Source organism: Malus sylvestris, chromosome 5, assembly GCF_916048215.2.
Source record: "Malus sylvestris chromosome 5, drMalSylv7.2, whole genome shotgun sequence".
Taxonomy (NCBI): Eukaryota; Viridiplantae; Streptophyta; class Magnoliopsida; order Rosales; family Rosaceae; genus Malus; species Malus sylvestris.
In genome coordinates, this window is record NC_062264.1 from 20,667,078 (window position 1) to 20,739,166 (window position 72,089).

The window sequence follows — 72,089 nt, forward strand, 5'->3', positions numbered from 1 at the left end:
CCAATAGAACCATCAACATTCTTTTTTTATCTTAAAGACCCATTTACAGCCTACTAAGTTCTTATGTTTTGGTATAGGTACCAGAGACCATGTACCTTGATTATGCAATGCTGAAATCTCATCTTTCATAACCTCATGCCATACTGGGCACTTGAATGCAGACTTATAGGTTGTAGGCTCAACTTGACTCAGATCAACCCCTTCATGTTCATGTATAGCAGTTAAAAGAGCAATTTTCTTAGAGATGCCACTCTTTGACCGTGTCTGCATAGGGTGGAGATTCATTGGTGGTATAGATATAACCAATTGTAGGTGTTCAGGTTAGAATTCAAGGACCACATGGAGTGTAGGAGGCAAGGGCTGTGTAATTGCTGCACCAATGGATTGATTAGAGATTGAGTCTCCTGAGTTTGAACTCGTATCTGCAGCTGGTATGGAATGGAGCTCGGGAGAAACTTGATGCATATCAGTATTTAACATAGGACTCAGTATAGCATTTGAATCTGGGTATGTAGAATCAAGAGATGGACCAAAGGTGGATGAACTCTGAGTTGTTGGTAAAACAAGAACACTATTTTGATCTCGTATTGGAATAAGTGATGGGATAAGTGATAGTAATGGTGCAAAAGTAACAGATTGGTATTTGAGAACCAAGGACTTGTAAGGAAACTTAGTTTCATAAAAAATCACATGTCTTGACACATAAACTTTCTTTCTAGACACATCATAGCAGAGATACCCTTTATACTTAGAAGCATATCCCAAGAAGACACATTTTGTTGTTCTAGGTTCTAATTTTGTGCTAGTGTATGGTCTTAACCAAGGATAACAGGAACACCCAAAAAATTTCAAGTGTTGGATCTCAGGGAAAGAATTATGCAGCAACTCAAATGGGGATTTATGATCTAATGATGATGATGGCATTCTATTAATCAAATAGACTGAGGTTTAACAAGCAAATGACCAAAACAAGGATGGTAATGAAGTAGTCTGTAACAAGGTAATGGATGTTTCAATTATGTGTCTATGTTTTCTCTCTGCTATGCCATTTTGTTCAGGTGTATAAGGGCAAGACATCTGGTGACTTACTCCTTTATCAAGAAGAAACTTTTGAAATGCCTTACTTATATATTCACCACCACCATCACTTTGAAGAACTTTTATGGATGTATGAAACTTATTTAAAATAAAATTGTAGAATGACACAAAAGTTGTAGAAACATCATTTTTATTGCAGATTGGAAAAAGCCAACAATACTTGGTACAATGATCAATGAAAGTCACATAATATTTGAATCCCTCTAAAGACACACAAGGAGCAGGGCCCCACACATCACTATGAACAATATCAAATGAGTTTACAGACCTTGAAATTGAAGGACAGAATGGCAGTTTACTAAACTTACCCTATAGACATGTTTGACACAGTGAAGGGAAACTATCAGTAACACAGGAAATTTTTGAATTGCTTAACATCTGAGAGACTATTTTATTTGAGGGGTGACTTAGCCTCTTATGCCAAATATTGACAGTGACTTGTTTGCCAAGAAACGCTATAGTTTGTCCTTTATTGTTGACTGGAAGAGAACACGATGAGATGATGGGATACAATCCATTGTTACACAACCCTTTGTAGATGATCCTCCCTGTGGCTTTGTCTTGAATCCAAAATGAAAATGCATCGAAAATTAACCAGCAGTTATTATCCAAACAGATTCTATATACAGACAGTAAGTTTTGTGACAGTTTTGGAACATATAAGACAAAATTAAGCTTTATAGGCTGCATTGGTGTTGTTAAGAAAGAAGAACCAATGTGAGATAGCTAAACCTTCACCATTAGCTGTCTAGATTACTTCATTTGCTGGATATGGGGTTGCTAAAGAAAGATTACTCAACTCGGAAGTCATATGATTATTTGCACCTGAATCAGTGAGCCAAACTTGTTGCTATACAGGTGCAGATGGTACTGAGAATGGAGAAGTAGCAGCATGCATTGCATTCATTTGTGTGGTAGAATTCTTCTGAAAACAAGTTTCTGCACTATGATAAGGGTTGCCACAAATCTGACAGCCTGAAAAAGCAACTGCATTCCTATATCTGCAGGTATCAGCAAGGTGATTGTTTTTACCACAAATTTGACAGCCTTGAAATGTGGTTGTATTCCTAAACTGGCAAGTAGAAGCAAAATGATTACTCTTCCCATAAATCTAACATGGTTGATTTTGAAAACCATAATTTGGAGCCCTTGGTGAAGATGTACCAAGAATTCCAAGGGCATGGCTCGAATGAAAATTCTTGTTGTTGCCAAACTTTGAATTGAAGTTGGAATTGAACCGATTTCCACCCTTATTGTTGTAGTTGAATGCCTTGTAACCATTGGAATTAGAACTGCTATGATTAACACCAGAACTAGGGAAAGATTGATTCTTGGAAGGAAAACTATTGCTTTGTGCCATTAATGCAGATAACACATGAACTAGAGCCATTCTCAAGCAAAGTTTCTTCAGCAAGTAGTTGAGATCGAAGATCTTTCAATGATATCACAGTCTCACTACCCCATAATCACATATCTTATGGGAATTGAATTCAGCAGGTAAACCATTTAATGTAAGAATCACAATGTCATCATCATCAAAGAATACACCAGTAGCAGACAATAAATCTCCCGCTTCTTTAATTTTCTGCAAATATAGTGTGACAGAATCATTACCCTTCTTTATTGTCTGAAGCTCAGATTTGAGTTGAAAGATGCTTGTTCTTGTGATTGTAGAAAATTGGTCTTTAAGGCGATTCCATAGTTCTTGAAAGCTAGTGCTTCCAATTACAAAAGAAACTGCAGCAGGAGACAAAGTTGCAGTAATTAATTGCATTAACGCCTTATCATGCATCTTCCATATCTTGTAGTCATCAGTTGGAACCCTTGTAGAGGAATCACCAGACAAAATTGCTGAATTATCAGAGGAATCTTGACTGAATTGAGTAGGACAAGGCATTGAACCATCAACGAAACCAATTATGCTATGGCCTTCAAGAAGGAGCTGCATCTGGAAATGCCAAGCCAAATAGTTCATCTCATCCAATTTCACATTTACCGATCTTGAAACAGATGAAATCAAAGAAGTAATCGAAGATTGTAAGATCTGTAACTAAGCAGTTGTCACCATTGTTGCAGATTGTAAATAAATCACAAAGAATCTTGACAGAAACCAAACCACAAACAGTTGATGGGCACGTTTTGAAGATTGAAGAACCAAACTGAGGATTACAGAGAAGGCACCCTAAATACCAGAAACTAATCAACAATATACCAATATACCAGAAACCAATCACAGTAGCGGAAGCAATCGAAACCAAGATCGACAAATTTGCAAGCTTTTATGCTTGTTCCGGCGATGATACCATGTAAACCATCAGAGGTTATTGAAGAAGAAGGTTATACAGAAGCAAGAAGGAAGAAAGAGATAGAGAGAGAAGTAGAAGAACGAAGATATTAGAGAGAGAAATCTGTTGAGAATTGTAGTATCTTTTCTTATTTGTTACAAGCTATTTATGCTATCATTTGGTAGCTTACACTCTAAGTAACAATATAACCAACTTAACTATCTTCATGATCTTTTGACACTTGTCCATTTCCTACCCATTGGATCTTAATATTCCTAACAAGAGAAGTGTGTTGTCTACTGAAGTTTTAGGATGTATATTTATACTTAATGACAGTGATATCTTATAAATAAGAGGAATATTGCAAAGTTTTCTTAATCAATGATCACTTATATGTGAGTGGAAGTGGGGTCACTTCTATGAGAATGACATGGCTAAGTTCTCTAAAACTGTCATGAATTCGGGATTTATTCAGGACCAAAATAAAATCGAACTACAAGCACAAGAGTAAATGCGAAAAATTTTCTTTTAGGACATTGCATTTATGTAAGTCTCAATCTCCAAGTTTGTAGTTATTCTTACTTTCTCTCAAATTGTCTGATGTTAATCTTGTACATAGTTGATGTTTGATTTTTTTTATAATTATTATCATCAAAATTCTTGTATTATTTTCATATTTTCTAATATTGCTCTAACAACAAATACATTATATATAACTCATTCATTAATTTCAAAAGTGAGTATTGTTTCGACTACTGGGGAAGTGCAACTGCCAATTGATATGACAAACGTCCATGTCATGCGTTGTTGCAGAGGTCAGGCATAACCAAACGATTATAGACTACGCGCCAAACTCTAGTCTTATAGTGGTGAGCGTGACGAATCTTAGTATGGACCTCCATAAGAGTGTTATTGCTCCAACTTGTTAGACACTATCTCCAACCCAAAAGAGACAAACCCATATTTTAATACCCTCAAATAGCCTTTTTCCTCTAAGCGTGTAATCCTAAAATTTAGCACCACAACAACTACTATATTGTTGTGAATAATATGTGGATATCCCACATGAATAGTCTGTTACTATTTATGCACAGTATTTTCACTATTCATTTATGGAAATTTTGTAAAGTAAATAGTGTTGCTATGGTAACTTTTTCCTATAAAATGAAAGCATGTGAAGGAAGGAAGAGAAAAGAGAGAGGAAGAGGAAGAAAGAAAATAAAGGAAGAAGAAAGGAGATAGTAGAGAGAGTTATCTTTGTACTCCTATTATTCTAAATTTTAATGAAAGCACCACTGCTGCCCCGAGGACTTACTCCGGTCACACTGACTGTAAAAGAATCTAGTAAATTTTGTGTCTTATTTCATTTAATCCACTGCACACACCGTCAATTTTATAACACGTTATTAGCATGAAAAGCTCTTGTGTCAGTGGAAAGCACAACACCATAAATTCGGTAAAGCATTACCTACCTCTAATCTCTACTAGCCAAAATCTCACAAAATAAAAGGTATGTCCATTTTCTATCTCATCCACCACGCCTGAAGCGCCTCACCGAATTCCAGTGAGAATTGAAATTTACAATGACCTGAAGTCGTCACAAGATAAGAAAACCCGTACTTGACAACTGGTTTCCAGAGATTCAGAAGAATCTCATCAAATTTGGAAACCCAGATCGTGTCGTTTTTTACGGATCTTGAAAACTCCCATGAATACTCGGTTGTCTGAGATGGTGATGGCATGATTGACTCCACACAGGCCTCCCTCTCTTGTGCCTCCGTCAATCATCTGTCTCTGTAGGGAGGTTCTTGCTTTGCGATGCCATGTTCTCTGGGCCATGCAAGAACAACGCTAGTCTTTGATAGCCTTTTTAGATTGAATTGGTTTTGTGTGACCTCCACAACAACCTAGTTGGCCCTGGGTTTCGAGACTGGTAGAGACAGATAAAGAAAGAAAAAGGGGGAAGTTTATGGAATATGCATGGCACTATCTGAAAAAGGCAATAATGCACGATACAGTTTGAAAAAGCAAGAAATAAAAAAAAATGGAAAAGGCAGAATGATACATCTGCACCATTTGAATGAAAAATAATAATGGGGCCAAAGTTTTTGGAATGATACAACATGTGAATGAATAAGAATAATAATATTAAAAACAAAAGTAAAGGCTTTTGGATGGTATTGCACCATCTGAAAAGAAAGAAGAATATATATGTGTGTGTGTGTGTGTGTGAATGGTGTTGGCTTAAAACACTTTCACAAGTTCTATTTACTTTAAAACAATTTATTTATCTTGGACGGTATTAACACCTATTGCTTTAAGTTTTGATTTATATGAATAGTGCTGAATTAAAGCCCTTGTCACAATCTTTATTTACTTAAATGCAATTTATTTACTATGACTGGAATTACCGCCTATTGCTTTAATTTATTATTGTACTTCTTTTGTTACGATGAGTATAACAAGGACCTGAAGTTACGTGAACAGATCAGAACTTGCAGTTTCTTGATCCTCATCATATAAAATGATTGGACCCGAAGTTCCATCATACTGAAACATCAGGCATGAAGTCCCTTGATCCTGAAGATCAGGACATGAAGTTCCTTGATGAGTACCGTAAGTTTGAAGTGCCACAGTGCCTCAACTTAATTGTAATAAAAGCCATAAGAGTCTCAGTCCATAGACTATTAAATCAGGACCAGAAGTTCCTTATGTCCATACTCAAAATGGTTTAGCAGAAGCCTTTATTAAGCAGATGAAATTGATTACCCGCGCTCTGCTTATGAAAACAAAATTGCCAATTTTTACATGGGTATATGCTATTTTGCATGATGCATTATTAATTCGGTTGAGATATGTTGCCAACCATCAATACTTCTCAGTACAACTCGTGTTTGGGCACCAGCCAAACATTATACATTTACGAGTTTTTGGTTGTATTATCTATGTGCCTATTGCACTACCACAACGCACTGAAATGAGACATCATCGCGGATTGGGCATTGATGTTGAACACCATCTATCATTCAATATTTGGAACCCTTGACTGGGGATATGTTTACCTCGTGGTTTGCAGACTGTTATTTTGATAAGACAATTTTCCTACTGTTAGGGGGAGAAAATATCGTTACAGAAGAACAATGAGAAAATATCATTCTAGAAGAATGATGAGAAAAGACCGTTCTAGAAGAACGAAGAGAATTTGTCTTATTTTGATTCACAAAGCAATCAACATGAAAATGAAGTAAGAATAATTGAATGATGCAATAATGTATCAATCAAATGCCAGATGCATTAAATCACATATATTTGTTGCAAATGTGCCTACAAGAATTGATGTCCTTGTTGGATAAAATAATGAAGTAGTAAATGATTTATCTTTTGCACGCCTAAAGCGTGGCAGACCCTCAAACTAAAAAAGATTCAGTCTTCCCAAAAAGGAAGAATATGGCACTATTGAACTATTGCATTCCTGAAGCATAATTGTTGCATGCCAGAAGCATGACAGTCGCCTCATGGATACACGTCCCAGAAAGGACAATTCGTGGACATGGGAATGCTGATGTCTTATGCATGAAGCATGATAGATGTATAGGTTCTAAATGGCTCAACTCCTAGAAGTGGAGATTAAAATCCAAGCTCTATAACGCTCAAGAAGAGGTTATGATCCACATTCTCTAAATTATGACTATCCTGGAAGAGATAGTGTAATGCCCTTGAAGAAGCAATGAATATCCAAAAGAAATGAAAATCTTTTATGCATGCGCATGCACATGAGAATATGGGATCACTGATTGATGATAACCAATGGTAATTTTGGTTTTTATAAGTAGCTACTAAATTCATCAATGAGCTGTGTTGATATTGAATCCTGTTTTTTTTCTGTCAACAAAAATTATTGGCCAAAAAATGAAGAAAGGCAATTCCATTATAATTTTGTAAGAACGTGGAAAAATGGACCTATGTACTTGAATATAATACAAATAGCCAAAAGATGTTGAACCAAGGAGGTTACATTGGGCATTTGTAATACAGTGAAATACATTCACATGATATGACACAAGGTTGTAAACAAGTTCACATGAATGGAGAATTATATACGAAGGGTTGTGGGTTGCCCACATCATATCTTCATAAGTAAATCCCTCAAGTATACATGGGAGCAAATTGCTCTGTATAAATTCCAAAGAAAAATGTGTCATGAAGTGTAGAAAATCCCTGAAGGATTCAAATTGCTTGAAGTAAGCCCCCGAAGGGTAAATCATAAAATATGTACTCAATACCAATGGATGACATAAATTGCCTTAGTGAGTACTATCATTATGATATTGTTGCAATACACTAAAATCTCTTGCAAGGGTTAATGATATTAAATTGAGACTCTTGAAGAGTTAAGAAAGATTATAAAGTGTTGAAAGAAATATTGTCTCGAGCTGCAGATCAAACAATCTACCAACACGAATCTTATCCATGATGTTTATGATATTAAAGAACTATATGGATTGAAGATTATGAGTTGAATACTCAAATGATGTAGACACTAAGAAAGATCATTTATCTTCGTGAGGGTAAAGATAAATTGATATTTGGTCTAAAAGTACCACATCTTAGTGAAGTATATGCTTTATTGTATTTAGCACAATACATTGAATGAAATAAAGCTTATCTATTAATATCTCCGAGAAATTATAGATATGTGCATACACATGAGTTAAAATAAACAAACAGGATGAAGCCTTCACAAAGGTTGCTCATGTGAAGCATTAGTGCTCGGCAGTACCACAAAAGGAGGAGGCACTGAAGATTGATCATGTGGCACCCCAGTACTTGGCAAAACTCATCAATTGCTTTCAGAATCTAGCAACAAACCTCTGGTGATCACTTTGAATCTGACTTTCGGATTCATGTAGCTGGTCAAGCTTTCTTTTCATGCTCATTGAATAATTATTTGCAAGCACGTGTAACACTCTATTCTCGTGCTTAAGCCCTCTAATCTCTTGTTTAAGACTAGCAACCTTAGCCATCAATGATTCAACTTGGCGAGTTTGAGCAAGTAGGCGTTGGCCCATATTGGATACAAAGCTCGCACATTAAACACTAAGAGCCAAAGAGTCTTGAACGACTGACTCATTAGACCGTTTTGAAAGGATTTTGTTATCTTTTGGAGTGAGAAGATTCCTAGTTACCATAGTAGCGGTTATGTTATTCTTCATCATAGAGTCCCCAACCGTAAGATGACCATTAGAAGATAAGAAGAACGGGCACCATATATTATCTTGACGATGCTCGTCTATATCATTCATAAAACTCAAATCTAAGCAAATGTTAGATGGGCAAGCCATTTTTAGAAATGATGAAGGAAAAATGAGGTCAAATAAAATCTCAGAAGTGCAAGAAGGGGAAATTTTCTACAGGCAGTAACTTTTTTAGCATACTCTTGAACACAATTGATGTCTCTATAAAAGAAGAGGCAACATAGCCATTTGTTTAGAGATTGAAGAGGCACCGCTCTCCGAATTTCAAAAGCCAGATTTTCCTGAATGAAGTTCATTGGCATTTTTTAGACTCAATCTTAGTTCTTTCAGATATCGCGTGCAACTTTGTCAAAGATCTCTAACAAAGTTGAAAACGCGTAAATTTTACTGTTCTAATTACACCACAGTTGCTGACAAGAGTAAAGGCACACCACCACTATTTGCTATTGAAAAATCTCTATATATGTCGACCTCCGTTCTCCATAACAAGGCAGACCTGCAAGAATGTCTAACTCTTCCTCATCTAAGAGAATGCATCTTCAACAAAGCATCTCGTAATACTCAGTTTTCTTCCTCTCCAAGAAAACCTCTTCAAAACAAGTCACACCAGAGCAAGATTATCTCATGTCATTAGGGACGAGAGTAAGAGTATTTCATATCATGCAATCTCCCTGTCTTTTCCTTTGTCCTTGTTCTTACTTGCAAAGACAAGGATAAAGAAAGCAATATGTTGGAATCTCCACTCAAACTTCTAGTAAGGAACCGACTGCCCAGAACCTTTTTCTTGGTTGCTTACCTTGCATTGTTCTCGAGTACTCATCTTCAACTATTGATATGATGTTGGCTATTTACACTGAAGCTGCCACACATGGATGAGTCTCTAAGAAGTGATGAACTATTCAAATGCAAGGGTTGCATTCCACTCCTGCATTAGGGGACAAATCCTACAAGAGAAGATGCCACACATGCATGGGGGAACATCAGGGAAAATACCACTTATGCAAGGGGAACAGATAAAGCAAGTGAAAATAATACATTGAAGCATGTGGAAACAAGCGTAACAAACATGTGCTAATTCATCCCCGACAAAGTCGAAGATCACTTGCCACATGAAGCTCCTCATGGTCCAATTTCATTCAAGATCAAACTTCGAAGGTCCTTGAAGAAATCATAAGTCCGATTCAAGATCAAGTGTTCAACACCCTTGAATCAAATTCTGCTCCAGATAAAATGAGTAAATTCAGACCTTTGATGCAAGTCTAGTAGAAAGTCCTTCAACCCAGTTCAAGAACAAACCTGTGGAAAGTTAACAACAAGTAAAGCACCTCTTTTGGCAACTCTTTTTGCTAAGAGACTGAAGCAGAATGATCAACGATCAACCTAAATGATTTGAAATTAGGGGGAGATATTCATCAGGGGGAGCATCCAAAACAGATCAAGATTTTAACGAGTCAATTGAAAACTTATGGCCATCCAAGGGGGAGTGTTGTGAATAATATGTGGATGGATCACAACATGTGGATGGCCCACATTAATAGTCTGTTACTATTTATGCACAGTATTTTCACTATTCATTTGTGGAAATTTTGTAAAGTGAATAGTTTGCTACAATAACTTTTTCCTATAAAATGAAAGCATGTGAAGGAAGGAAGAGTAGTGAGAGACTCACGGAAGAGGAAGAGAAAAAAGAGAGGAAGAGGAAGAAAGAAAAGAGAGGAAGAGGAAATGAGATAGTAGAGAGAGTTATCTTTGTACTCCTATTATTCTAAATTTTAATGAAAGCACCACTGCTGCCCCGAGGACGTACTCCGGTCACACTGACTGTAGAGGAACCTCGTAAATTTTGTATCTTGTTTCATTTATTCCACTGCACATACCGTCGATTTTACAACATATATGTATTATCTATTTAGAACAGTTGTTTCTTTCAACTTTTTTTGGACTACTTTTGTTTATACAATCTTCATTTGTTTTTTACATCCAGTAACGTAACCTAAAATAATTCAAATTCCGATGTTGACATTGCTAAGAGCATCTCCAACCAAACCTTCAAATCGAAGGTACATCTTCAACCAAACCTTCAAATCGAAGGTAGACTACCACGTAACACGATTTGAAGGTATGAAATAAGTTTTAACTGAAACGTCATTCCTATATGGATTGACATCAAAAATATTTTCTGCCAATTTTAACAGCAAATAAAGATGTTGGCTTTTTTCTTTTATAAATAGTTTATTGTGTGAGTCCTAATAAATGAACAATTATAAAGCAACAAAACAAGTTTTAATTGTAAGGTGAGCCTAAAATCATTAATACATAGATAAATAGATAAGGAAACTATCTATTTAAATCATATTTTGTAAATTATATGATGTGATTGTTGATGATTGGATTATTACTTTAGTTTGCAGATTTGGTCTGAAAAATTGGTCTACCTAGCATTATGCTTAATACAATAATAAAAAACATATGGGTTGGAACAAAGAAATTTGATATTGCCATATAAGCCATTAATTTAGAATTTAACATTTATATTTTGACATCTCCACTGAAGATAATGTGGCATAGGCGAAGCTACAGAGGAGCAAGGAGGGGCGATCGTCCCTTCTCTCGCCAGAAAAGAAGCCCAGAAACGAGTAGCCGCCCATCTAATCAGTCGAAAAACCTGCAAACTCCCCCTGGCTCCTCTGCTGCTGTACATCATCCATTGTGCATAGGTCTTCATTTTTTTTTTATAAATTCCAAGTACTATTGGCGTATAGCAAAGAAATAAGACGAAATATGGGCATTTCCGGTGCGAGCCGGAGCTACGTTGTAGAAGCGGCGGTTCAAATGATTCGTGAGGAAGAAGAAGGGGGCCAGCTGTTTAAGTTGAAACGCACAGTTTCATTTTTGTTGTGGCTACCAATGAAAATACAGCTGCAAGCCACTTCTAATTGTTTTCTTATTATTTATAATTATTTTTTAATATTAACAAAAGATTTCAGAGCATTAATTTTATTAATCTAGAGTTTAGAGTTTTATAAAAAATAGTAACTCACTGTAAGAAGTGTACTTTTCTCATACTATCATATTCACTAAATTATTAAAATAAAATTTTTGATAATTTTGAATGTTATATGTTAAATAATAAGCTTAATTAAATATAAAATTGAAGCTTCAATACAAGTATAATTTTTTAAGGTGTAAGACACTTATGTATATGATACATAATAAATTTACTCAAATACGTCTAGGTTCCCGCCTAGGCGTTAGATGATATATAAATAAATTTACTCAAATCTGTCTAGGCAGTTCGCCACCCGTCTAGACCTAGCGTCTTTTAGAACCTTTAACCTTAATTATGAACGACATTAATATTGCCTACTATCTAAAAGGATTTGATTGTCTACAATTTTTTGGGACATTTTACGGTTTTAAATTCCGCCCCTTCTTCCGACTATTTTTGGCTTCGCCACTGACTGGTGGAGGAGATTACAAATTAAAAAGGTTAGAGCGAGCATACGTGAAAAAAAAAAGGAAAGAGCAGAGGCATGTGCCAATCTATTATTATAAAGGAGGAGAAAGATTCTCGCATCAGATTCATCCTCTAAATTAAAAAGGTTGGAGTTTGAGCATGCATGCAGAAAAGGTTAGAATGGATCAGAACAAAAAAAAGAAAAAGAAAAGAAAGCAAGTGCTACTCTATTATATAGGAGGAGAAAGATTCTTGCATCAAATCCTTCCTCCAAATTAAAAATAATAGAGTACGAGCGTTCGATTTTTCGTAATTAACGACAATTCGACTGTTAGATTGTTGTAAAATTGGAATAGAATGTTGTTGAGGCTTGATGAAGCTTATTTTGCTCATCATGATGAGATGTTGTATCTGATTGACGTGCGTCTCAATTTACGTGCAAGTATCATTGTGCCTCGTTTTGAGTGTCCATCTTGATAACTTTTCTAAGTTGAGTGCTGTGGACAATATGAGATTCTATTGGAGCACTATTGGCTTATCGGGATAGGTGATGTCTTAGTGACGTACACATTGTTTTACGTGAAGATTCAAATGTGTGGAATCTAGAAGTGCATTGGACTCCTGGTGAGTTCACTTTAATATTGTGATAAGTATTTTGCATATAAAATTCCCTTGTTATATATTTTGTGTGTATAACATGGATTTACAAATGGTTATTATGGTAGGAAAAAGTTCATCGTCTTCAATATTGACGAAATTGTACCTACAAACAATCAACACCTTTGATCAAAGACCAAAGCCCACGAGGAGTTTTTGCAGGGGGGTGTGGGGGGATGGGTTTGGCCAATGGATCTTTGATGCCTAAGTCAGTAACTTTGAATAGATTGAGTGTTTAGGGCTTTGTATGTGAGCAAAAGCTTCTCAAAAATTGGAGGTGATGAAGGTATTTATAGGAGGTAGTGGTTGCCCAAGGTGTAGGATTTTGCCCTACACATGGCAACCTTCTATTGGCCAAGTTATGTCATCCGTAGAATGCGCTAGGAAATGATATTTCCAAGATATTAATTAAGAGATAATATCTTGGAATGATGATGGAGATATCCCTCGTTGATTGTGATAAGATTCCTTACTTGATAGAGTTGGTCTTCAATTGGGAATGTATTAAAGGTAAGATTTAGTAATTAATCCTATCTTTAAACTCTTTGACTTTTCCACGCCACGAGTATGGGATCCTTGAACAGTTGTAGTCTACTGCCTGCACTTCCAGGGATGCTAAGGTACGCATGGGAATATAAATATGTCTACCCATTTAATGAGGGCAATCTTATCTTTCTTGAGTAAAAAGTCCATGTGTCACCTTCTAAATTTTTGGGATTATTTTTTGCTCCAAAGTTGTTACTCAGTTAATGATATGCTTTATGAAATGTATATGTATGTATATTTGAAATGTTTGTGAATTGAGAGGTAAATGACTGTTGTTGTTGTATACTTTCATTCAGGTTCCATGAGAGTGTCTAGAATCCTAGATTTCTATCTTTCCTTCTGGTTTCATGAGTTGGTCTAAAACCCTTGCCAATACCTCCAATCTAGGTTTTCCATGAAGAAAGTCTGGGCCTAGAATTCTTTTTGTTAGCCATGAGAAAGTGTAAGGCATAAACTCCACTCAGATTGCTGTGAGAAAGTCTGGAATCCAATATTTGTATATTTCAGTTATTAGATTGTCGTGAGAAAGTTTGGAATCCAATCTTTTGGTTGCTTGATTAATGAGTGCGTCTGGAATGTGGAAAGTTGTGATTGTGCTAGCCTTATTATTTTAGTGTATGTACGAAAGAAAATACGGTTGGATGCTTGTGTTGATTCAATCGATATTTATGAGTGAGGATTATTTAAGGGTTGTAAAATATTGTTTTAAATCACATATGTTATATTATTGTCAATCACATGAGTTTCGCAGCTTATATGAGTTTTGCTTGACCTGGTGCACCATTCCCACGGTGTAGGGTTGTTTTGCAGACTAATAGGTAGCGGTTAGAGAAGAGGTTTTCAAGGGATGTAGTTAGCATGTAGTGCACTTGCGAGTAGGGTTTATTTTTTCCTTTAATTATTGTAGTTTCGTTTCCGCTGATTATCTGATGTATATTCTGTATGAATTCCAGTTGACTCTATGTATTGTTGTACCGCTACTTTTTGTTGTCACATGTCGACATTGGTGTATCTAGGAATCAGGGCGTAAATGGACGGAACAAAAAAAAAATGCAAGTTCCAATCTATTATAAAGGAGGAGAAAGCATCGGATTCATATCTCCTCCAAATTAAAAAGGTTAGAGCAAGAGTAATGCTTGAAAAAACAGAAAGGGCGGATTGGAAGAAAAAAGAAGCAAGTGCCAATCTATTATAAAGGAAGAGAAAGATTATTGCATTAGATTCATCCTCCAAATTATAAAGGTTAGAGTCCGAACATACGTGAAAAAAGAAGGAAAGAGTGAACCCTAAAAAAAAAAAAAAGCAAGTGCCAATCTATTTAAAGGAGGAGAAAGATTCTCGCATCAGATTCATCCTCCAAATTAAAAAGGTTAGAGTCCGGGCATGCTTGAAAAATATGGAAAGAGCAGACCAGAACAAAAGGAAAAAAAGCAATTGCCAATCTATTATAAGGGAAGAGAAAGATTCTTGCATCATATTCATCCTCCAAATTAAAAAGGTTAAGAGTGTGAGCATACATGAAAAAAGAAAGAGTAGAACGGAACACGAAAAAAAGCAAGTGCAAGCTATTATGGAAAGGAGAAAGATTCTTGCATTAGATTCATCCTCCAAATTAACAAGGTTAGAGTCCCGGCATGCATGAAAAAAGAAAAGAGAGGACCAGAACCAAAAAAAAGCAAGTGCAATCTATTATAAAGGAGGAGAAAGATTCTTGCATCAGATTCAAAGCCATGAACTTCCCCTTGAAAAAAATACCTAGAAGCACTAACTAATGTAGCCAATATACCTTAGAAACATAAACTTAACCTAAGCAAAAACAACAAATTTCGAAAGATATTGAGCTCACAACCCGGTGTGTGATCACGTATAACTACTAATGTTTTAAAAATGTTAAGTGGTAATTGGAGAGTGGGTAAGAACCTAGTGCTTGTGGCGGATCTAAGAATTATATTCTGAGTGGGCAACATACAAAACTTTTTAGAAAAATTTTTAACAGAAAATACCAATACACTTTAAATCATATTATTGTGATTCATAATTCATGAAAAAAATGACAATACATGTCACATCCCGGGCAGAGATGGAAATACATATAAGGATCACTTCCCTATACGATGTGGGATCTTACAATTCACCCCCCTTAGGGGCCCGTTGTTCTCGTCGACACACTTCTGGCCAGGGATTGGCTCTGATACCAAATTGTCACATCCCGGCCCAGAGATGGGAATATACATATAAGGATCACTCTCCTGAGCGATGTGGGATCTTACAACGAGGTGTGTCAATAAAAGCTCTACTTGCCTACAATAAACTTTTCTATTCGGAAAATGTCGCATGATAGATTCGTGAATATATAGTAGTGATAACTAGAAAAAAGTATACAAATTTGAGTATGAAAAAGCCTCCCCATGCATTGTTTAACAGCGCTACGGTAATTTTAAGAATTGAAAGTCATATTTTATGTGGTTTCTTTTATCTAAAATATTAAGCACTCCGTTTGTACGTCTTAAACGATGTCATGTTCAAATCAATATAAATAGGGACCAACAAACGGTCTAACCAAAAGGAAGAGGGACCAAGTCAAACTATCCAACCAAAAACAAAAGGACCAAGTCAAAAGGAGAAAATAAGGAAGGAAAAAAGAGAAATGTTTAGGGAAATTTTATTTGAACCCATATAATCTTTTTCTACACCTATATTGTTTTTAATTAAATTATCAGTATCTCTTTAAATCCAAATTTATTACCTAAACTACCCTATAAAATCCAATTCAATATGTAAATTTATCTTTACACTCATTTAGAAAATAAAAACCTAAGATATGTCTTGCAATTCATTCAAGGCTTAGTAATCAAATCAATGAGGTTTACAACAATATGTGAGTGATCATTCAAAAGGGGTAACAGGCTCATCGGCTTATTTGACTAATTCATCACTCACATATGGAATATGTTTCTAGTTCACATATGGGAGGGAGATTGATGAGGATTGAACCGCACCGGCATGATTGCTTGTAATCTCCTACGGTATGGAAAATGTTTCTAGTTGACAACCCACTTCAAATAGCAACACATGATGCTATGGTGACTATAGTATCATTTGGTGGTGCGAACCTAGGAAAGAATATTGGCGTTGCCTTGACAAGGTGTGTATCGGCAGCACCTCCTTTTTTTCTTGATATTAGCAATGTTCTCAAAATTTATGCCTAGGCGCTAAGCGGTTGGTCACAGCATCGATTAATGCCCAGGCATTTGAAAATTAAGAAATGGCTCATAGATCTGCTGAGGCACTTGCCTAGACCGCCTAGGCATCTACATAGACCGCCTAGCCCATCCAGACCCACCTAGGCACCCACATAGGTTGCGACTCACTTAGAAGAAAATAGATAACTTTCATTTTCATTTTATTTTTTTAATAAATTGTAAAAGACTTGTTGAATACCTAAATAAACACACATTATATGTTTGTTCCCCGTGTTTTCATTATATTCCAATACTTCATAATATATATGTCATTCTATTTTGTAGTTTTGATGAAATTACATATATTTTAAGTATAAACAGACACTTATTCTTCAGGCTTTGATGTAGTGGGAGGTCACGCATGGTACTGCCTCAAATTGTAGGTGTTCCACTGTTTTTCTTAAGACTACTATTGCTGCCTACTCTGCTAACCTTGTACGGACCTTCCCAAATGGGATCCATATTTTTTGAGCCTTCTTTGCGGGTAGTTATGAAGGCTTTTCTTAAGACTAGATCTCCAGGCTGGAACTGTCGGATATTGGCCCTTTTGTTGTAGCTAGAATAGAGCTGCTGCTGGTAAGTCGTGATGCGGGTGATGACCTTCTCACGTTTCTCTTCTGCCAAATCTAAGTTTATGGCCATGTCTTTTCTATTCTACTTGATGCTTGGCAGCAGAGTGCTCATACTTGGCACGATGACATTGGGAGGAATGATTGCTTCTGAACCAAATGCCAAAGAGAAATGAGTCTCACTGGTTAGTCGTCGTTTGGTTGTGCGATATGCCTATAGATATCCGGGAAGTTTGTCTGTCCATTTTCCCTTCTTGTCAGAGAGGGATTTCTTGAAGCAGTCGAGAACCATCTTATTGGATGCTTAAATCTACCCTTTGCCTTGGGGATACCTCAGCGTGGACATGTGCTGCTTGATGCAATATTTCTGGAAGAACTTCGCCAAATCTTTGCTTACGAATTGCAAGCCGTTGTTTGTGACGATGGATTGAGGGATGCCAAATCAGCAAATGATGTTTCTCCATATGAAGAGCTCTATGTCCGTCTGAGTTATGGTTGTCATGGGCTCTACTTCGACCCATTTGGTGAAATAGTCAATTGCCACGTTCATTATGCTTCTGCCCCCATTAGCGGGCTGCATTGGCCCTACCAAATCGATTGCTCACTGCATGAAAGGCCAAGGACTCATTTGCAGGTGTAGTTCGCTAGCAGGCAGTGCTGGTACCGGCTTGTAGTGTTGGTAATGGTCGCACCTTTGTACTAACTCCTTAGCATCTTGATGCATAGTAGGCCAGTAATAGCCTGCATTAAGAGCTTTCTGTGCAAATGATCAATCTCCGGAGTGATTTCCATAAAAGTCTTCGTGGATTGAAGTTAGAACCTTTAGGTCGTCGGAAGGCGTTAGGCAACGGAGATGTGGTCCAGTGTAAGATCTTCAGACGAGAATGTCGTTCCAAATGTAGTAGCATGCTGCCTTAGTTTAAAGTTTTCTAGACTTCATCTTTCCATGGCGAGTGTGCCATTGACCAGGTAGTCTGTAATGGAATCTTGCCACTTTGAAGTTATACTAACATGTGACACCTCGGCTGCTGGCTTCGCCTCTATGCTTGGCTTGTCTAGAGCCTAGTCCGGTTAGCGTATCGGCATATGCTTTATCTGCCTGTGAAACTTGAGTGAGGGTGTAAGTCTGAAACACCTCAAGTTGCTTTCGTACCTTATCTAGGTATTGCACCATCTTCAGATGTTTTGTCATGTACTTCCCAGTAGTTTGGCTGGTGATTAGCTAGGAATCAAAACGAATCGCAAGCTTTTTCATTACCAAGTCTTTTGCCATCCTGAGGCCTGCTAGTAGGGCTTTATACTCTGCTTCATTGTTGGATGCTCTGAAGCCTAGAATGATTGCCTGCTCGAGCGTCGAGCCGTCTGGGGTGACAAGAATGCCTGCTCCAGAGCCCTTGTAGTTGGATGCGCCGATGACGTGCAAATGCCAAAAGTCTTTATCAGATTAAGCAGGTGTGGCTAGGGCGTGCTCAGTTGCCTCTAAGGCGTCATTGAGTCGTTCTATTGTGTCGCCTAAGCTAGGCGTGAATTCTGTTTATCGCCACGCAGGGTCAGTAAACTAAGCCATATTGGTCAAGTTCCAATGCTCATTTCATTACTCGTTGAGAAGCATTTGGGCCATGTAGGATTGATTGTAGAGTATAATGAGTCATGACGATGACTGTATAAGCTTGAAAATATGGTATGAGCTTCCGAGCCGTAAAAATTAGCATCAAAATTAATTTCTCGATCTTTGGATATCTGGTTTCCGCATTGAAAAGAGCCTTAGAAGTGTAGAATACTGATAGTTGGGCCCCCAACTTTTCTCGTATGAGGGCAGAGCTCAATGCTACTTCCGATACTCCTAAGTAGATGTATAAATCTTCCACTGCTTTCGGTTTGGATAGTAAGGAAAGTGATGCGAAACACTTCTTCAGGTCTTGGAAAGCTCTTTTGCACTCATCATCCGATTTGTCTCATTGTGCTCTCTTGATTGCTTTGAAAAAAGGCTTGCATCGATAGGTGAACTGCAAGAGGAAGTGGTTGAGTGTGGCTTCTTGTCCAGTCAAGCTTCGGATCTCCTTTAAGGTAGTTGAAGGCTTCATCTTTAGGATTGCTCGAATCTGCTTGGGATGTGCTTCAATTCCTAGTTGGGTTAATAGATACCCTAAGAATCTGCCTGAAGATACTTCAAATGTGCATTTGGAATGATTAAGCTTCATCTTGTATTTTTTAAGATGTCAAAGGTTTCTGCCAAGTTGCCGACGTGGTCTGACCACTGATTGTCCTTCACCATGATGTCGTCGACGTAGACCCTCCATGGTTACTCCAATTGTTTTTTGAACATCATGTTTACCAGTCATTGGTAAGTGGCTCATGCGTTCTTGAGGCCAAAAAGCATGACTTTGTAACAGTAGGAGCCTCGCTCGATCACGAATGTGGTTTTCTCCTTATCGAGCTCATGCATGGCTATTTGGTTATAGCCAGAATATGCATCTAAGAAACTGTTTAGTAAGTTCCCAGAAGTTGAATCTACTAGTAAATCGATTCGGGAAACTAGATAAGGATCATTTGGGCATGCTTTGTTGAGGTCGGTGTAGTCTACGCAAACCTTCCATTTGCCATTCTTTTTCTTAATTACTAGTATGACGTTGGTAAGCCATGTTGAGTGTGCTACCTCTTCTATGAATTCGGCCTCCAATAGCTTGTCGATTTTCGCTTCAATGATTCACTCGTTTGGGTGCGAAATGTCTTCTCTTTTGGATCACTGGTTTAGCAGCAGGGTCGACGTGCAGCTTGTACCAAGCTATCTTGGGGTCGATGCCGGGTATGTCGAAATGTGACTAAGCGAAGACGTCACGGTTTTCTCTAAGGAAAGCCATGAGTTCCTCATTTTCTTTCGGGAGCAGACATGAGCCAATTCTAGCAGCCTTCTCTAGCTATTACGATCAAGAATGTTATGCTCAGTGTCCTTTTTAGGTTTCCATCCTGTCTCGTCTGTTGACGCTTTTAAAGACCATCTTCTTGATCTATCTGTTGTAATTGCTATTTGGCAGCTTCGTCGTCTCTTTGGACCTCGATAGCCTCTACGGGGTAAAAGTCTTCTTTTTTTACTCCTTCAGTACTTGCATAGTGCATTGTTGAGATATGGCCCGGTCAGACTTGATTCCTCCGACTCCTTATCCCAGGATGCGGAATCATATTTTTTTATACTTGATAGACGTTACGGCATCCAACTTTATCAGCCAAGGTCGCCCTATAGTCCCATTATAGGAAGACAAGTCACTTACTATCATGGACATTTGCTTTGAGACAACTGGCGGTGTTCTCACATCAAGTGTAATGTTGCCGATGACAGTCGAGGTGTGTTTGTTAAATCTGGTGAGTACCTCTACATGGCTTATGAATGTGATTTCCAAGCTCATCTTCTGAATTACTTAGAACTGAAGTAGGTTGACTGCACGTTCATTGTCAACCACCATTCTGTCGACTATAGCGTGGGCTAGTTGGATAGATACCACTAGTGCATCGTCATGTGGGAAGTCGACGCCTTTGGCATCCTGTTCGATAAAGCCAATGATGGGTCCATGTTGGGTGTTAACTGCCTGGACCTGTGAGACTAGTAGGGCCTGCTGGATTTTCCTCTTCTTGGTCGGTAGCTTTTCGTCGGTGTCTGTCTTTTTTCTAGGATGCATAACTAGCTTGTCCAAGTATCTGTTGACCTTGCCTTCTTTCACCAACTTCTCTAGGTAGTTCCTCTAATTGTAACAGTCGTCAGTTGTGTGATCGAGGCCTTCTTTCACTAACTTCTCCCTTTGATTGCTTTGGCAGCTTGAACCATGGTTCACTCTTAATGTTGCGAAGGATTTGGTGGATAGGGATCAAGAACTTAGTGTAGTTCTTGGGTGTCGGTCATCCTTTAATCGGGGATCGGTCCATGCACTTGGTCTCCTACCTGCTTTTCGTTATTGTATTAATTATCGTCCTCCATCTTTTAAGCTATTACCGATTCTTTTCGAGGCTGCTCGGGTGCCTTGTCTGCTCGTCAAGCGTCGTCCCAAAGTGCATGCTTATCTGCTATAGCGAATGAATCTGCCAGAGTTAAATATTCTTTCATGATCAATTTTTCGTACAACGGGTGGTCTGCTAGGAGTCCTTTTTGGAAGGTTGCAATAGCTATAGAGTCGTTGCATCTGACTATCTTTGATTTCTCTACTTTGAACATCTTCACATAATCATAAAACCACTCATTTGGGTTCTTCTTGAACAAATGGTCAAACTTCTTCTTGATTGAGCGATAAGATGAATACTTCTTGCTGAAAACCAAAGAAAGCTCATCAAAACTCCGGATGGATTATGCAGCAGGGCATGGAAACAATCTTGCGCCGCCTTGTAAAGTGGTGGTAAATATCTTACACATGAGAAATTCGTTGTTCTGACAGATGATCATTGTGCTCCGGTGTTGCTTTGGGTGTCTATTCGGGTCTCCATCCCCTTTGAATTTACATGGAGGCTCTACTTGCTCGATCTCATCCTTAAAGGATGACCTGCTTATGTTGGTTATGTCTCGTCATAGTGCATCGTTAGTGACCTCATTGGGTTGGAAATCACACAATCGCTTGGTCATGAGCCTCTCTACTTCTTCCTGAATTTGCATTTGTTGGGGGTAGCTGAGCTCTCGGCTGCCCTTGGTCGTGACCTACTGGTCTAGAATGCTCTTCTATGTGTTGGGCTCGTCTATGCCACGACTGCAGTGTATGTGGTATGTTTCTAGCAGGCAAACGAGTTTCTCGCAAGTTGCCGGTTAAACTTGAGCAGGATTGAGTGAATGTTTTTTTCCGTCTGTCTTGCTGCCTACTCCGATGTAAGGTGGAGAATGCTCTTTACGGGCCTAGCCACGAATAAACACTTTTCCTGGAAGGTTGCTCATGTTGATTATCTGAGTGTGGCCCCAATGTGAATGTATGCTCGTCCGTAGGCCTAACAGAGAGTACACGCTCCTCCACAAGCTAAGACGAGAGTATACACTATCTCAGGGGTTCAGTTATGAGTGTACACTGCCAAAACGCTCAGTTCGTGACTGGCTGAGTGGTTGCTTGCTGGGATGCTACTGGAGAGGTTCGTCGTCTACTATTGTCCTACTTTGGGACACCTCGTCTGGGGCACGCTGCATCTCTATACACTACAAGATTTGATTCACTAAGGTTGTCTGCTACACGAATGTGCTTTTCAACTCTATGACTTGTCGAGACAAGTGTTGTTCACCATTTTGGTTGGAAGAGCTTGGACGGTATGCGTCTTCTTGAGTAATGAAAGTGTAATGGACTCTGGGCAAGAGATTTGAGTTAGGATATGTCAAATATATAGAAAAATGGGGTTAAAATACCCCTGTTCAATCATCGGTCTAGAAATCTAAAGTCATGATGGTTGAATTGGTCTTGGACCAGTTTGGGATGTTAGGAGGGCCACGGGAGTGGGCTGGACCCTGTGTTAGATTGCTGAAGCCGGTCGAATCGTCGACACGAGTTGGACCGTGGGTGCTGGTTAAGCCTCTGGACCACATGGGCGTTGGGCTCCCCTTGGCACAGCTTGGGCTTGCATGACATCCTGGGCCTGCAGGTCTTGGGCCATGACTTTGGCAGTTGCAGTTGCAGCTTGGGCTGGGCTGTGATGGGCTCCCTTGTGGCGTGGGCCTAGGCTTGCGACTGTGATGCCTTCACCATGGGCTTAGGTCTTTCCGTGAGATGCCACGGTGGCTGCTACCATTATGGCTGTCGTTGGCATAGCCACGATGAGGCCCCTTAAGGGTGGTGCCACTCCACTCGCCGTTGCGTTGAGCCTCATGGATCGTCGTGGTGGGGCTATGCCTTGATCTCCATCACTTGGTCCAAATCCTTGAATGTAGAAAGTTCCATGCGTTGTGGTTTCCGAATTTCTAGTCATTGTACTTGTCTTTTACGTTTATTCAAAGAACTTTACAAAAAATAAAAAAATAAAAATCTAGGAATAATAACGTACAAAAAATCTACGAATGACCGAGAAATAAAAAACTTTGAATGCGAGAGTCTTCTTCAAACATGCGAATCAAGATTCTCAATGAAAGCACCAATTTGTGAATGCAAATTTCCGTCGTCTTCTCCTTTGACGAAAATGCACCTGCAAAATAATAACACCTAAGATTATGGCCAAAAGCCTCACTCGCCCACAATGAATGGGGGGCTTTTGCTGACGTATCTCTGATGCCAAAGTTAGTATTTGGAAGAGAACGTGTTTAGGAGTTTGTGAGTAGTAAAAATGACTTAGCTTTTTATTAGGAGAATAGAGCTATATATGGGGGAGTGGCCGACCCTATTTGGAGAATAGTGGCCGGCCATATATGGTCAAATTCTGTGAATAATTGCAAGATATTATGTGAAATAATATCTTGCAACTAACATGGCAATTAATCCTAAATTAAATAGAAAAATTGGGGGTTACATTTTGAATGAGGATTTGATGAGGAGTGATGAGAGAGATTTGAATAAATACCATTTCGGTCACTTTTAATTCTTCGTTGATTGAGACGTTGTTGTCCGTTGCATGCGTGTAGAAATCCCAATGTGCCTCGAGGGTAATTTTGTTATTTTAACCCAAAAGTTCACGTACCACTTTCATAATTTTCTTGATTAATTTTTGCTCCACAACCAACACATGCCCCAAAACAAATAACTGGAACTTTATTTTTGTCTCTGAATATGAGAGTATCCCATTAGCACACGCTAGTCCATTATCATCAATATACCCTTGGTTAATGATCATTGCCAATTTGCAGCATGCAAACCCGGCCAGTATTAAAAATCCAAACTCCAATCTTTCCAATATTATTCATCTTCTTGGGCTCACCCTCATCTCTCAGCTTATTTTAATATTTCTACATGATAATTATTACGGTAATTCAATAGTAATATTTAGAAAAAAATATTAAAATCTGATTAATTCATTCAAAGGTCTTGATTGCGCGGGCTAAATAGTGCAAAATCGGGTCCAAACAATATCACTAGCTAAAATGTAACATATTTCTTAACTTTCTTAATCCTAAAAAGATAATCATTAGATCGACTAAGAAACAATTTAAACAGAAGTGATCATCATACTATATGTACATGACTAATGATGATCAACTAGATGATAATTAATAACAGTGTAACATGTGCATGCTATACGCCTTGTTAGAACACACAACTAGTATGACATATTCAGAGGTAACCTCAAGCCATTTGCATGATTTTAGAATTCAAATGCATCTCATTGAAACGATTGCTAGCCAAAAGGCCAAGAGGAAGTTGGCTGTACAGATGCAAAAGCAGGCCAAAGCAAATGCAAAAAGGAAAAGTATTGCAGTGGAGATCAAGAAAATGCCTAATTAGAACATTGAGGAGCCGGAATTTTAGATAGTAGCAAAATAATTTTATTTTTGGTTGTATTTGAAAGACAAATAAATGAAGATATTTACATATTCTCTGGAGATTAAACTCCAAGATTTAAGAAATAATCTTTACAAATATGTGAATTTCTTCATTTGACTTGTCATTCATGAAGAGTAACGTTATTGTTCTACTATCTAAAGCTACACCACCAGAATGTTCGAACTAGACCCACCTTCTTGATCTCCACTTGAATCCATATGTTTTTCTTTGTTTTTGCATTTGTTTGGCCTGGTTTTGCCTCTGTTAGTCACAAAATAAAAACAAACCACACAGATAAAGCATGCCTACTTAGCCTTATATGATTTTAATTTAAAATTTTAATTTTCCTAGTATTATCATACATACACACACACACACACATATATTATTGCGTTATTTTTCTTACATTATTTGTCCTCACGTGTGTAAAGAGAGATTGCAAATATGCCTTTTCGGATAGCAATGTTTGCATGAAACACTCAAACAGATAAACAAGCTATAGAACATTGAAGATTTAATCAGAAATTACTAATATACTAGGGTTATGTATAGAGATTGAAGTGTCTCTTCGAATGGTGTATATAATCGGCAATATCACTTTTGAAATCAGCTACATCTCTTCGTCTAGAGTTGTCAAATTTCTGGAAAACATAATGGCCATTAAGTTGACTAGGATGCAAGATTAAAGGCCATTATTCAATTACAAAAAGACATCAATATAAGATAACTTTATGTGGAATTTATTCAAACGGTGGCGGTCCAGAAAACTGGATGGTATGTTCTGTCCCCGCACCCCCTTGCCCCATCTTTTTGTCCCCGCACCCCCCAGCGCCTCCCATTTCCATCCGGCCATTGTGTTGTCAGGTATTAGTATTCCGCATCTACCATCTTTGTGGCAGGTTTAGAACGGGACTTGGCTGCTGAAGAATCAGCAGCACTCCCTGCTTACAATCAATCACGGTTGGACGCGTGTTCAAATTGTAGATTTTTCAATCACAACTTGAACACGTGTCCAGCCATGATTGGTTGTAAGCAGGAGGTGTTGCTAATTCTTTCAACAGTCAAGTTCTATCAGCAGGTTTATACTGGTTATTCTCAGTAATTCTTATTCATATGGTAGCCATGTAAAAATTTTACTCTCTTTGTATATTGTACAAATTATCTTCATATCAAAGTCTAGTGGAAACATCTTGTAATTGTGTTGGTTGATCAATGAATCTCGCTATAATTTCTTGGAAAAAAAAGAAAAGAAAAACCACTGCTTCATTTTTCTTCCACCGTCCCATTTCTTTATCACCCATTTCAATATATGCCACTTTATATTATGAAATTGTTCCATAACAATAGGAGACCCATTATGATCTCTGATGGCAAAACCTGTAGCCGCTTGAGATCCCACCATCGAACCATGAAAATTAATTTTGAGCCATAGAGCATGAGGGGCTTTCCACTTAATAATCTAAGAACATCTATGAACAACATCAGAATTATGAATCAATCTTGAGCTTCTATTAGTGTTTTAGTACTCACTACCAGCTGTAGCGGCCACCTTTGGAACTCTGGTAGGGTGGACCTTACAATTACGAAAAATCAAGTTGTTTCTATCGTTCCATAGTTGCCAACAAATAAGGAGAGCCATACTTAGATCAAACAACTTCGACTCATCATTAGCTTTCAATTCAGATAACCAATCAATTAAATTCAACCCGGCACCAACAGGATTAGCACCAGAGGATATTCGCCAAACTTCTTGAGCATAGTTGCATCTAACAAAAAGATGTCATTGATCTTCTTCATCGGTATTACAAAAAGGACAAATAGAATTAGTACTAGGAAAGAATTTATCCAATCCCGCATGTTTGGATCCTCCCACGAAAGAGAAGCCAACAAAACATTTTTATCTTTTGTGGTATTAAAAGTTTCCACATTTTGTTCAACAACACATCTGAATGATGTACTCTTTGGTGCTCAACTTGCAACCAAGTTGCAGACTTTACAGTGAATTCACCATTAGTAGATGGACACCAAATAAATTCATCTTGTCTTTCCTCCAAAGGAAGAGGAATACTACAAATCATTCTAACATTCCAAAATAAAATACTAATTAATAATAGTCTTGTTCCAACTGTTGTTAGCAATAAAATAACAAACTCTCAAATTCCAATCAATATTCACTCTTTGGGATTTAGGTAAGAGATGGCAAAGAGGGAAAGGAAAAACCAAGTTATGAGTCCAGAACTAAATGTCTTTACTAAATTCATTATCACTGATTTGGATTTTATTTTTTTAATTTGTTCTAAATACTTGAATCCTCGGTTAATTCATTATTATTAAATTGTTTGATAACTATTTTGTTTTTAGCTTTTGTTTTATTTTTATTTTTAAGTTGAAAAACTGAAAATTTCTCAATCTCTTAAGAAAAATAGAAAGATTATCAAACGTGCCTAAGAAAATAAGAACACCAAATGTATGATATGCACGTTCATGTTTTATTTGGTGAACTACGACCCCTGAAATCGGCAGGCCTTTGAGGCCACAAACATGGAGCCCTTGGGTTGCTCTGGTAGGAGCTGCTTTCACAGTCACAAGATTAATCCAATCCAAAGGCTGATTTTTCGACTTCACAAAAATTCGGCAGTAGCCCATGTTATCCACACTCACATACGACTCAACGCTTGCTTCTTCTCTTCAAACGACAATCCAATGAACTCCTTGACCACATCCCTTCATCAAAAACATGTCCCAGCACACCATGGTCCTAGATTATGAACATAACCCAAATTTTAGCACCAATTGCTAGCTCGGCCAACTCTCGGGCCCGGGCCTCAGGCTTATGGGTGGTAGGACCTCTGAGACATAATCGTGTTCAGGGTGCACCCTTTTGAATCTCTCAGGCAAATGTTTGCATCCTCGCCAAGCAAGTTCTTGAACCACGGGCACCCTATATTCTTAATTGACCTTTCTGGTCTAGGTAGCTGGCTTCATGGAAACAATTTTCACTCAGCTCCTCGATATGAGTTTCTCTCTAGCTAGCTTAACTAAGCACTTCCTATTTCTTCTAGCATGGATGTGCAAATGTGCTTAATGATTGAAGGAAACTTCAGGCCTTAAAAGGGATTGCATAATTGGTTTGCATGCTTACCTTATAAGCAACTAGTGAAAAAATTGGCCAACATCTTTCATCAACTTGTTCACTGCTAATGGAGATAGACTCATGGGCCATGCAAAAATGAAGCCTTGATTGGGATAGGGCCAGGCCAGAGACCTAGAGGCTAACTTGTACTGCATTACACAAGTATATTGGACTTGTAAAAACTGGAAAGAGGCCTTATATATAGGTCAACATACTAACATTTCTCTGCCGGAAAACCTAGACAGAACTACTACCGTACTATTGAGTATTTAACGTGGCTAGCATGGGCACGGTTTGATATCATGTCACATTTACTGCGATCCACTTCTGATCCCAATATAAAATGCATCTAGACCCACCAAACTCCGTTAAAACTCCCGGCCAATTTAGTCAACTTGCCACGCAAAGCCGGTCTGCGAAGTACGAACTAGTGCTAATTAACAATAGGGTTCTTCCAAGTCACTCTCTTTCAGAGATTTGATTACCTCAAATTCGAAAGGAGTACATATACAAAGATAATGATTCTTTTTTAGGCAAAGGAAAGATGATGATTCGTCCAAATATTTGATGCATTCAAGATAAGGTACTTGATAATTATGCTTCTACTACTGTAAAAAAGTTAAAACAGTTTAGAGCTTGTGGGAATCACTAGCTATCTGATTCGGTATTATTCTACACAGTTTATGTCATGTGCTCAGGTACAAGTTCTTAGTTGTTCATATTCTTATGGCCCCTTTGTTGATGCAGACTTCCCACATGGAACTGACAAAACACCTAGTAAGCGGGCCAAGTTCCTGGTGCCACAATATCATCCCTACCATCTCCACCAAAATAGAAATACCCAGTAAATTAATCTCTATCCACCACTTGATAGAATAAATGGTGTCGAACACATACAAAAGGGAATTGTGCTGAGGCCTTGCTGGTTTTACTATATCTAGCTACTCCATATATATACTTCAAGATAATTTTACCAAGTCTATAAGAAGATGATAAGAACAATGATTATAATTCTCATATCCTCATTACATATTGTTGTCACCATCATCCCTTTTAATACATTTGTACTACTTCTAATAGGTATAGCTAGGTAGCTAGCATCGTTTCTTATGAATTGAAGCATCGTTTCTTTGAATGAATTGAACTGAACTAAACTAAAATTAAAATTATCAGTTAAACAAAAGAAACAACAGCAAGCAAATTAAGTTGTGAGTGATAATGGGTGAAAGGTTAGCTAAAAGATTCTTCTCCACACATGAAACATATGCATACAAATTGGTCTCTAATTATTTCTTCTATCAACCATGAATGACAATGACCTAAATTAACTGTAAACAACACTAATTAACTATAAGAGTTTTCTAAGCTCGTTAAATCGGACAAAGGAATGCCACTACTTAGAAACAAGAACCAAGGATCTCATATGCTCATACCAATTTTAGAGTCCACATATTGAAACACATAACAATCAAGATAAAGGTCTAAGGGTTGTAATAGGGCTAAGATGCTAACAAAAAATATTAAGAATAAACAAAAGTTCCTAAAAAGATAGTGAGCAAAGTACTGAAATCAACAACATAGCATTCGATCTTAATCACAGTACCCAACTATAAGCATAAAAAAGAGATTCTTACAAACTATAGGGAAATATTTTAGATTATGAACCCTCCTTCAACTAACAACACTTTACAATTCAAATACTAAGTAAAAACAACTAAAGCTTGAACAATTTATGAATTCTTTTGTTTTTCTTTCTTTTTTTTTTCGATTTATTTTTCTCTTTTTTTTTTTTGTTTTTGAATAGAACAGAAACATAAATTCACAAGATACAAGAGAACAAAATAAACCCCTCCCCACACTTATGCTTCTGCAAATCGTAGATCAAGGAATTCTAAATAAGTAATGCGTTACTATTTTTTAAGAACAAGCGTATGGATATTCCTATACTAGGCTAGGTAGGGATAATGCTAGTTAACAAAGAAAAATAGGCTAAATAAGGATCGAGGGGTTAAACCTACAATACATATGCAAGGGATAAGGTTATTTGGCTCTAGTGATAACTAGACATCTTCATCTTGTTTATATTTGTTATGTGATCAATTAAATGCTTTGAACGGAACAGGCATGAGTTCTAGTATTTGGAATGAAAAAGATGAAAAAGCATTCTAAGTAGCAACCAAATAAAGAAATAATGAGATCATGAAACAACTTTAGAAAACAAGAAAGTTCACAGATTATAACTCTCTGTTGGGGCCCAAAAATGTCACCTACAAGCCCAATCATGTCTAAAGCCCAATTGTTGTGGAAGTGTCACAAGGCAAACTTAAACCCATGCATAAAGTAAGAAATGAAGAGCATGCAAATTTACGATCATGCCACGCCATTAAAATAATAGTTTATTGAATGCAAGGCTAATGCAAATTACGCATATTTATTATGCCAAGTCGTATTATATTATTAATACAATAATATTATGATAGGAGTCATGCCATGCATATGCAATGCTTAAACGAGCCCAAGCCACTTAACGGGGCTTGCCGAGTGATTCATGGTGTGGATGGTTATGGAAGTTCAATGGGGTTACGTGGAATCAGGGTTATAGAAGACTTTGGGCTGCTTGAGGGCCCAAGGATCCCAGCTCATACCCTTTGCCTCTTTCATTAGCAAGCCAACAGTTAAGACTAAACTAGATTCCAATATTAAATGCACTCTAAGCCCAACAAGTCAAACATTTAATGTTGACTTTCCCCTTCTAGCTTGTACAGACGACCAACGCATGAAAGCCATAAGGCGCGCTACTTATGGAAGGTTGGCCCAAGAAAGCCACACTTCGGGAAGAAGCAGAATGCAGGTTTCAACAGTGCATCTACCTTATACCAAAAGGGAAATAGTAGGAGAGCTAGGGAGGAAAGAAGGGGAAAACCAAGCCACAAAAGGAGATCCATTTTAAGCCTAGAGAAGAAACCAAGAGATTCTCTAGTTGGAGGATGTATGCTTCTATAAATACAAAGCATTAGTACGTTATAAAGGGGGGGAGAACCACGCGAGGGAAGAAGAACGATAATGGCAAGAATGCACCACGCAGAGCAAGCTTCCTCTAAGTGTAGGAAACCGTAGTTCTTTAGAGATAAGCCTTACTTTCATCATGAGCCTTCCAATAATCTTCCTAAACTCCTGCAAAACCACCAAAACCATTAGAAAGCCTAGATTAGCTATTTTGATACCATACAACCAAGAATAACCTTTGTTTCATGCCTATCTAGTGGGCTTTCAACTTCCACACCATGCATCATTCGTCCAGTCATAATTTATTATGATTACTTAGTCATTCTCAGTATTTGTTAGTTTAACAAATACTCCTCAAAGTTGCCATGATCAAGGCATGAAGCATTGACCAACGCTCAGAGAAGCACTTTGTCAATGCCTAGGGAAACACCTCATCAGCGCCTAAGGAAACACCTCATCAGTGTCGAGGGAAACATTCCATCAACACCAAATGAAGCATCTTATCAGCACTAGAAGCACTTCAGCGCTGGAAACACTTAACATAACACCAAACCAAGCATCCAATAGCTGCTGGAAGAAGAACAAAGTATTCCCTAGGACTTGCTTTCTTCGAGTGTGCTTTGGGCCTAGTCCTCACTAATTCAGAAATGGGGGACATGAAGGTTTTGACTTGTCTCTTTACAACACAAGCCCATCACAACCTTTGACACAAAAACCCCCAACATAAATGGTGACTTCATCGGGGATTAGGTCATTACTCTTGCAGTGGCTCCCTACCACAAATTTCGGATACACAAGCTGCGAAGGAAACTAAAGATAAGAACTTCCTCTTCTCATTTTCATTTTGGTCACTTCTTTGTCAAAATAACAATACACAAGAATGGCTTATTATTCTTTTTTCTTTCCTTTTTTTTCTCTTTTTTTTTTTTTTTTTTTTTTTTTTTTTTTTTTTTTTTTTTTTTTTGCGTATGGTAAAAGCTCATTATCAAGCAAATAAAGTTTTACACAATAGCCTACATGGGCTTAGGAATGAAAAATATGGATTATTGTAGTGGTGGAAAGCACATTGCCAATGACAAGCTGTGAGATCCAGCAACTTTTGGGCTCCTTGCCTTCATAGGCGTTTGATGCAAAAGCTGCAAAAGTGAATTGAAAACCTCAAGCAAAACGAATTTCGTGACAAGTCCTTTTACTGGCTTTAGAACTTATGGTACTTAGGTGCCAGAAAACTCTAAAGTAAGTTCCCAGATTCAGTTGCATATCCAGCAGCTCGGGGGCTCCATGGCTATAAAGGAAAAAAGAGGATTCATCATGCTAAGTTCGCTTTTCCATAGCAAGATTCAAGGACAGCATCATCTTCCTTTCCCCCGTCATTTTTGTTCACATGCTTCGAGTTTCTTTTTGAGACATCGACACCACCATGCCATTGCCCATGCTCGACGTTCTGCATGTCATTGCTAAAGTCCAGGCCAGCGCTACTAGAGCCTCTGCCTACTACTTTCCACCATCCAAGTTGGATGAGTAAGATAAGAATTTCTCTTATCACATCTAAGATTAATTAACTGCCTTATCATGCTATCTTAAACTATTATGTTTATGTTTGCCTATATGTTGTTAACTTGTCATGGAACACTACACAAGCATATTGGTTATTCTCCTGAAAAACTCTAGTTACTTCAATTGACTCTACCTACTGCTCAATGCATATATGAGGAAATCATCCCATTATCCTAATTCAAAAAATCAATGATAAAATGCGTAAACAATATTGTACTAGGCAAAGCTAATATTTTGTTCAAGCATACTTCATTAATTTGTCATATATATGCTTGCACACATATTTATGTTCGACATGGATATTGTCAGGAAAAATCAAGCTTGGAAGCTAGCAACGACTTGAACCATTCCTGATAACATGCACTTAGGGGCTGGATAACTAATGCCTTACATCATTGCCAATTTAAAATCCTCATGCATAGCCAACGACTTGTCTGAACTTGGAAGGACATTGACACTCGTGCTGTCGGCAACCACCTACAAAGGAAATCGTTAAATTTACAAACTGAAGGAAGGTAAAGGAGAAGAAAATCACAATGGAAGACAATTACCTCTATAGGACTGCTGCCTTAATTTTCAAGGGCAACTTCCAACCCACCGAAAGAAACACCAGCACCTTCATTTTTTACTGCAACCGAGGAATGTAGAACGTAGCATGCATACCCACATCACCAACGAACATGTCCTCTACATCACCACTTTCTTTTCCACCAGTAGCCTCGAAAAAAGGTTCGGATCACCTTTTCCACCAACAATCTCAACCCCAAAAAAGGTCTGAATCATCTTTTCCACCAAAAGTTGATGTATATTTAAACTAACCTAAATAATAGATTAATTTAAACCAAATTAAACTCGCAAGCGCACGAATCAATTGTTGAAATATATGCAGATGCAAGGTCGATCCCATAGTGATTGCTTTTAATACCAATTCAACTAGCTAATTACGCGAAACTTAACTTAATTAGGAAAAATGATTGATTAATTGATTACGAAAAATAATTAAAACTCCAACTTATAATCAAACTAGGAATATGAATAACGAAAATACAACGAATGAAGGTTTAAACAAATTAATATGATGGAAGCTTAAAGTCATGAATCCACAAATAACAATCATATTCCATTTTCTTCAAGCTGAGTACTATCCAATTACCATGCCAATATTTAAGGTGGTTCATTCTAAAATATGAATTAATCCGTGATCAGGCGTCCACTCGTGTGTCTATACATGACAACTATACCCTATTGGTTAGGCATACAGTTAAACACATAAAAAGCGATTAACCACTGAAGAATCATGTCAACCAAGTAGGACTAGTTTGATATTGGTCATCCTCACTAGTTTTTCTACTCTTCTTAACCATAGTTCCAATAAATCTAATTGATTGATCATCCTCTTAAATTTATCTAATTATCTAGAAACAAGTTCACCATGATGGCCAGTCACAACAACATCTGAAACTAGAATAAATTAAACACAAAGATTAAGAATTAAACATGGCATGTAATTAAACTATAATCAACAAGATACTTCAGAAATAATCACGTCATGGTTTCATCATAAACCTTAGAAAAGTAGTTTAGTTACACATGGTCATAATAAAAATCACAAAAGAAGTCATGGAAGAAGATAAAACCCGAAAAAGAATGGTAAAAGCACGCTCAGCTTCCCTCTTACACTTTGGACGAATTTTTTGTCTTAAGTCACCCTTTGAGATAGCTTAGGGCAATATATTTATTCTATTAAAACCCTAAAAATTCTAGTAGAAACTCTCCTAAAAGAAAACAATTTCTTAAATAATCAATGAAAGAAACTAGGAAAGAATCCTTCTTGGCTTGGGAAACACGCCATCTGACTTGCACGCCAAATTTGAGGTCAATTTCTCTTCTGGAAAATTCTGTAAAAATATGGGAAATGTAGCTTTATCTCTTATGTTTCCAAGAATATATCGCACTTTACTAGGAAAAATCGGGAAAGCCTTCAAATCATCATTCTCCTACGGCTGCGCAGTTCTGACGGGAAAACAGCTTCTACTGGATTAACTTTGAAAACTGGAACGTTTGGCTTCATGGAAAATTATGAAATGTATACACAACGATCTTCAGCCTCTTAGCTTCCTTTTTCAATTGGCCTTGCATCAAAACTCCTATGAAAAGCTGCATTATCAACAAAAACGTCCTATGTGTGCAGATTGGCTGAAACTGAGAAAAGGAAAGTAAAAAGGTTCTTTTAAGACCAATTCGTTAACAAAACATAGGGATAAATGATATGAAATAATAAAAAATAATGCACTTATCAAAAGCCTCAGCCTTGGAAAGGATCTAGATCACATTTTCCAACATCAGCCTTATCCCCGAAAAAGGTCTGGATCGCCTTTTCCACTAGGAGCCTTAGCCTTAGAAAGGGCCCAGACTGCCTTTTCCACCAACAACCTTAGCCTCGGAAAGAGTCTACATCACCTTTTCCACCAGCTGCCTCACCTTCGGAAAGTGCCTAGGAAATGCCATTATCCCTTGCATCAGAATTAATGCTCGCATTACTATTTTCCACATACCACTAAGCCTACCATCTAACATTCTACTCCAAATCCATACTTACCTCATTGCCACATAACATATCCTTGAGCCATCATGCTTACCTCCATTTCCTTGGTGATTCTATATACCATTATCCTTTGTTCAAAGTTCCTTATATTTTGCCCTTCCAACCACTACATACTCATCTGAATTGCTTGCCATCACCATCATCTATCTAATTCTCATGAAGGAAATCCCATTGCACGTCCTAAAATGTTCCAAGCAGAACAACTCCTTTTCCCAGCCGCCAAAATATTAGTTTCCGGCCAGCATTAGCCCAGTATAATTCCCTACATGGAACTAACATTTCATCAAGCATCCAAAAGAAGCCAGAACCCCACGCATCAAGCGAACGCAAAATTACAACATGTGAAGCCTAACAATGCAAATCAATGCCAAGCCTAACAATGCAAAATCAATGGCAAGCCTAACAATGCAACATCAATGCCAAGCCTAAAAATGCAAAATCAATGCCAAGTCTAACAATGTCTAAAAATGCAAAATCAATGCCAAGTCTAACAATGTCTAACAATGCAAAATCAATGCCAAGCCTAACAATGCAAAATCAAGCCAAGCAAGGAAAACTTTTAAAACAATCAAGCTAATCAATGCCAAGCAAGTCAACCCTTCCTAGCACGCTCTGCTTCCCTTAGGAAACTGGCCTAAACATACCCACTTTCCCCAGGGAAACACACTGGCCAAATCCTCATCATTGTGTTGGAAGTACTTAAGACACAAACAAGCAACAAATCAACACTTTTTGTTTTTCAAACTTTTTCCAATTTTTTTTTCAATTTTCTTTATTTTTGATTTTAATATGAAAAGAATTGAACACAATTTAAAATATTTGAACAACAACATTATTAGTAATAGGTGATGGAAATTGAAAAAAACTCGAGCAAAGCAATATCTTTTACCCCTTCTCCCAAGTTATACCAAACATTGTCTTCAATGTTTCAAAAATAAAAGTCAAACAAAAAACCAATAAAAGACATACTAGCAAACATGACTCATAAAATAAGATAACCATGGAAAGTAAACACAATAAAAGAAAAGGGTAAAAGAAAGCAAATTTGATTATAAAAGTCAAAAAATTGTATTGTCTTCATCTTTGAACACATGGGTTACTTGTCAAGAAGCGTTTTCTTTAACATCTTCCAACAAGATGATAACTCTAATCAAACTTCATCAGGGTCTATAGCATGGAGTGGTATATCCTCCGCAAAATGCTTTTTAAAATTTTCATGTATTTGATCTTTTGAGAAGAAGGTGATACTTCAAATGATTAGGTAATGATTTATGTTAAGACCTAACTACGTCTTCAGAGATTGTATAGAGAGAAAGTAGAAATAGAATACCAAATACAATTTCATTGACTTTTTATCTTTTGTTACAAACTACTATATGTAGTAAGTTTCCAACTCTTTCCAGAAACCTATTTGAGGATGATAAAACAAAGCTCAAACCTTGCAATTGAAAAAACTTTTTCCAGAATTTACTCATGAACACCAGATCTCTGTCACTCATTATAGATTATGGTATACCATGTAGTTTGAATATGTTGTCAACAAAAAGTTGAGCAACTAAAGAAGCTGTATATGGATGATTTATTGCAATGAAATGTGCATACTTAGACAAACGATCCACAACTACCCAAGTCATAGTTTTACCTTTGTATGGTGGAAGACTAATCATAAAGTCCATTGAAATATCATACCATACTTTAGCTGGAATTTGTAGTGGCTACAAGAGTCCAGGTGGAGACAAAGTCTCGTATTTATTTTGCTGACATATAGCACAACTAGCCCATCTATTTTTTATGTCTTTCTTCATACCTTCCCAGTAAAATGACCTGGAAATCCTCCTATAGGTCTTTAAAAAACCTTCATGACCAGCTTAGGACTTGGGTGAAACTCAACAAAAACCTTATCCCTCAAATAACTCAATGGACTCAACATAATTCTATTTTTGTACTTTAAGAAACCATTATCAATACTGAACCTCAAAGTGCCAATAGGAGCATCATCAGACTTAGATTGTACCGCCTGCTAACACTACTACAAAAAAGACTATCACCGGCAAACCAAAAACTGACAAGAACTCCAATTTTTGTCGGAAATTTGATAAAAATCTGACATAAAACTATGCAATGTCGGATTGGAATAGCAACACCATTGCTAGCATCATGAAAGGGCTTCGATGTAGGTTTATGCGCTTAATCCGCCATGACTCAGCGTCGGCTAAAAGCGACACCCACTTTGACGTCGACTAAAAACGACGTGATGTTCTGACATGATGGCGATCATAACCGACGTCAACTAGCTGCTAACAAATAAAATACTCAATCTATTGTCGGTCCTAACCAACATTACCCAACATCTTGATAAATAAAATCATTATCATGCATTCCTACACAGATGGTACATGAGATGCAAACTTCACAGATTCAATTTATTCAAGAATTCAACTAGGGTTTTTGGGTGTAGAATTTCTTGTTAAATATATTCTATTTCATATAAATAAGGAAGTACAAATGACACTTATATAGGAGCTATTAGAGAACCGGTTACAAGATGAAGATAAAAAAACAAACAATTACATATAATACTAATCAGAGCTCCATGCTTGCATATAATACTAGCAACTGCCATGATGCTTTCCCGTGCTTGCCTTTGTCGAAGACCACATATTATGTAGCTCCATGCTGCCATATTATGTAGCTTCATGCTACCATGCTTGCCATCAGATTAGTGCTCCAATACTTTACTACTTCAACATTAGGGCTCTAATCTCTATAGATTAAACTCAGGCTTTATACCTTTCAAAAATTATGGATCTGCGATTTCTAGTGTCCTTGCTCTTCAGATCCAAAATGAACATGCATGAATTTTGATATGGATTTTCGAACTGCTGATCTTACTGAACAAGAACATAAAAGAGGAACTCACTGGAGATTATAGCTTTAGTGAGTCATGCATTAGACTACTTAGCATTCACATATTAATAGCTATGTGGAAGGTTGTACATACATCAAGAGTTCCACTTATTCTTCCTACCTTTTCACCGCCAAATCATCCAATTAGAATAGATTTTGTTGTTATACCTGTAAATGACAGATCTAGAACGGAGATAACTCTGTGGTGGTTTTTCCTTGAGATACGATTTGGGGTTGTACCAGTGGTTGCATCATCTTTTTATTTATTTATTTTTATATAGATCTCAATTCCCTGCGAAAGAAACAACACAAGCATGAAGAGTTGAAATTTTTTTTCTTGTATGGTATGTTTCAATCCGTGAACCTGAGTGCATGAATCGACAAGGGAGGGTAAGAAGTTTACCTCTGAGTACGTCAGCACCAAGATCGGTGCTGCTACCCTTCTAGTAATGCAGTAAATCCATGGTTGTGAGGTCTTATGGGTTGATGATGGAAGATTAAGGTTAGGTTTGCAGAAACGGAGGTTAGGGTTTGAGAAAATGTGGAGAGAGGAGCTGCGGTTTTAGGGTGTGCATGGAAGAAGGGAGAGATAAATGAGGGAGGTTAGCCTCTGGGCTCGAGGTTAAGCCTCTTGAAAGAGGGAGACTGACATCCTCTTTTTCGTTTAAAAGTATGGGGGGAAATATCCCGCCCAAAATTTTGTCATGCAAGATAAGTATTTAAAAAAAAATAGAAACACCAACATGTCGGCTACAACAGACAGGAAGTTTTAAAATATTTAAAAAATATTTATTAGCGTAGGGTAGAAGCGACATGAGTTTCATTTTTACCGATATTAACTTTATGTCGGTTGAAACCGACATAATTTTCTATTTATACGACACCACCATTTAAAAATATTAAAAGCTATGTCGGTTATAAGTGACATAGACAATTTATGTCGCTTATACCCAACAGTAATTCCGACACCATGTAAGGAGGGTATCGGAAATGTCTTATCCACCAGTATTTTGTATAAAACCGACACCAACCACCGACACAATAAGCCACTTTTGTAGTAGTGTAAGACTTAGCAATTATCCAAGTGCCTTTCTCAATGTGCCTTCTTAAGTCATCCAACCAAGAAAAGTAAGGGTAGGAAATGGCATTGAGTGCACCTGAATTATTAGAATTACCAACATCAGGAAGCATTATGGATAATGCATCAGCAACTTGATTATCACATCCCTTCTTGTACTGTATTTCATAGTCAAAACCAAGTAACTTGTTGACCCATTTTAGTTTATATTAAGAGCAACGTTTTTTCTTCTATTAGTAATGAAGTGATAATGCAGCATTTTCAAAATATGAAAATGTGTCGTGGACAGTTGTGACTTGTATTGTTATTTGTTCTATAAATTATGAATGATGAAATTATGGTTTAATTTTTAAGGTTATTATGGAACTATGGTTTAATTTTTAAGGTTATTATATATCTAAAAAATGTATGTGAACTTTTACATGTGACCCTCCAAATAATTTTTCATGGATCCACCACTGATTGAAACCCAAAAAATCATTGTCATTTCCGTCCCAGACCTGCATCGAACTGCTGACACCGTTGCACCACTGGCCTGCCAGACCCACAATCAATCCATTTCCTTTTGAATGATCTTCTGTCATTCCTCCATTAGTAGCTTGCACGTGGTTCTCACGGGTAGGACTAAGATGGTCATTTCATCATTTCCATTCCATCCCTTCCATTGATCTCCTTTCAGAACGATGATGATGGCCACAGCCGCACCGCCAAACTTGTTGTCGATGTCTCTTCTTCCTCGCCACGAAAACAAATCAAAATCTTTCAGATCCTTAAATGGTTACATCTTCCTCAAACCCTCCTCTAAAACCCCTATGTTATCTCCAAATTCGGGCCTTTCTTGTGCCCAATTTCACGTCTCCGACACTCTCGCCACACCCGCCATCACCGGTGTTGCGGACAAGAACGCCAAGATTAACAAGTACTGCGAAATGGGTAATCTAAAATCTACCATGGAGATGGTGTCGGGGGCTCAAAAATCTAAGCTTCGCTTGGAGGCTTACTGCTTCGTTATGGAGCTATGTGTTGGAATGATGTCGTTGCAAGACGGAAAAAGGTTCACTCAATTATATGTGACAATGGTGTGGAAGCTGATGGGCAACTGGGTGCAAAACTTGTGTTTATGTATGTAAGGGATGAAATGGAAATCATGAAATGACCATCTTAGTGTTACCCATGAGACCCACCTGCAAGCTATCTTCTGAATACCTTATGACCACGGGGACCATTTATCCGATTAGGCCTATATCAAAAGCTTTCTCGCTTCATTTCTCTATATGATTGCATGTCTTATCCTAAAATGAACAGCCATCATCATCTGTTATCACAAATCTGAGGCTAATCACCTATAAGTTATGTCAAAAAAAAGTTTTGAAATTTTTTGAAATTTTTGTCTTAGCTTTTTGTGTTGATCTTAAATTTGGTGTTAAGTATCTCAAATAGTAGTGGAACATCGGAACAGATCTCTCTCCACACCCACCCTTTGGAACAGATTTTCTATGCTGGATTTCTTGAATGTCATCTCTTAATTTGTCTTGATTTTGAGACCAGAGAAAATAGAAAGGTGGAAAAGGAAAAGGAAGGTGGAAAAAACATTTGGTACCTACAATTGACTTATCATCATTTAACGGTCAAATTAACAGATTGATTAACGGATGTTTGACATTGTAAATTTGTAAGTTTTTGTAAGACATTGCAATATTTTAAAGTTGTTGTATGAGATTGCAATTGCACTTAAACCTGAGAGTGCAAAATAAAATTCATCCTTACAACTATGAATCACAAATTTAACATTACAATAACTAGTTTCGAAGTCATTCCTCCATGCTAGACTTGGCAATCTCTTACACGACTTGTTAACATGACACGTAAACGATACGAAAATAACGGGTTTCGGGTCAACACGATAACTAATCAGGTCATTATCGGGTCATACGATAAGAACCCTTTAATAACCTTAATAAGTTTACACGAAGGTAACACGCAGGTAACCTGTTTCGACATGTTAAGAAAAAAGTTATTTTGATGATTTTAATTTTTTAAACTACTAAAACACTTACTATAAAGTGCAATAGTCTTAGCGTATATGTATATTTTGTATATTAAATATGTATTATTGTATTATTATTCTATATAAATTTAAAAAATGTAAGTTTTATTTATTTATTTATTTTTATAGTATGCTATAGGCAAAGAGTAAGATTAAAAAAATTATAAAACACATTAAAAATAAAAGTATCAAGTAATTCAATAATACCAAACACATTAAAAAAATTATACTAATTAATTTACAAAGTGTGAAAAATGTGAAAAAATATCCAAAGGGTCGTGATCACATCCTCTATACTATGCATATGGGTACATTATCATTTGAATTTTTAAAATCATACAAACCCTCATGAATAGTATTTTTAAGGGAGTTCAAAATAAATAAAATACATAATCATTAACGTACACGTCTAAAAAATGTGAAAGCATATATAGACGTGCAGGGTTTCTCAACTTTGAAACGCAACTCCCTTAATATTGCATATCCTTAAACATTTGGTATTTTATAGTAATGTACTAATGTTTTTCATTGGGCTCTTATTTTGAAGTATGTAATACTTAAAAGACAAATGTATTTTTTTTTTTATGTTTTGCAGTAATATTTATGTGATAATATGATATGCATATACTAATTTAGCATTATGTTTTCTATTTTTTTTTTGTCAAATTATGTTTTTCAATTTCATTATTTATTGATTTAAAAAATATTTTTTTTAACGTGTAACGGATCATATTATTTGATAATATTAATTGGTCGATTTTGGATCAGATCATATTACTAACCTTTGGTACCTATTTTTTTCTTCAATCAATCGAGAGAGAGAGAGAGAGAGAGATCAAATTTAATATTGGAAGGTACAAACTAGTACACTGCCAAATTGGATGGGTTTGATAGTTACACTTCGAGGTCCCTAATAACGATGAATGGGCTATTAATACTGAGTGATCCAAGGGGGAATGCACATGGCTTTTTAAAGTTTCACCTTCGTACCATATATGTATACGTAGGTGTGGTGGCCTTACTGGTTCATTTACTATATTGATCCACTAGGTTTTTCATCGATTACATGCATGAGCAGTGCTAAGTGTGTATGAACACGCACGTAAATTAATTCTGATCATTAATCAATGCATATATATATTAGGATGTGTTAAACATTCAAGATCACGTTAAATGCGCAAGAGAGAGAGAGAGAAAGAGTGATCGAACATTTCATTCCTTTTCGTACGTTTAGCTCGTTTATATAAAGTTAATAATTATATACAACCTTATATGTGTTGATGATAGTTTATGCGGTTGTGGATAAGTTTAGCACCTATTCTTGTGCCCCGCTATTTGACCACCACATGCGTAATATACTTTACTTTGTCTTAAACATTTTTTTGAGAATATTCAATACATAAATAATAAAAGTATTACCAATTAGAGCACATTGTATAAAATGGGGGGAAGGAAAGCAAAAAATTTGAAAGGGAAGATGTGAAGGAAGAGTGAAGGAAGTTAACGTTAATTGGAACTTTGGAAGTAGTACCAAAGACAAATATATGTCATCACAAGTGACCAATTTAAAATGCAGCTTTGAAAGAGCAGTTTAGGTTGGAGTGCGTGTGAACGTGCAGACGTGTGTATATATGCGGGGAATTCTGCATATGCATATGCACACGTGCCCACATGCGTGTGTGAGTCCTTAGAGGTAAAGAGTAAATCTCTCTGCAGAATTTGAGAGAGAGAGAGAGAGATGTGAATGTGGTTGCATGTGGATTCAGAAACACCCAGTCAACTGCGCCTTGCCCCAAGAAATTTCTACAGTCTCCACTCATGCAGCCATGCCCTAATTAAACTTTTAATTTGTGCTTAACCTTTTTAATTATTGTGGCTTGATTCTTGAGAGTAAACAATAACTTACAAATACACCTACCTTTTGTCCTGCATTCCTTTGCAGTGTTGTATTTGGTTATGTCTAGATCTAGTCTAAATCTTATGTATTCTAATTACAAGTGAAGTAACATATAGCCAAACTACGCATATGTGAATATATCGTAAAAATTATGGACACATGGGTGATTGTTATTCATCAATTAGTATGAGTCGCATGCATGTGCAGTAAAATTCACATAAATCTATGATATATTGTTATTCACGAGTACATGAACGACTGTTTTTAGCATTATTCATCTTTGCAATACAACCAATGTTGAGAAATCCTTCTATAAACCTGAGTAGAATTACTTTCATAACACTCTCGCTAACTCTTACTAACTCTTACTAACTCTTTTGTATGTAGTCAATCACATAGAGGTAGAAAAAGTTGGCTTATATAAGGTACTTTCAAGCGGAAATTAAGGCGCCGTAGATTCCAGGTCAAATTGCCCAAACACAGTAAACCCCGCTAACTAATAATATCAGAAAGGAGGAAAGTATCTTGAACTTGAAGAATATGTGAAATTATTAGTTCAATATAACATGCAGATCATAATTGCGTTGCTTTATATATCTACTAAAACATCTTTACAAGGACCACAAGATTGCTCGAAAAATCTCATACTTAAAAACTCCCATGCCCGATCCAATCAAGTTAATGTCATCACCACCAACGATGAGAGAGAGAGAGAGAGAGGCAATGACTAGTACTGATATGAAGGGATAGGTGTCCATATACTGGTCGAGGAAGGGGAAATGGACGTGTACCCAGTTATGTTAAGAGGGTACACAGTGCCTAGCTGTCTTAGCATGTGAAGGGATATTGTGCCTCTCTTATTTCATATTTTTCGTTCTTTCTTTCTAGCTATTTCTCTCTTTTAATTTTAATCTCTCTCTCTCTCTCTCTCTCTCTCTCATTCATCCACTATAATCCTCCTCCCAACTGGCATTTTTGATTCATTCTCACAAAGAGCTGAATGGGGAAAATAGGTGAGTCAGAGTCGGTACAAAACAAGTCAAATTATTCATCTTTTTCCTTTCTTTTTAAATTCACTCCACACTCTCCTATATGTTTACATAACTTTTGGTGTGTGAAGTCCAAATATAGAGAGACACATTCCACAAGTCCTCCATTGAGATATACCATATATCAATATCTACTTAATTAACTAGACAGAGATTAGAGAGAGAGAGAGAGAGAGGTGTTGATATTCCTCTATATTATTTACCTATATATCTCTCTCTTTGTGTTATATTAAAAGGAATCGAAACCATTTGAGATTATAGTTTGTGAAAGGGGGAGAGTAGAAAAATGAATGTGTTTGCCTCAGAATGCAGTAGTGGTTGTGAGTCTGGTTGGACTGTATACTTGGAGCACTCTGATTATCTTTCTCATATCCCAAGTGCTTCACGAAGCAGAGATATGAATGGAAAGAGAAAGTCTGATTTTTGTGATATACAAGTTGATGAGGAGCCGGATGATGAAGAAGAAGATCAATCAATGGTTTCTGATGCATCTTCTGGGCCTCCACATTTCAATGAAAACGAAGTCCACTTTGATGAAAACAACAACAATAATAATAATGGGTGTTCTTATCCTCCTCAAATATCCAAGGATGCAGAAAATTTGAAGATTGGAGGAAAAAGGAAGCAAAGAAATAATATCGAAGGAAAAGGTAGGCGCTCGTGTGGTGATCAACAACAACAGCAATCTTTTTTAGATGACACTGCTAGCTCTCCTGTCTTCAACTACTCCAAGGTAATTAGTATTTAACTAAGAGACTGACTATAATACTTACATGCATTTAACACAATCATCATCTAACGGTTAATATACTTGAAGTGATTATATGTATTTTACACAATCACCATTTGACCGTCAAAATGGTGATGTATTAAATACATATAAGTATTGTGGCCAAAATTATGTTAAATTTTATCAACATGCACTGATGTATCCATTAATGTGAATGGGTTTTTATCATATTTGATGGGGTCCTGAAATTTTTGCAGAATAACTTCATTGGGTCAAATAATCAAGCTTCTGGAAGCAGTGTTCTGGATTATTCACAAGATTTCTCATCTACACATTTTCGGGTACTTGTTTTCGTTTTTTGCTTAGTTATTGTAAAATTTGTGTTTTTTGGGTTTATGGTTTTAAAAAATTAATAAAAATATTAAGTTCTTGCAGGGGAGATCTGCATACCAAGACCTGCAATTTGGTTTCTTACAATCTAGTAATCCATCTGGAAATAACCAGTGAGTCCTCATTTGTTTTCTTCTTCCTTGAAAAACATTATTACAATTTATGCATTAGTTTACAATACATTGCATTCCTTAATTTCCTTGTGTTCTTTAAACTGAATGAGCTTCTTTCTTGACATGTAGGTGGTTTCAAGGGTAGCTACGGAATGGGAACGAGATATAAAGGTTAAGGGAAAAGGGAATCTTCTGCTCTTTCTATTTCTACTAGCTACATGATTATATGGCTGCTGCTGCAATAGTTGCTAGCTCTAGTAGAAGGGAATGGTGGGATCTACAGGGATTTGGATCATCTCTGAGGCAATTGGTCAGATCCTCTTGATCAGTGTTCGTGGACTGTTGGACTTTTACTCAATGGCTACAAATAGGGAGGCCTTTTAAAAGTTATAATAATTGTAGTTATTAGATAAAAATTCAACAGTCCACTAACACTGATCCGGAGGATCCCGACCAATTGGCTCGGAGAGGATCCAAATCCGGATCTACAGAGGCTGCAAAAGTTGGATGGAATTGGATCTCGAAAGGGATCTTGCATGTTCCTTTTTCTTTTTCATTTCTTTTCTATTTTTCTTTTACCTGTCAATGCAGTGGGAAAGATGGTGCAAATGAGGTGACCTCTTTCCCTACCACCTTTTCAACAAATTAGAAAAGGGCTAAGCTTTTTTATTTAGGCAGTCTATGTGTATCCAACGCAGCACTTAATCTTTTCGAAATACGTTATGCACACTCATTTTCTTTTTAGGTACATTTATGTTATTTTCTGTTCATTGATTCTTATTTGCGTTATTCAACTCAAATATCATAAATAAATTAAAGTGTACATGAAAATACAAAGAGTGCGAGAATTATTGTTCTATATTTTTGTGTATCGTCATGCTATTTTTACCATGCCATTGCAGTGCCTAAATTGTCTCCAAGTTTTCTTATTCCATAACTTAAGGAAAACCAGAAGTCAAAAAATGGTTGTTTTCATAACAATTAAATGAGAAAATTTGAGGTTTAATATCGTGAGTTCTTACTACTATTTGGATTTGAGTTTCTTTTCCAAATTTGTCAACATCCATTATTCCCCCGCCTAATCATGTACTTTTTCAGCATAACAAAGAAGATAGATGTTTCCAATAATTAATTAAACCAGCTAAATCAAATAGTAAGGACAAAAATAAAGAATCCACCTATCTCTTTTGCCTAGTACACAAATTACATGATGAAAAAGGCTGAATCATCATCACATTTGATTAGGTGGGATTTCCTCATCAAATCTGCATTTTAGATAAAGCTTTCAATCAATCTATCCAGATCGTAAAACCAAAATCTTGGAAAAATATAAAAAATAAAAACTTTAGGCATTAATAAGGACAAGACCCTTGCTGTCCCTAAAGTCCAGACAAATGCTCCATCCATGCATGAATAATCATATACTTGTGCCCTCATAAAAATTTTAGGGCTTAGAATGCATATGAAAATCCAGACAGGATGATGTATAGTGTAATGGGTGATGGGCAGTCTGATCAGAGTATAGAATGCACATGAAAATCCAGACAGGATGATGTAGGTGCAGTTTGAGATTGAGGTGATTAAAAAAAAAGTTGGTATGAAAAAAAATTGGGAGTTTTTTTGTGTTTGGTAAACATTTAGCTTTAGTTTTTTTTCACAGTTTTGGATAAAAAAAGGCCAAGATGCAAAACCCAGCTTTGAAAAAAAGCGGTTTTTTTTCACATCTGTTTTACATAAAAGTTTACTAAACACTATAATACTGCTTTTTTTTATCAAAAGCACTTTTACAAAAAAAGTTTACTAAACACTCTACAACTTTATTTCACAGCCGCTTATTCTCATAGCACAGCAGAAACAATTTTTTTTTCAAACCACAACAATACCAAATCAATTCGTAGTGTAATGGGTGATGGGCAATATCAAAGTACAGAAAAATGAGGGATGGAAAGGCCAAACTAAAATTTTGGAATATTGATATGCTTTTTTTCCATGATTTTTTCTCTAAAGGCCAGGGAGAGCCTGAGATCTCCCTGACCCAATGGAACACGTCCCCATCTTGTTTAGGGGTGGTTTGGGAGTGAGGTGCTTAAAAAAAAACACCCATGAAAAAAAGCTGTGAGGGTTTTAGGTGTTTGGTAAACTGAAAAAAAATGGCTTATTTTGGAAGCTGCTGTGAGAATAAGCTGAAATCAAAGGAAAAAGTTGAAGCTGCTATTTGCAGCTTTGGAAAACTGGTTTTTTTTTCAAAGCACACGGAGCTATAGTGCTCCTTTAATGAAAAGACCCACTATCAGACTGCTTTTTTTTTTTTTTTTTTTCCAAAAGCACTTTTACAAAAAAGTTTACCAAACACTCTGCTGATTTATTTCACAGCCGTTTATTCTCACAGCACAGCCGCTTATTCTCACAATAATTTTTTTTCAAAGCACAGCAATACCAAACCAGCCCTTAATGTGTGCTTCTTTATCTCATTTGGAAGGATCCCTTTAATTTGTTATTTACTATTTTAAATACTATTTGTTGATGTAATTTTGCACACTCCCAGCTTGTCTGCTGTGAAGCTGTCATTGGACTTTATGTCATGACAATTATGTGTCATTCCTTGGCATTCTTTATTCCCTAAAATCCAATTCCTATTGGAATAAAAACTTTGTTTCTATTCAAAAGTTTGAAAGAGGATAAAGATAAAATGGAACTTGGGAATTTAGGATGTCAAAGTTGTCAAAATTCCAAGTCTTGCCCACATGTTGTTTTGGATTTTTAAAATTTGGGGTTTTAGTAACGGGAGTCTTCCATGCAGTCAATCGAAACCCAAAAAGAACGGAAAGAAACATATAATAAAAGGAAAATTGATGAAAATGACTTGAAAACTTTGAATTTTAACGATAAGGATAAAATAAAGGGTAAAATGAATAGTATCATAATTAACTTTTTATTGTAAAAATGTGGTTTTTCGTTAAAGTGAAAAGTACTGGGAGCTTTTTGTTAAAGTTTCCTAATAAAAATAAAAGGAAAACTGATGAAAAGGATTTGAAAACTTTGAGTTTTAAGATAAAATAAAGGGTAAAGTGAATAATACTAGGATTGACTTTTTAGTGTAAAAATATAGTTTTTCGATAAAGTGAACAGTACCGGGAGCTTTTCGTTATAGTTCCCTATAATAAAACAAAGAATGCAGATTGAATGCTTACAGTTAATGAGCTATTCTCGCTTCATTATAAATTACAAACTGACACATACATAAGTGATTATAAAACAACAAAATAAAAAGTTATGCACTTTTGTCAAAATGTAATTTGTCTGTAAGAAGTATCGAGTTCAATTATTATTCTAAAAGAATATCCAGCAATTTAAAGCAATTTAAAGTCAAAGATATATATAGCGATGGCTAGTCATGTTTTGCCTCACTGCATTCCATAGTGATGGCTAGTCATGTTTTGCCTCACTGCATTCCATCATATTGCAGAAAAGCATAAGACAACTGGATAAGATTAAAAAAAGATATGGGGGAAAACACCATTTGCCCTTCCAACCACCTACAAGACAAAACCTCCAATTCCTGCAAACATATTAGAATAGAGGGGGAAAGGAAAGTAGGGAAGGGTTTTGTTGTTTCTTGTTGTGTTGTAACATTGAGTCCCAGCTGCCTCCAGTGCCATTTAATTTCGAGTGTTCCCAATTCGTAAGACCTCTGTCTCAGCAGCTCTTATCGTCTCTTCCATGGATCTGCATGTCCTGCATGATAAATTATGAATTGGTCAGAAGGTACCTGCACCTGCAGCTATAGGAGCAATGCAAAGATCTACCTTCTTAGAATTATAGAGATCTTGATCGGTGTATAGAACTCAGATAGAAAGTGAAAGCTTTTCATCCTAGCAAAAGTTCTTAATTATTACACCCAACTATAGGGGTTGAGAAACAAAGGTGGTAGATTTACTGCAAATATGTTCGGGGTTCGGCCAATGTAAACTTTACTGTGTACTTGCCCAATACCATATTTTTGAGGTTTTTTTAGCCAAAATGGTCTAGGAGATTTGCCCAACTCCTCAATTTAGTCCTTAAGATTGTGCACCATCAATATTTTGGTCATTCAGTGAAAAATTATGTTAAATAAGGATCAAAATAACAAAATAACACTCAATATGATAAACAATAGGCCCAAATGATTTGACAAAAATTGAGAGTATTTTTATCATTTTATCATTATTTTATGGAGATTTTTCAAAGAATGACCAAAATGATTGATTGTGGACAAACTCAGGTACCAATTTTATCAATTTCAAATCTCAAGGACCACAGTAAGAAGTTATGCAAATCTCAGAGACCATTTTAATTAAAAATCCTAAAAAATATTCAAATTCGAATTTTATTCCTTACTATAAAAAACGAAAAAACAAAAACCTAATATGTACAATCTTAGTATCATACTCCACACCAAAAATAAGAACTGAGCTTATAAAAAGTATGAAAGAAAATTGCAGTTACCACCGGGACATTTTTTGTGCGTTTACCATCAATAATGGAAATATGTTAACAAATCAAACTAAGGGAAAGAAGAAAAACTTATTCTAAACTCATATTTTCATCCTATTGACACAAAAGAAAGAATAAGTCTCAAATTGTCAAGACAATGACAATTACGTAAACTAAAGGGCTACATCTTGTCACGATTTAATTCCACGAAGTTACAAGAGGCGTATGTAAAAAGACCTAATCTTGAAAGAAAGCAATCTTGTAAAAGTCTATATTTGGAATTTTACTAAATATAGGAATGATATGAAATAGAAAATGAATAGCAGATAGCTTGGGCCTAATATCGTTGGGGAGGAAATTGTAGCAATAATCTCTCAAATTTAACCTAATTGGAGTAATGGTTCCTCAACTAAAAATTCATGATTATTGGTCCCTTAACTCTTCAAAACGTACAATTATAGTCTTTTTCGTCAACTCCATTAGATCTTTCATCAAAATAAGTCACGTGCCACACACCTGAGGTTGAATCAATGGGCAAATATGGAAAAAGAAATGTGCAAAATTGTAGTAATGATCCATCAATTTTAGCCAATTGGAGAAATAGACCCACAACTTCAACCCAATTGGAGTAATGAACCCTCAACTTTAACCCAATTGTAGCAATGATCATTCCAACATGACTCATTTTGACGTAATTTTGGCAGAGTTGGCGAAAAGGACCATATCTGCACATTTTGATGAGTTAAGGGACCAATGATCATGAATTTTCAATTGAGGGACCATTGCTCCAATGAAGTTAAATTTGAGGGACTAGTTACAATTTTCTCTAGGGTTGGGCTCAATTTAGAACAGTGTTTTGGTTGTGGGCTCTAGTTGAGATTGACTTGTTTTGGAAAGCCCAATAGTGTGAATACTTTTCAACTAATGAGCAGTGCAAAGTTAAAACAAAAAACCAACGATTCTTCCAAGAACGCATGAAAAACTGTTAACAATGAACCCTTCTCCTTCCCTGTCAATCCCTCCCTGCTACAGGTCTCCTGGGATCTTGCTGCATGCACCAAGAACAAGAGGCCCTTTTCCCTTTCTGTGCAGTCAAAGCAGCAGCTTCAGCAAAGACCAAGGACAAACCCACAACTGCAAGGGGTTGAAATTTATTCGGGGGAAGAAGCAGTTGAAGGATCTCAGCACTTGGGGCATTGGAGGCCCTTGCAATTATTTTATCCAAGTATTCGATCAGACCCAACTTGTTTCTACTATCAGGTGTTGTTCTGCATTTCTTTTCTAGTTATATAATGCAATACATCCTCTGAATTTGATTGTGGTCTCAAATTCTGAAAGCTGATTTCTGGGTTTTTTTTTTTTTTTTTTTTAAATTCTGGATTACAAATACATTTATGCATTTTAATCTGTCTGAAATGGGCCTGTTTGAGATTGTTTATGTAGAAAACAATTTTGTTCATAAGCGCTTTAACTAGTAGTCATTTTATTTGAAGAAGGTTGAATTTTTACTAAAAATACAAGTGTTACGCTTTGCAGTGCTTCTCCAAAAAGCGCTTCTACAAACTAGAAGTACTTTAAAAAAATTCAATCAAACGTAGTGAGAAGCACTGTTAGTTGGCAGAAAGCGGTTTTTGCTTCTACCAGGCCCATTGTCTGTTTAGCATTCCATCTGATCTTCTATTTTGCTTTTCATGAAGACAAAAAATTTTGCAGACAATTTTTTCCGAGTTAACGAGGTAAACTACTAATTTATTACAAACTGGACCCAAATTCAGTAAAATGGTTTGCTTGGTTGAAAACTATGCAGATTCTGCCGTGAGCATTCAATCAGGTTCATTGTCATTGGTAAAGGCTCAAACTGTTTGTTTGATGATGTGGGTTTTGATGGTTGTGTAATATTGAACCGGATTGAGTTCTTGGAGAAGAAGGAACCTGGTATATACAGAGTTGGAAGTGGCTTTCGATTTAACCGGTTAGGGGTGCAATGCTCCAATGAAGGATTCACAGGACTCGAGTTTGCTGGAGGAATTCCTGGTACTGTGGGAGGAGCTACTTATATGAATGCTGGAGCAAATGGGCAGGAGACCGCTAATGCTATACGTAGTGTTGAATTTGTAACAATGAATGGGAAGTTTCTTAGATTTAGCAGGACTGATCTCGTTTTCGGGTATAGGTCATCTCCATTTCAAGTTATGGAAGAATTGGCAGCCATCATTGCTGTTACATTTGAACTGCAGCATTCAGGATCAGCAAAGAGAAGGCAGCATGAATACAAGGAAAGGTAGTCTAGTTCATCTAGAGAGCGAGAGAGAGAGAGAGAGAGAGAGAGAGAGAGAGAGAGAGAGAGAGAGAGAGAGAGAGAGAGAGAGAGAGAGAGAAGTTTTTCCAACGAGGAATGATTTCCGCACACTCCTTTTTATTTATGTCCCCTAATTCTCCTTTGATTTATTGAATCCAAACGCCAGAAATAATCAAGGGTGTGAGATATCACTTTCCCTGCAAGTTTAAAATTCTTATAGAAAAAGGAGGTGATTTGCAGATTCTTATGGGTGTAGTGTGGCTACATTTGCAGGAGAAGAATGTCTCAACCGGTTGGGGAACAAACCGCTGGCTCAGTCTTCCGCAATCCATTGGATATGGGGGTTGCAGCAGCTGAGTTGATTGAGAAAGCCGGGTTGAAAGGTTTTAGAGTGGGAGGGGCAATGGTATCCAAAATGCATGCAAATTTCTTCATAAACTGCGGTGGCTCAACCTCTCAAGACATGCTTCACCTCCTTGCTGTAGTGAAGGAAAAGGTTGATCAGAAATTTGGAGTGCAACTCAAGGAAGAAATCATATACATTCATCCGGAAATAACCGATGTGGACCGAAACAAAGATAGATGACTTGTAAAGACACACCATATGTGTACTGCTGTTAAAAACATTCATCCAAATAGAAAGGATTGGTGCAACTAAGACCTCTATATTCAATCACATATCACCCACAAGCTCCAAAACATCAATATATATTTTACTTATACGCGCGATGCGGAGATTCGGACCCGAGACATCTGTCACTACTGGAAAGAAATGTACAATTATCTAACACCAACACAGCGGGACGGGACTCCGGTCACACATGACCAATCTCAAATTCAAGTTTGTTACATGTATAACTCAAAATGTCATACAGGATACATTGTGAGTTGAGTTCTGCCAATTCACGACGCCTAAGATTCCTCAAACTTAGACCCTTTCTTCATCGGTTCCTCGACTAGTATTCCAGTTAATGGTCAGGAGCACAAGGTAGGAGGAGGGATCGAACCATTTAGATCCTCCTCCACACCCTGAAACATTATTCTCTTACGAAAATAAAGAACAATGCGAATGTGCATATTTATTGCATGCATATTGGCATTACGTACAGTAAACGAAGAAGCTGTATAGAGTCGTGCTGGCGTAACCGAAGGACGTCTACCAAAACACAGCATACACTTCCGTTTAGGTACGTTCTTGATGATAAACAGCCTGGCCTCACTACTCCAGCAAGCGCTTATGCTTGCACCATCCAATAGCTATCACATATAAGAATATGGTCCCGCCAGTGCTGCCACCGATAGTCCAGAGGAACTCTCGCATCCCTGCTTTCTCTTTATCAAATAGCTCAATTTGGATATTCATGCCGAAGATACCAGCTACAACAACAAAGGCACTCACAACGAGGGTTGCTGTTGTCAACATGACCCCCATTTGCAGGAGATGGTTCTGTTTGTCATCCAACATTATGTTGATGTAATCCTCCGTGTCGTCGACATACTCCCTCAACTGCAAAAAGACAACAATGTAAAATAGAAAAAAACATATACAAAAAATAAAACACTACAAATATTAAAATGAACAAAATACATGAAGAGATTTGTTGATGATAAGAGGAGGAGATTCCATGAATAACAATGAATTACATAAAAAAAAAATATTAATCCTTAAACTTCACAAGACATGATCTATATCTTTCAATAGGAAAAATTGTGATCAAACAGGCTAGAAAAAGAGTTCACATTATCTATATCTCAATCATAGTCTCTATCGAGAGATACTATCGACAGAGTTAAAACTGTTGCAGAAAAACAGCGATTTCATAGCTAACTGTGAAGAATTTCCCTAAACCAAGGGAAAGCCTAACGCTGATCATGGTTGCAATTCTCATATGCAACAACACTGACCATAAGACAAACAGATGTATATTTACGCTCCTCAGAAGAAATTGATTACAACAGATGAACCTCAACTTAGGAAAACCTTTACTAACCCACCTACTATCTAACCCCAATATTACTAAAATGTCTTTAACCATATCTTTTATATTTCTTTTTAATTTTACTAGCTTTAATGAGAAAGCGCCCATCCACTGCCATGGGCACTGCTCATGGGAGCAGCCCCCAGATACCAGCAATGGCTGGTGTTGTGAAGATGGGGATCACTGAACTGGCCTCCAGTGCAAGTGTTAGGCTGGCTGCTGGCATCACCATACTCTACGTCACCACTCTCTATTTTAAATTATGTTCACTGACAGATATTTGCACTGAACAAAATTGAGAGGTAAAATATATTCACGTACCGTGGATAGCTTGTTTAGTGTACCATCAATCTGCACAAAATATGCCTCCAAAAGCATTTCAAGCTCTTCTACATCGAGGACCTTTCCCATAGCACTATGTGTGGAGCTAGTAGTGGTCACATGGCTGTCCCTTCTAAGATATTGATGCCGGTGGTTATCACTGTTTTGAGGATCACCATCAAAATTCAAGGGATCCCCACCAGTTTCCATTGAAATTTCAGTAGGACCCCTGATACAATACAATAGGAAAATTAAAGAAGCGAAGAACTGGCATTTCTATAAATTAAAATGAGAATGAGATTATGAGTTGCCTTGCCTGTCATCCATGTCTGATCGTGGAGCTTCAGGATCCATGTCATCTCTCTCACCCAAAGAGGAAGTGGACGAATTTTCAAGATGTTGCTGAACCAACTTGTCAGTTAGATACATTTCCGCCATATCTTCATCATCGTCAAGCAAGTGTTCTAGTTCATCCCTCACCTAGAGGCCAACATAATACATAACAAGTTTAGCACCAAGCAAGTGATCTAGTTCATGCATTGGTTAATCCACGACAAAAGTCTGACACTTAATTTTTTCCATGAAAGGAAAGGGTCTGGATTATCAAATGCTATGCTAACCTTCTGAACACGGCCGGTAATTGCAACCAAGCGACTCTTGATTTGGCGGACGCGTTCCAAATTGAGAGTACTAATCTTTGAAGTGAGCTTATCTAAAGCTGGATGAGCTTCTTGTTCCAATGTCCGTGCCTATTATCAAATCCACAAAAACAAGGAAAACAAGTTAGAAAGGATGGAACGGATTGTTGAATGAGGCAGTCTGGAAAAGGATATTCACTTACTTCATTCTCTAAGACACTGCAAGCAGCCTCAAGGCATGCCTCCAATGCAACAAACTCAAAAGGCAGGACCTTCAAACCATCACGATTATCCTCCAGACCTTGCTTCCCTGTTGCCTCCCCTTCCCCATTTCCACCAGCCGCTCCTCTCACCTGTGCATTTGCCTCTGCTTCTTCCATGCCATACCAATTCGATTCTTCGCCATTGCCCTCCTTCTCACACCCAAAATTAACAACACAAAACCAAAATCACAATAACAACACAACACAACCCAATACAAGAAATCACAATTACGATCGTAAAGAACGGTAATTAGACGAAAAATTGAAACTTTTTGAAACCTGGGTTTTTGCGGGTTTGGTGGTGGCTTGGTGGTGGCGCAAAAGCCGCCGCTGAAGCTCCTCAATAAATGGAGTCACAGAAGGGTCTCGGGAATTGAGCAGCAGGACCTCCTGGGCGGTGATGATGGCCTTGATGTGCTCCAAGTTGATCACGATAGCTCGCTCTCGACCCAGAACCGTAGACGGGTATGAAAGAAGCGGGTCCAAGATCCGAAGGTCCCGAGCGGGTAGACCTGTACGCCGCATGATGGCGTGCTTGCCGGCCTCTACCACCTGGGCTTGCCCGCTCGAGTCCAGAAGCAACCATGGCCGCACGCCAAGCCCCTTCTTCCGTAGCCCGCCGGCCACCGACATGCCCAGGCCGGGCATTGTGGGTCGGGTTGCGTCAGGGTCATCCTCCGCTGGGGCTGTGCCCGACTTTGATGGATGGTTTGTGGGATGAGGGACTCTCATGGCTGTTAGGGATTGGAATTTGCGGGCCGATCTCTCTTCTCTCTCCTATCTCTGTTTTGCTCCTTCTCATAAAGATGGGACACCGTTTTTGTCATGTGTCACATTCCTAGTTGATTACATGCATTCCCTAATCCCTAGTGTACAAGATTCGATGATTTTGGGTTTATAAATGGTAAACAAGATTAATATCCGACTTAATTGCAGAATTGGTTTTTCAATTTTAATTAACAGGATTTTATTAATTTCATTAAATTATTGTAATTAAATAAAGAGAATTCTTACTACCACTTCAAAAATTTTATTTTACACTTCAAACTTTCTATAATAAAAAGAAAAATACACTTGTAATTGTTGTGGTCTATATTTATCTGACAGAGAGACTAGGGCCGGCGGCAGAGAGAGAGGAGAGAGATGTGTGTTTGTAGAATTGTAGGGGAATGTGTGTGTTGTTATCCCTCCTACATTGTGCCTTTATTTATAGTAGTAAAGGGAGAGAAGATATTCCTTCTCCTCCAAGTAATACAAGTTGTAATAGGAAAGGATAACTAGAATCAAATCTTATCTAGGATTTACACAATCATACTTAAACTAGGAATGTTTACAACACTCCCCCTTGAGTGTGTAAATACTCAAGGTAGATTCAGCATCATGCAGAAGTTGAGGAAGTCGACTCGTTGGCACTGATTCCAAGGAACAACGCTTATTCTCAATAAGGTAGGAACTTGCATAAGTAGTAAGTCTCACTAAAAAACCCTAAGGTTATGGCAAAAATCCAAGTAGGGACAAAATCCATAGTTTAAGGAAAAATGCGTGAGAAATGCAAAGTCAAAAGAAACGTCTACAGGACGTCATTAGGGATATGACCAGCCTAAGGTGGGTGCCTCGTTAAAACCTAGTTAGGTAGCAAAAACCCAGTGGGAAAAATGCTCCTAATCGTAGGGAAAAAGAGTACATTAAGATCAAGCAAGTATCCAGAAGATACTCCCCCTGAGTTTGACATAATTCCAAAGAGAAATAGCAAAGTTACAACTCAGAAAGTTTACGCATACCAATTCCATGAACAAGCTTCTGAAACATCGCCTTCGGTAGTGATTTGGTGAAAAGGTCGGCGAGATTGTCTTGTGATCGGATTTGCGTGACTTCAATCTTCTGATGCTCTTGCTGTTGATGTGTAAAGAAGAACTTCGACGCAATATGCTTGGTGTTGTCTCCTTTGATGTAACCCTTCTTGAGTTGTTCGATGCAAGCTGCGCTGTCTTCAAAAATCGTCGTCGGGGCATTAACGGCGGGGTGAAGATCACAGGAGCTTCGAATATGGCCCACTACTGCTCTCAACCAAAAGCATTCCCGAGTTACTTCATGTAAGGTGAGAATTTCAGCATGGTTAGACGAAGTGGCAACTAAGGTCTGTTTAGTTAACCTCCAAGATATTGCGGTGCCTCCAACGGTAAAGACATAACCCGTTTGAGAATGCGCTTTGTGCGGATCAGATAAGTATCCAGCGTCGGCATAACCAATAAGGCGAGAATCAACCCGATGAGCATAGGGTGCGGCATCACTCGAGGATTCGTAGGGATAGAATAAGCCCAAATCCGTAGTACCCTTAAGGTAACGGAAGATGTCTTTCACGCCAGTCCAATGTCTGCGTGTTGGTGCATTGCTGTATCTTGCCAAAAGATTAACAGCGAAGGAGATGTCGGGTCTAGTGCATTGAGCTAAGTACAATAAAGCGCCTATCGCACTTAGATAAGGAACTTCAGGTTCCAAAATCTCTTCATCATCCTCATTCGAACGGAAGGGATCTCGTTTTGCATCTAGCGTACGAACAACCATAGGAGTACTTGAAGACTTCGCTTTATCCTCATTAAAACGGCGCAACACCTGCTACGTGTAGTTCGATTGATGTATTAAGATTCCATCTGAACAATGCTCTATCTCGAGACCGAGACAGTATCAAGTCTTACCTAGATCTTTCATCTCAAATTCCGACTTCAGGTGCGAAGCAGTTCTCGCGAGCTCTTCAGGAGTTCCGATGAGATTCATGTCATCGACATATACTGCAACAATCGCAAATCCGGAATGTGACTTCTTAATGAACACACAAGGGCATAGTTCGTTGTTCACATATCCCTGACTAGTCAAATACTCACTCAGACGGTTATACCACATTCTTCCGGATTGTTTCAAACCGTATAGTGAACGCCTCAGCCGAAATGAGAGCGTGTTCCGGGGTTTGGAAATATTTGAACCAGTCAATGTAAGTCCTTTGGGAACTTTCATATAAATTTCCATATCAAGATCCCCATAGAGATACGCGGTTACTACGTCCATCAGCTGCATATCCAGTTTTTCAGAAACTACCAAACTGATAAGGTATCGAAAGGTAATCACATCCATAACGGGTGAGTAAGTTTCGTCATAGTCAATCCCGGGGCGTTGTGAGAAACCTTGTGCTACAAGACGAGCTTTGTAATGCACAATTTCGTTATTCTCATTACGCTTCCGAACGAAAACCCACTTATAGCCAACGGGCTTCACATGTGGAGGAGTAGGAACTACAGGTCCAAACACCTTACGTTTCGCAAGTGAATCAAGTTCGACTTGGATTGCTTGTTTCCAGTTTGACCAATCAGCTCTACGTCGACATTCATCAACGGAACGCGGTTCAATATCATCGCTCAACATGATCTCAGTAGCTACTGCAAATGCTAATGCATCATCGACAATCATCTCATTTCTACGCCACACATCATCTAAGCTAGCATAATAGACCGAAATCTCACGGTTCTCGGAAGGAGGATTCGTCTCTTCAAGGACGCTTCCATAATCTAGAATTTCCTCATGAGTTGGGTAAAATGAGTAAGCGATAGTCGGATTCACGGTAGGCTCTTCAGGACCTTGTGTAGTGGTTTTCCTCTTCCGGGGGTGTGAATCCTTTAAACCAAGGGGTCTGCCACGCTTTTGTGTAGGGGCAGATGATTGGCTAGCCGCTAATGTACGTGGATCACCAGAATTGGCGTCCCGGGCTTCCAGGAGGGTAGTCCGTCGTACATTTGGTACATCTATCTTTGCAGGCGTATTCGCAGCTGGAATATGTGATCTTGTCACGCACGCTAGATCGGTGAAAGCATCTGGCAGGCTCTGAGCTATGCTCTAGAGATCTAATATGCGTTGCACTTCAGCTTCAGACTGAGCGATGCGGGGATCTAAATGAGACAAAGTGGGAATCGTCCACGAAAATTCGCGTCGTTCATTAGGAACGTTGACGTTCTTATCTCCCCCTAACGGCGGGAAAACTGTCTCATAGAAGTGACAATCCGCGAAACGAGCGGTAAATAGATCGCCTGTCAAAGGTTCTAAGTAACGAATAATCGAAGGAGAATCATATCCGACATAGATTCCCATCCTTCGCTGAGGCCCCATTTTTGTCCGTAAGGGCGACGAGATCGGCACATAGACCGCACAACCAAAAAAACGCAGATGCGATATGTCGGGTTCGCATCCGTTGACCAACTGAAGGGCACTAAATGGTTGTGTCGCAACAGGCCTCAGGCGGACTAACTTTGCTACGTGCAATATTGCATGGCCCCAAGCAGCGATCGGGAGCTTGGTACGTATGACCAACGATTGAGCAATCATTTGTAAACGCTTAATGAAAGCCTCTGCCAGGCCGTTCTGGGTGTGAACATGGGGTACATGATGTTCAACTTCAACCCCAACCGACATGCAATAGTCATCAAAAGTTTTAGATGTGAATTCTCCAGCATTATCCAATCGAATATATTTGATCGGATAATCAGGGTAGTGAGCCCTGAGCTTGATAACCTGAGCCAACAGTTTGGAGAATGCAGCGTTCCTTGTGGACAACAAGCACACGTGTGACCAACGTGTAGAGGCGTCAACCAAAACCATAAAATATCTAAATGGTCTGCAGGGAGGTTGAATCGGTCCACAAATGTCCCCTTGAATCCGTTGTAGAAAAATGGGAGGATTCGAATGAATCTTGTCATAAGAAGGCTTAGTAATAAGCTTTCCCATAGAACATGTTTGACATGCGATTTCATGGATCGAACCTAAGCTTCGGGTTAGTGGATGCCCGTGTGAAGTTTTGAGGATACGGCGCATCGCTATTCGTCCAGGATGTCCCAAACGATCATGCCAAAGTGTAATTTCGTGCGCAGTCCCTGTGGTAGGGCCGGCCACATAGTGGCATTCTATGGGCCGTATGGTCGTAGTATACAGACCACTCGGGTTACGCTCCATCTTCTCTAGAATACGCTTCTGGCCATATTCGTAGGAAGTTACGCACATAAATTCAACTCCGTTTTCTACGTGGGTTTCAGTGTGGTAATTGTTATCTCTAATGTCCTTGAAACTTAGTAACGTTCTTCCAAATGTGGAGAATAGAGTGCCTCAGCAATGGTCAAGATTGTACCATTGGACAACATTATACGTGCCTTACCGTATCCTTCTATCAGGTTGGATGGGCCTGAGAGGGTTGTCAGAGGTGCATTCTTAGGTACGAAGTTAGTGAAATAGATGCGTTCACGCAAAACAGTATGCGTGGTTGCACTATCTGCCAGATAACTAACTTTCCCACTAGTCATACCTAGAATGAAAAATTAATTTGAATCGGTCACATGCATAAAATTTTATAAAAACAAGTATCAATTCAAAATAATTTCATTTATTCAAGGATTAAAACTGAATATCCAAAATAAATCGCCAACTAATAATCCAAAACATAAAGGAAAATTGTTCAAAATCAACCAAAAAACAAGGTGGGGTTCGGCCACTAGGTGGAATTCGGCCCTAATTGTCTTATTTCAACTAAAAAATAAGTCTATGTCTAAGATTCTAATCTTCCATAGGAGTGGTATCCTCCTGAAAATCAGAAACCTCCATCTTTGTAGTCTCCGGTTCATCCACTTGCATGAAGTTTGATTCAAACTTCTTACGACGAGAATGATATTCATCTACAACCTTCTTGGGAGCACGGCAAATACGGGACCAATGGTTCTTTGAACCACAACGATAGCACATATCGTCATTCATTGTGGCAGGTGTTTTGCCCTTATTCTTGAAGTTCGGGGCCTTGGGAGCGAGGTTTGGGCGCTTCTGGGCTTTGTTTCCTCCCTTGGATGAGCCTTGACTCTGTTGACCTTGGTGGGATGGCTTCTGGCCGCCCTTACCACGCCTCTTTTGGCGTTTTGGGTGCTGATTAGTGCTATAATGTGCTTCAGGCACAACAGTAGCCCTAGTATTTCGAGCTTGATGATTCTTCATCAACAGCTGGTTCTGCTTTTCAGCAAGAAGTAAAACATAGATCAAATCCGAGAACTTAGTGAACTTCTAAGCTCTATATTGTTGCTGCAGGACAATATTAGAAGCAGAGAAGGTCGAGTAAGTCTTCTCCAGGAGATCCTCTTCAGTCAAAGTTTCATTGCAAAACTTGAGAAGTGATCGGATTCGACAAACTTCATAATTATATTCATTCACAGACTTAAAGTCTTGGAAGCGCCAGTGCTGCCAGTCGTGTCTTGCTTCAGACAAGAATATGTCCTTTTGGTGATCGAAACGATTAGCCAAAGCGACCCATAATGCACGTGGATCCTCTTCAGCAAGGTACTCAGTTTACAGAGCGTCATGAATATGTCTTCGGATGAAGATCATAGCAGTGGCTTTTTCAGCTTCGCCAACAGGTGTATCTGTTGCTCCTTCAATAGCAGGACGCAAGTTCTTTGCAGTGAGGTGGAGCTTCACATCTTGAACCCACTTGAGGTAGTTCCTTCCAGAGACCTCCAAAGCGGTGAAGTCGAGTTTGTTCAAATTCGACATGTTCCTATCACAAAATGGATGGACAAGATGTGGTTAGTGTAATGGAGAAAAATCAATCCATTCACATAGGAGTAGAACATGCAGGTTCTAATATTTAATTTTGCATGAAAAACTTCGGGTTTCATGGGTGATATATTTAAGTGAAAACTTCAGGTTTTCAGACAAGGCATGTTTATAAGAAACTTCGGGTTTCAAAGTAATTATGAACTTCAGGTTCATATATTCCTGCAGGCAAACACAAATATATATGCAAACAAATATGCAAAGAATATATGCAAAAATATTGTATAATGATAATTGAATTAATTTATTTTTGGTCTTCGGGGCCAAATGAAAGTGTGGGTGAAAATATAAAAACCCATGTTATTTAAAAAATATTAAATAATAAAATCTCGGAGCCTAAAAATATAGGCCGAGAATAAATTTGCGGTCCAAAAGAAAATATGAAGCCACGGGTGGCTTGAAAAATTTGGTCCGTGAGACCTAGGCCCAAAAGTTGGACTGGGGAGGGTCTCGGGTGTAGGCTGTAGGCTTACGGGGTGGACTGGGCTGCGTTAAGCAGCAAAAAAAAAACTTTTTTTCTTTGTGCACGGGCTGGGCCGTGACATCTCAAAGCATCAGCAAGCCCAAAGGCGCTGATGCAGGCCGAGGGACAGGAGCCCATTAGGGCTCGGGTTACAGGACAAAACAAACCCAGCGGCGCTGGGTGTGCGTGGCCGAGGAAGAAGGCCGGAAAATTTGCGATGGCGCCACTGCAGGTGGTTGTCCATGGTTCAAAAATCACGGCGAAGGCCGTGGGGGTCATTGCTAACCATAAATTTGGACGAAGAGTGAGGAATTCTCAACGTAGTAAAACCCTAGACTCGTCGATTGAAATTTCAAAGAAAAAATCGACTGTCAATAAAAAAAAACTCGTCGGGGGTATCAGGGCATGGCTGCAGGCCATGTTGGTTGACGATTTCATGGGTGGCGACGCCTTCTAGGCGTCGGGTCTGGGTGTTGGGCCTGGAGCCGTGGCTCCAGGATTGGTTCTCGGCTCGGGAAAGGCACGGGTTCGAAGAACCCTAATTCCCCAATCGCAAAAAAAAAATTTCAATTCAAATATAATTATATGCATGTAAAATTCAATGAATCACATATTTACGTTGATGCATATGCAAATAATAGTTTCAATGCATGTACATATGTAAGATTCAATTCATGGCAAATATCAAATTCACATAATTGTAGCAATTTTGATTATGAAGCATACACAATTTATGTAGAATCTAAAATACGTAAAACGTAAAGTTGGGTCATGCATCATGGTGAATGTTCATGCTATCAGGGCTTGCAAAATATCGAGTTAAAAGCTGTTGTTTGGAAAGAACCTGATTGCGTGATGATATGGATGAACTGGTTTGATGCAGAAAAAATTTCCAACGTCAGATTCCTAAGCGCAGCGGTAGGAGCGTGCTGATAACGTGTTGTGGTCTATATTTATCTGACAGAGAGACTAGGGCCGGCGGCAGAGAGAGAGGAGAAAGATGTGTGTTTGTAGAATTGTAAGGGAATGTGTGTGTTGTTATCCCTCCTACATTGTGCCTTTATTTATAGTAGTAAAGGGAGAGAAGATATTCCTTCTCCTCCAAGTAATACAAGTTGTAATAGGAAAGGATAACTAGAATCAAATCTTATCTAGGATTTACACAATCATACTTAAACTAGGAATGTTTACAACAGTAATGAGTGTAGAATGAAAATTTTGGAATGCTAATAACAGTTCTTTAAATAAATCCGTGAATATTGGTATATGAATTTACCATAATGTGTGATAATTTATGGAAAGTTCATAGATCAAAACGCATGAATTTTTATTTGAGGGACTAAAATTTCGATTGGGCCAACTAATCTCCAAAATTGTCTAATATTCTTATATATTTTCTTTCTCTTGGCAAAAAAAAAAAAAAGTTGGGTGCTTACTTTTTTTTTTTTAAGAAATAACGATATTTATTAAACAATTTTAACAATACATTAAATACGTGTACAAGATACAAAATTCAACATTACATTACATTAAACGTCACAAATCCAAATGACTAAACTAACAACTAAAAAAATCATAACACCAAAATGTAGCATAACCCACATCCGAACTGACAAATCCCAAAACAATCAAAACCCTAAATGAATCCATAACCCTGATCATGACACCTTGAATTGAAAATTTAGTAGCATCGAAGTCGAGGCATGCTAGCCATCACCCAGATGGGTGACGAAGTTATAAATGAATTTATCAACTATTAAAATCTACCGAAAATTTGGCAAAACTTCCCCTAAAATAGGGATAAGTGCAAATTAAAATACTTGGTAGTAATCACATTTATTTCAACTCATCCCTAAAAGAACACACTTCATGGGTGTCCGACTGTCTAATACATGTATAATCATATGTTCAGGCCATAATTGCCAAAATTCAAGTTCTACTAATAAAGCTGAGTAGATAACATACCTGGTAAGAATGTGTCAGAGCTTTGGGAAGAGGCCTCAACGCTAAATACGTCAACTGCAACTGCTACTGATTATGGTGACATAGCATACAGTTTCATACACTAGCCATAGCTAGTTTAAGCTGGATAATATAATCGTGTCATTACTGAGTAATCTCCATGTAATTACAAGTTGAGTGTATTGTGTAAGCTAGATGTCATGTCTATAGACAAGCTAATCATGTATCATACACATGTAAGTTGAATATCATTTTCGTAGACAAGCTAAGTATGTATCATACACGTATAAGCTAAATATTATGTCCTTAGACAAGCTGAGTGTGTATCATAAATGTGTAAGCTGGATATCATGTCCATAGACAAGTTGTGTATGTAATCATACATGTGTAAGCTGGATATCATGTTCTAGACAAGCTGAGTATGTATCATACACGTGTAAGTTGAATATCATGTACATAGACAAGCTGATTAGGCATCATGCATGTGTAAGTTAAATATCATGTATGTTGACAAGCTGAGTATATATCATACACGTGTAAGCTAAATTATACGATTATATACCATAAGGTATGGTTCTAATTCATAAAACCGATTTTCCTCGTAAACGTAACTAAAGTCATATTTAGCTAAGCCTCTTTAATGTTTGATGTTGCCGACATATTGGATATGAAGGTCCAATCACCTCTCTAGCTGCTCTCCCCCCAAGGGATTTGGACCCTCTCCTAAGCCTAATGAGAGGATCCTGATCAAGCAGTGTGGTCTGTTGGATGACTACAAACAATGGGTCCCTTTAAAGTTATATTAATTATAGCCGTTGGATTTTTATCCAACGGCTCACCTTCTTGGCCAGGAGGATCCTCTCCTTGGGCTCAGGAGAGGATCCAAATCCCCCCCTAAGGAGTCGTATCCTTGTCATTCTAGTAAGGTCAGTATCTTAGACCGAAACACAATAAAGTCTCATTCTAGATTGCCAGAAATAATTCAAATATTTAATTTTGTATTAATCTTATGGTTGTATTTAACTTTCAAATTAAATTGTCTACGTATCCTGTAAAGAAATTAAGCCAGTCGTAGTTCACCATTTAGTTTTATTTCGTCTTTCCAATGGGTGCATTTTTGCTCACCCACATTAACTTTGGTGTATGCTCACCATACACCTTATTACTGCCATGTGTCCTATCTTTTAACCCTGGTAAACTTGTTAATTAAATATATGTTTTTCAATTTTTGAAACTAATTTTAAGCATTAAAAATAAAAATCCAAACCCCTCCAACGTTCAACTTCTCCACCCAACAACCTCATGAACACCCACCCACCCACAGCCAAAGATTCGATGATGATGATGAGAACATTGTTTTTACCTTTTCTTCCACTGTGACTATATGATCGTTGACTCGATAATCAAAGACCATACAACAACAACCAGAGACAACTATGACGGTTGCACAATTGCAGCTATGAAATTCGATAGCGGCCTCACCTAAAGAACCAGCCATTTCTCTTTCTTGGCGAGGACATTTCTGTGCACATATAGATTTGATTTTTTTTGCGATTTGGGATATATTTTCTTGGGAAGGACATTTGTTAAGTTTTCTTTATAAAATAAATTAGAGTTACAGTGGAATAAGAGGGATGGCGGATGGCGGAGGACGGAGGGCGGACGACAGAGATGGCTGATTCGCCATGGCTTATGAACAAGAAGATTGAAAGGGTGGGTGGGGGTTGGCTGGTTGGGGAAGTTGAAAAGCTTCTGCGGTTGAGTTTATTTATTTAATCATGTTTAAATTAGTTTTAAAAATTAAAAAAGATATATTACTTAACAAGTTTACTAGGGTTAGAAGATGAGACACAGGGCAACTAATAAGGTGTATGGTGAACATACACTAAAGTTAGGGTTGGTTTGGTATTGCTATGCTTTGAAAAAAACCTGTTTCTGTTGTGCTGTGAGAATAAGTAGTTGTGAAATAAAGCAACAAAGTGTTTGGTAAATTTTTTTGTAAAAGTGCTTTTTGGAAAGAAAAAAAAGAAGCAGTATTATAGTGTTTGGTAAACTTTTATGTAAAACAGTTGTGACTATATGAAATGACCAAAAAGGTATAATACTAGATGTTCCATTAATTTAATTTTCTTAACAAATAAAAGATAGGACATATAATACAATAATTATCTAATATAACTTATTTTATTTATTTATAATTTTTTATTTTAATCTCTCTTTAGAATTCTAGAAGCACCGAGCCCTCGAGCTTCTCAATCTCCCCGACGATGGCGTCCTCAGGCTACTCCTCGACATTGGTAATATTTCAAAACCCAACTCCCCTAATCTTTCAATTCAATTTTTCGCAAAAAAAAAAAAAAAAAATCCAAAAGGGGTTTGATTTTATTCACTGAAATGGTGAAAAAAGTTGAGTGAGTGATTGAGGTTTTCACTGCAGGTTGTGGGTCGGGGCTCAGCGGAGACGCATTGTCAGAGAGTGGGCATCAATGGATTGGGTTGGATATTTCCTAGTTGATGCTTGGTATGTGTTTTTATTTTGGGGTTTTGTTTATCGTTTTTGTATATGTTTTCAGCTTCTTGATTGCTTGTTTGTTCTAAATTGGAATTTCATTTCTTTGATGACCGGAGATGTGGCATTGGATCCGATCTGATCATCTCTCTCATCTATTCCGACTGATTCTCACTCGGATTCTGGGTTGAAGAGGGAAGATTGCAAGTAGGAATCTTTTTCTCGCTTGGATTCTGGACTGGTTCTTGCTTGGATTCTGGGATTTGATCCAATCGGTAAATTTAAAAAAATGGTTTCTCAAAAAGATTGAATCTTTTTCTTATTTGTGTATTTGGAGGATCTGGAAGGAGAATAAGGATGAATGTTGGTGCAGTGGTGGTGGTCGGTGTTGAGCAAGAGTCGGCGGGACGGCTGCGGTCCTACTCTGATGCAAGGGTGTGAACGGGTGTGAGGGATTCCACTTTGAGTATTAAGGACAAGGCCTGTCATTTTGTAAAAATGACGAGGGTGTTATTGGACTTTAGAAAGTTTCATTAAAGGTGACATGCCCCGATCCCGATATTCCCCGAATACTAGGATAGGCACGTGCTGGCCGACGCCCGAGGGTGACGAAAGCCATTTATTGAGTGCAAATATTGAAAACAAGGGATAGATAAGACTTATAAATATAAAATAATAAAGAATATGCATTTAAGGAACGTGTTCAAAACATACAACTAACTAGAATACTAAAAGAAATAATATAAAATTGAAGAATAAAAGAATGGGTCCTACACCAAGAGGACTCGAAGATACCGATGCAGAAATGCCTTGACGCCGGGATTGTATGCCTCGATTCTAAATCCTGAAGGGTGCGCAAAACAAACATGAGTGGGCCAAGTTGATATATATATAATAAAACCGTTATCAACATACTAACTCCCCAAGTTTTATGAAAACACATATATCATAATAAACATAGGTTTTTCGAAACCTAGCATGTCGTGCAATGTCTCAAACTATAACTCATATATATAATAATCACTAGTGAATGTCCAATATCCCTCCAGGCCCCATGCTAGCTTCCGTCTCTGAACGAACAATTAGAGGAAAATATCCCTTCAGGCCCCGTGACCCTGTCCCTGTGCTAATAGCCAGAGGAAAACCACTTTATGCCTTATGCCAACACCATAACCGTCGCCCGGGATGGGCCAGAATCTATCCCTTCGTCCCGTAGTGGAATAGGGACCACTAGGTAGGTACAAAACCATTGAACATATATACATTTGAAAAGCAACTTCATAGTATGAAGTCATCCATCATCTATACTATAAAGAGGTGTTGTAAACATGTTCTAAATATCATATCGTCATCCATCAAATATTCTATAAGAACACGGGTTATAGGAAAAATAGTAATAATTCAAAATAGCCTTAGTAAACATGTTATCTCAAAGCGTTTCATAGAACATACTTGTTATATCATGCTTTTCCATGTATGCATTTCTACTATTAAAACATGCATATTTAGAAGAGGTCCACTCACAGATACTTAGCGCCAAATAGCCACGCAAATTAACAGAGACAAAACGCCACAATAAATTGCGCCTAAGCACATAAAGGGTACATTTAGTCAAACTCTACTCAAATGACTTAATTTGGGAAAACAGGTTCAGGACGTCGAAATTAGCCTAGGAGGAGTCCCAGATGGAAACCTTGTGTTGATGCACAAAATCAGTGAGGACTTTGGTACAACATAAAGTGTCAGGTTTTGTGACCTTCGCTTGGTTGCTTCGGTCACTAGTGAGGATAAGTATGTAAATGAATAGAGACAGAAAAGCAAACACAAGATATACATGGTTCACCCAGATTGGCTACGTTCACGGAGTAAAGGAGTTCTCATTAATTGTGAAGGGTTTACACAAATACATAGGTTCAAGCTCTCCTTTTGTGAGTTCTAGTGAATAGTTTAGTACAGAATGACGTTAGGAAATATTGTGAGAGAATGATCTTTATTTATAGAAGAGAGTTTCTAGTTTCGTTCTGACATTGACACGTGTCGTGTTGTGATTGGCTTCTGATGTCGACACGTGTTGCGCTGTGATTGGCCTCCTGGTTGGAAGGAAACTCTTCTAGGTCCTTGATGGTATAACGTTGACCGGTGCTCAGTAGTTTCGGGATTGGCCAAGTATGGTACAAACAGTGATCCCTTAAGTGAATAGTTTAGTACAAAATGACATTAGGAAATATTGTGAGAGAATGATCTCTATTTATAGAAGAGAGTTTCTAGTTTCATTCTGACATTGACACGTGTCGTGTTGTGATTGACTTCTGATGTCGACACATGTCGCGCTATGATTGGCCTCCTGGTTGAAAGGAAACTCTTCTAGGTCCTTGACGGTATAACGTTGACCGGTGCTCAGTAGTTTCGGGATGTGTCAAGTATGGTACAAACAGTGCTCCCCTAAGTTCCCGAGTGAGGGAAGCTCCTCGGTTGGGGACTTGCGAGATCCAAGCCATTGAGTAATCACGAAACTTCTAAGTACCGAAGTATGGTATCATTTTCACTTACCTTATCTGTCTCATATGTAGATGTGGCATCTTCTCTGGAAGTACTTTTCCTCCATCCAGGGGTGATATCTTTAACCGATGAAGATGCACAAGGTAATGTATCAATTTCACTTAAAGCTTACTTGTAGTTTCGGGCTTGGTCAAATGAGATACAAACCCTATAGTAGGAGTCCCCCAAGTCGCCGAGCTAGGAGATTTTTCGAAGGAGGTAACAGACAAGGTAAGCAATCAGACTTCCAAGCAAGCAACCTGGATCGGAGGTTCGACTTCGGCTTCCAGTTGATTGTTCTCCTTCTCCTTGTGTCGTAAATAGCACCAAGGATAAGGAGAACCAAATGGAGAAAAGATGATATGAAATACTTTTGCTTTTGAAGAAGTAACTTTCCACAGGCTTATTCTTGAACTAGGCTGGAGGGTTTTCTGGTTCCCTCCAGAGTATAAAGCCGACTCAAGAATTTGAAGGTAAAAAAAAGTCCATCAAATCTAAAGTACGTTTGACCTTGATGATATGGGATACTTTTGCTGTTGCCAAAGTAGTGGATGTATCTGCACGTGTTTTGTTACGCTTGTCTCCACATGCTTCCTTTTATCCTTCTCACTTGCCCTATTTGCTCCTCAAGCAGATGTGGTATCTTCTTTGGAAGCATAAGATGTTGAAGATGAGTACTCGAGAACAATGCCAGGTAAGTAATCAGGCAAGGGGTTCCAGGCAATCAGTTCCTGACTAGAAGCTTGAATCCAAGTGCTGACTGATTACTCTCTTTCTCCTTGTCTTGCAGGTAAGAACAAGGCCAAAGGAAAAGACAGGGAAAAAGCATGATATGGGATGCTCTTGCTTTTAACCCTGATGATATGAGATACTCTTGCTCTGGTGTGGCTTGTTTGTAGAGGTATTATCTGGAGGAAAAGAAGCTGAGTATTTTGAGAGACTCTGCTGAGAGTGCCCTCTCGGATGTGAAGAAAAGTTGAGCATTTTTTTTTATTTGCAGGTTTGCCTGGCTGTGGAGGATGGAGGTCGACATATATAGGAGTCTCCCTAACAACAAGTAGTAGTACTATTCCTTTACCCTTCTTGGTCGTAGCAATGTAGTGAGAGCTGCAAGCTTCACGTGTTTTAACTTTGTCAGAGCACTTTGAAAAAGTGGTATGTGGTATCTGGAAAGCTGATTTGCGTGTGAAGATTGCAGACAAGCTTTATCCAAGGAAATCTGGCTCTCAAAGTTCAGAGAGCGATGCCTTTTTGGTTTTCGAACAAGCAATCCTGTCGGGGATCTGGCTCTCGAGATTCGGAGAGCGGTGCCTCTTTGGTTTTCAAACAAGCAATCCTGTTGGGAGTTTGACTTTTGAGATTCGGATAACAGTATCTCTTCGATTTTTGAGAAAGTAATCCTGTTGGGAGTCTGGCTCTCGAGATTCGAAGAGTGGTTCCTCTTCGATTTTTGAGCAAACAATCTTGTTGGGAGTGTTTTCTCGAATGTGAGTTGGGCATTTTTGCCAGTCTACCTTGCCACGGAGCACGGAGGTTGACACACATTGGGACTTTCTTGTTATTAAGTAGTGGTGCTGTTCCTTTACCCTTATGGGTAATAGTAGGGTAGCTGGACCTTCAAAATTTATGTGTCTAAACTTTGTCAGAAATCTTTGGCAAAGTTATTTGTGGTACCCGATGAGCTGATGTTGCGTGTGGAAAGTGGTGCCTTTTCGGAATCCGGATAGTGGTGCCTCTTCAAAATCCAGAGAGTGGTGCCTCTTCGATTTTTGAACCAACGACCCTATTGCCCTTTCTTTTATAAGGGCACCAATTATGTGCAAGGAGTACATTCAGAGACTTATTGCTTGTAGGAATTTTCCCCTTACTTTGGAGATTTATTGCACCTTATTTCTCCTTCATCATTTCTGAGAATGTCAGGCCCATCCGACCGTCGTTTTGACTTAAACTTTGGTGAAGAGGCAGCCATGCCTTTTCAAGACAACATATGGCGCCCCTCTTTCTTATCCCCTACTGGTCTTCTTACCATTGGAGACTCCGTGATGAAGAATGATATGACCGTTGCAGTGGTGGCTAGGAACCTTCTCACTCCCAAAGATAACATATTACTTTCCAAACGGTCTGATGAGTTGGCTGTTAAGGATTCTTTGGCTCTTAGTGTTCAGTGTGCAGGTTATATGTCTAATATGGCCCAACGCCTATTTGCTAGAACCCGCCAAGTTGAATCATTGGCGGCTGAAGTGATAAGTCTCAAACAGGAGATTAAAGGGCTCAAGCATGAGAATAAACAGTTGCACATGCTCGCGTATGACTATGCTACAAACATGAAGAGGAAACTTGACCAGATGTATGAATCTGATGGTTGGGCTTTACTTGATCATCAAAGGTTTGTGGGTTTGTTCCAAAGGCATTTATTGCCTTCGTCTTCTGGGCCTGTACCGCATAATGAAGCTCCAAATGATCAACCTCCAATGCCTCATCCTTCTGGGGTTTTGTCCAGTACTGAGGCTCCAGATAACCACCCTCCGGTGCTTTCTCCTTCTGGGGCTCTACCGACTGCTGAGACTTCCCCTAAGCAACCTTTGTGAAGGCTCTCTCTTGTTTGTTTATTTTGACTCATGTATATGTACATATTTGTAGCTTATCGGAAATATTAATAAATAAGCTTTGCTTCATTTCAACGTATTGTGTTAAATACACCAAAGCCTTCTTCAGAAAGTTCTCTGAATTTTTTCTTTTGTTGAAACTTATATTGTTGAAGCTTTGTAAGTGAAGCATGTAGTTTGAGGTAGTGTTCCCTTAATTTCCTGAGTGAGGAAAACTTCTCGGTTGGAGACTTGAAAAATCCAAGTCACTGAGTGGTTGTGAGACTTCTGAGTATCAAGGTGCAGTAGCATATGGTGGGAGTCCCCCAAGTCTTCAGGCGAGGAGAGTTGCCGAATGAGGTGTCTTGCTTGCTACTAATT

The 72,089-nt window shown here is 38.0% G+C and overlaps 3 protein-coding genes and 1 pseudogene across 4 annotated transcripts; 2 read left to right on the top strand and 2 right to left on the bottom strand.

Annotated features, from left to right (window-relative positions):
- Positions 1-27,015: 27,015 nt before the first annotated feature.
- On the bottom strand, positions 27,016-27,756 carry LOC126622632 (2-oxoglutarate-dependent dioxygenase 11-like; annotated as a pseudogene).
- A 15,768-nt stretch (positions 27,757-43,524) lies between these two features.
- LOC126621167 (protein SOB FIVE-LIKE 5-like) lies at positions 43,525-45,793 on the top strand. Of its 2 annotated transcripts, none has more exons than XM_050289575.1 (4): positions 43,525-44,545; positions 44,800-44,883; positions 44,969-45,045; positions 45,175-45,793. In XM_050289575.1, exons 1-4 carry the CDS (start codon positions 44,099-44,101, stop codon positions 45,188-45,190), a joined length of 624 nt encoding a protein of 207 aa, XP_050145532.1. In that variant the 5' UTR covers positions 43,525-44,098; the 3' UTR covers positions 45,191-45,793. The 2 variants fall into 2 exon arrangements, with proteins under 2 accessions (XP_050145532.1, XP_050145533.1); XM_050289576.1 differs by having other exon boundaries at positions 43,526-44,545; positions 44,978-45,045.
- A 4,684-nt stretch (positions 45,794-50,477) lies between these two features.
- Positions 50,478-52,475, top strand: LOC126621165 (uncharacterized). Its single transcript, XM_050289573.1, has 3 exons — positions 50,478-50,778; positions 51,326-51,799; positions 52,091-52,475. The coding sequence occupies exons 1-3, from the start codon at positions 50,510-50,512 to the stop codon at positions 52,401-52,403; spliced, it is 1,056 nt and encodes a 351-aa protein (XP_050145530.1). The 5' UTR covers positions 50,478-50,509; the 3' UTR covers positions 52,404-52,475.
- Positions 52,476-52,509: 34 nt separating this feature from the next.
- On the bottom strand, positions 52,510-55,864 carry LOC126621164 (magnesium transporter MRS2-3-like). The gene is made up of 6 exons (XM_050289572.1): positions 55,298-55,864; positions 54,959-55,168; positions 54,738-54,866; positions 54,434-54,597; positions 54,118-54,346; positions 52,510-53,324 (listed from the first exon to the last, which is right to left on the bottom strand). Exons 1-6 carry the CDS (start codon positions 55,748-55,750, stop codon positions 53,037-53,039), a joined length of 1,473 nt encoding a protein of 490 aa, XP_050145529.1. The 5' UTR covers positions 55,751-55,864; the 3' UTR covers positions 52,510-53,036.
- Positions 55,865-72,089: the final 16,225 nt, after the last annotated feature.

Bases quoted from the DNA above. Each gene is read 5' to 3' on its own strand.
- LOC126621167 (XM_050289575.1), top strand. From the start codon at position 44,099: ATGAATGTGTTTGCCTCAGAATGCAGTAGTGGTTGTGAGTCTGGTTGG. The intron at 44,546-44,799 runs GTAATTAGTATT...AAATTTTTGCAG, and splicing joins CTGTCTTCAACTACTCCAAG to AATAACTTCATTGGGTCAAA. The intron at 44,884-44,968 runs GTACTTGTTTTC...AAAAATATTAAG, and splicing joins TCTCATCTACACATTTTCGG to TTCTTGCAGGGGAGATCTGC.
- LOC126621165 (XM_050289573.1), top strand. From the start codon at position 50,510: ATGAACCCTTCTCCTTCCCTGTCAATCCCTCCCTGCTACAGGTCTCCT. The intron at 50,779-51,325 runs GTGTTGTTCTGC...AAAACTATGCAG, and splicing joins CAACTTGTTTCTACTATCAG to ATTCTGCCGTGAGCATTCAA. The intron at 51,800-52,090 runs GTAGTCTAGTTC...CTACATTTGCAG, and splicing joins CAGCATGAATACAAGGAAAG to GAGAAGAATGTCTCAACCGG.
- LOC126621164 (XM_050289572.1), bottom strand. From the start codon at position 55,750: ATGAGAGTCCCTCATCCCACAAACCATCCATCAAAGTCGGGCACAGCC. The intron at 54,598-54,737 runs GTTAGCATAGCA...GTTGGCCTCTAG, and splicing joins TTACCGGCCGTGTTCAGAAG to GTGAGGGATGAACTAGAACA. The intron at 53,325-54,117 runs GTACGTGAATAT...GTCTTTTTGCAG, and splicing joins CACTAAACAAGCTATCCACG to TTGAGGGAGTATGTCGACGA.